The sequence below is a fragment of the Sander lucioperca genome, chromosome 16 (assembly GCF_008315115.2).
Source record: "Sander lucioperca isolate FBNREF2018 chromosome 16, SLUC_FBN_1.2, whole genome shotgun sequence".
NCBI lineage: Eukaryota > Metazoa > Chordata > Actinopteri > Perciformes > Percidae > Sander > Sander lucioperca.
In genome coordinates this window covers 30,239,758-30,305,646 of record NC_050188.1, presented here as the reverse complement: position 1 = coordinate 30,305,646, position 65,889 = coordinate 30,239,758, and the positions used below count along the sequence as shown (strand labels likewise).

General features: G+C 39.6%; 16 gene segments (V, D, J or C); 6 read left to right on the top strand and 10 right to left on the bottom strand.

The window, feature by feature from the left end:
- Window positions 1-1,325: 1,325 nt before the first annotated feature.
- Window positions 1,326-1,983, bottom strand: LOC116046430. The segment is given in 2 exon segments: window positions 1,326-1,652; window positions 1,869-1,983. Coding segments are annotated over 2 exon segments (360 nt in total).
- Window positions 1,984-5,864: 3,881 nt separating this feature from the next.
- On the top strand, window positions 5,865-7,218 carry LOC118492953. The segment is given in 2 exon segments: window positions 5,865-5,889; window positions 6,881-7,218. Coding segments are annotated over 2 exon segments (363 nt in total).
- On the top strand, window positions 5,975-14,757 carry LOC116046433. The segment is given in 3 exon segments: window positions 5,975-6,016; window positions 6,881-6,945; window positions 14,367-14,757. A coding segment is annotated over 1 exon segment (264 nt).
- Window positions 14,758-16,062: 1,305 nt separating this feature from the next.
- Window positions 16,063-16,693, bottom strand: LOC116046428. The segment is given in 2 exon segments: window positions 16,063-16,385; window positions 16,602-16,693. Coding segments are annotated over 2 exon segments (363 nt in total).
- A 4,918-nt stretch (window positions 16,694-21,611) lies between these two features.
- On the bottom strand, window positions 21,612-22,115 carry LOC116046421. The segment is given in 2 exon segments: window positions 21,612-21,951; window positions 22,059-22,115. Coding segments are annotated over 2 exon segments (375 nt in total).
- An 815-nt stretch (window positions 22,116-22,930) lies between these two features.
- Window positions 22,931-48,378, top strand: LOC116046460. The segment is given in 3 exon segments: window positions 22,931-22,986; window positions 31,113-31,494; window positions 48,232-48,378. A coding segment is annotated over 1 exon segment (255 nt).
- Window positions 25,310-25,952, bottom strand: LOC116046422. The segment is given in 2 exon segments: window positions 25,310-25,622; window positions 25,839-25,952. Coding segments are annotated over 2 exon segments (366 nt in total).
- On the bottom strand, window positions 28,570-29,097 carry LOC118493326. The segment is given in 2 exon segments: window positions 28,570-28,898; window positions 29,006-29,097. Coding segments are annotated over 2 exon segments (405 nt in total).
- LOC116039054 lies at window positions 32,955-33,278 on the top strand. The segment is given in 1 exon segment: window positions 32,955-33,278. A coding segment is annotated over 1 exon segment (255 nt).
- Window positions 37,887-38,730, bottom strand: LOC116039063. The segment is given in 3 exon segments: window positions 37,887-38,227; window positions 38,335-38,378; window positions 38,720-38,730. Coding segments are annotated over 3 exon segments (378 nt in total).
- LOC116043906 lies at window positions 39,176-40,721 on the top strand. The segment is given in 2 exon segments: window positions 39,176-39,249; window positions 40,384-40,721. A coding segment is annotated over 1 exon segment (264 nt).
- LOC118493332 lies at window positions 42,251-42,757 on the bottom strand. The segment is given in 2 exon segments: window positions 42,251-42,593; window positions 42,701-42,757. Coding segments are annotated over 2 exon segments (375 nt in total).
- LOC116041749 lies at window positions 45,298-45,847 on the bottom strand. The segment is given in 2 exon segments: window positions 45,298-45,683; window positions 45,791-45,847. Coding segments are annotated over 2 exon segments (423 nt in total).
- On the top strand, window positions 46,487-48,378 carry LOC116041745. The segment is given in 3 exon segments: window positions 46,487-46,531; window positions 47,006-47,081; window positions 47,840-48,378. Coding segments are annotated over 3 exon segments (456 nt in total).
- Window positions 48,379-49,715: 1,337 nt separating this feature from the next.
- LOC118493333 lies at window positions 49,716-50,218 on the bottom strand. The segment is given in 2 exon segments: window positions 49,716-50,054; window positions 50,162-50,218. Coding segments are annotated over 2 exon segments (375 nt in total).
- A 2,540-nt stretch (window positions 50,219-52,758) lies between these two features.
- On the bottom strand, window positions 52,759-53,308 carry LOC116035398. The segment is given in 2 exon segments: window positions 52,759-53,144; window positions 53,252-53,308. Coding segments are annotated over 2 exon segments (423 nt in total).
- Between the last annotated feature and the right edge of the window lie 12,581 nt (window positions 53,309-65,889).

Genomic DNA, 65,889 nt, shown 5'->3' with positions numbered 1-65,889 from the left:
TACATGCAGCTGTTTTCAGAACCACAATCATTCCCTCACCATTATCTGTCTGCTGTTTACTGTTGCTCCGTGCATATCTTTGTTGTCTTCCTGCTGCTGTTTAGCTCTGCATGTTGAATTAGTTCTTGTGTTTGTTGCTCGTTTTCTGTCGTCGTTTGACACGATGCTTGTGTGCTAGACTGTATGTCATTAATGTTATGCTTGCTGTGATTCTATGTAAGTAGTGGAGGTGTTGGAAATGTTTGGATGTTTACTGTCATCTTTTTAACTGACAATTTGACAATGATATTGACATTTCTCTTTTAGCCCTTACAGCCTCCCTTAAGAGGCTTTGCCTTTTGCAATGCTCCCACTGTAAATGTATATGTGTTTTAAATGACTTGCCTGGATAAATACAGGATGAAAAAAATAAATAATTAAAAAACTCAGACAGATCTGTGTCCACAATGAAACTAATAATGAAACCCGTTGTTTTGGTAACTGTAATGAGACTATTTTTACAAACTCTTGGTAATTTTGTGTGTGTGTGTGTGTGTGTGTGTGTGTGTGTGTGTGTGTGTGTGTGTGTGTGTCTTCAGTGAAGTGTATCAGTCTCTGCAGTAGCTTCCAGACCCATACAAGATAGAAGTAAATCCATCATTTATTCCAAATTCTGTAAAGCTTATGTGACTTCATAAACTACTTCATTGGAGTAATTATGAATTTGTTTTTGTAGGAAAGTTGATTAAATCAATATTTTTAGGAAATTAAGCTATACTATGTATGTCATAAATTAAGTGTTTACTATGTTGAATTGTTTTTAGATGTTTCTATAGAGTATAATGAATCTGGGTAAACTGCAGAGTGTGAGAAGAAATAATTGCACTTGAATTATAAAGTAAGCTATCATCAGCTGTGATCTCAAAATATCACATTACATATGCATTTCACTGTCAACACAAGTTCATTAAAACATTTTATGTCTTAAGGTGTGTTGGAAAATAAACTGACTTGAATATAACTTACATAAATTTCAAATTGTATTTGAATGTGAAAATTTACTTAAACACTAAAATGGAAATGAATATTTGATTTCACAGCTAAACAAACTGGTGTTAGCTTTATTAACGTTTCTACTTTTCAGATATAGTTTGATCTGATTTTAAATACACTGTTAACTACACTTTTTCAACAAGATTACTATTATATCTTACTATAGTATGAGCAGTATTTCCTGACATTATTCAGTTATATAGACTTCAGTATCAGTCAAACTTCTAAAGTGTCTCTGTTTATGTAGGTTTCTGCAGCTGTTCATTCAGATCAGTTCCTCTCCAGCTGAGGAGGTTTTTGTACTACGTTGTATCACTGTGTGAACGGGCGGCTGTAATCCTGCTGACAATAATAATCTCCTGCATCTTCAGTCTGAACTCCACTGATGGTCAGAGTGAAGTCAGTTCCAGACTGAGTCCCACTGAAATGATCTGAAACTCCAGACTGAAGGGTTTGAGCATTATAAATCAAGAGGTTGGGAGATTCTCCAGGTTTCTGAAGGTACCACTGTAAGTCATTGGTAACACTTGAACTGGCTTTACATCTGATAGAGACAGACTGTCCTGGCGCAACAGACTGAGATCCAGGAGACTGAGTCAGGATGATTTCTCCTGATGAACCTGGAAAACATGAACAAGAGCAGAAGGGTTATTGAGACAAATCCAGCTTGGAGAAAGATGATCAACATCCAAACAGAAGAGTCTCATTTCTTTAACATGGAGAAGAGATGGAAGAAGGTAAATGCTGCTTGTTCCAGTGTTTCTCCATCATAGCAGAACATCATTGAGGTGAACCTGGTTGCATCCTGAAGCAAAGTTTTCAGAAGAGTGTCTCACCCTGAACAAGGAGCCTCAGGGTGGCCAGCAGTAGAATCAGTGACATCATCATCGTGCTGCCGGCGTGTCAGTGTCTCTGAAAGTCCTGGACAGTCACTGATCAACACTGGCCTCTTAACGGCTGGGAGCAGAGAGGCAGGACACGTGCAAACACACAGAGTCAGTGAACTGTAGCTGTCCTCAACATGTCATGCTGTTTCCCCTTTTACTTTGACTAATTAAATGTTTCACTACATAATGGGCTACGGATGAATAGTAAAATCTTGTCATAAAAACTTAATTTAGTTTCCACCAAGCAAGTACAGAAAGTCGATTCTGTTTGTGGGTATTTTTACATCTATAGTTAGTTTTTTACTACAGGTGGTTAACGAGGTACCAGATATCTATTCAATGCACTCCTGAGTGTGGGATGACAGGATTCATAGCAGGAAATTGGTTGTGATAATGTTTATTCATTCTGCAGATAATCATTTAGTGGATGATTGAGACAATGGATTCTGTTGCACCGTACTTTATTTCTTTTAGCCAGGGAATCTACTTTAATTTAAATACTTAATTTAAGTTTGGTAAAAAGGTGAACTCCAAAGTCTATAATTGATACTTTTTAAAAATTGAAAAGGGGAGAACAGACAGACAGAAGAGTTGCTTTAATGACTGATCACATGATGGACATAAAGAAGAGAACATGTTTTGTCATGTATAATTGAGAAATCATCGGTGTACAGGCTGTTTGACGGTGGTGTCACTCTGAAAAGATGCTTGAAATGCATTTCCTATTTATTATTAAATTTCAATTCTTACAGTTTTCCTATGATTCTGTTGACCTTGTTGACTTTTGACTTATTCATTGTTAAACTTTGGCCCACTATGCCTCGAGCTAAGATGAGGATGATCATTTATACATTTCTTTCATCTATTTAGACTGTTGTTACTCCATTTCTACTTGTCTTTCACGTCCATGAACCACTAACAACAGGTCCAGATGGTTGTTCAGAGGCTTTTTACCAGGTCCTTGAAGAGATCGCATATCACATCTGTCTCGATTTTTTTCACAGGCTCCCGAGTAAATTAAGAATCAATTTCAAGATACCTGTTATCAGTTTTAGAGCCCTACATGGTCAGGCACCCTCCAATATCAAAGAGATTATACAGGTCTATATAAAGAGGAGGTCCTAAAAGTCTCGGTCAGGGTTTTTTTTTTTTTTCTCACTACAGACTTATAAGTGAAGTTGACTGTGGCTCTGAAGTCAGGAGTTTTGATCTTTGGGAGTCTCTCCAGTTTGATTTAAGTGGACACTGTGAAAACCTTTGATAGGGAACAAATGGTTTAGTGTGGCTTTTGTAGTTTAGTATTTTTTAATTGTGTATTGCGTTTATGTTTTATTGAAAAGCTTATTTGAAGTGTTTTATAAGAATCTTCCCTTACTTCCAAAATGAAAGCGCTACTTTTAGTGGCGATGAAGGAAATTCATGGTTAAAAAAGAAATGTGTGTGTGTGTGTGTGTGTGTGTGTGTGTGTCGTCAGTGAAGTGTATCAGTCTCTGCAGTAGCTTCCAGCTGCAGCAGTCAGTTCAGTTTCTGTTCAGTCTGACTGAGGGAGGTTTTTGTACGACGCTTTTTCACTGTGTGAACACATACTGACTGTTGATTTCATGATAACTCTGACAGTAGTAAACTGCTGCATCTTCAGTCTGGACTCCACTGATGGTCAGAGTGAAGTAAGACTTTGATCCACTGCCTGTAAAACGATCTGGAATCCCTGATTGTCGAGTGCTAGTAGCATAAATGAGCAGTTTAGGAGTTTCTCCATCTCTCTGTTGGTACCAGGCCAAACATTCGTAGCTGCTAATAAAAAAATCATAAACATAAACATTCCGACTGGTCCTACAGCTGATGGAGACGGAGCCTCCCAGAGCAGAGCTCACTGCTCTAGGCTGAGTCACTGTGACCTGGCCTCTGGACTCTGAGGATACAGAGACAAAAACATAAAGCAGCATCATGGTTTAGTCGGCTTCATTTCAGAGGGACGGATGTTGATAGAGGAGAGGAGTTTGATTCTCTGGACTTTACCTGTGAAGCAACAGCAGAGGAGAGTCCAGATGAGGACGGAGATCGAAGTCATGTTTTTGATGAGGAGGATTTCTGTGTCTTCTGTTGTCATGAAGGACAGCTGTCGGTCATCCAGTGTTCAACTCTCAGGACTATAAACTCTCCCAGAGCACTGGAGCATGGTGCTGCTGATGCAAAGTGGCTCTCTATGGAAATGCTCTGACTGACTCCAACAGGGACTTGGATTACTCTGATGATGCTGTTCATCAATGGATCAATCACTTTATCAGAGTATTGATTAGGAATGTTTTCACTGCTCATTTGAATGAGTCTTTGGTTTGAGTTTGATGCACAAAAAGTCTTCCAGAATATTTTGTGAATTCTCTCTCATTCACTACCACACAAATCAACATCACTGTGGGACAAATTTACACACAATTATTATGTATCATTCAACATGATCTACAATAAACCGTGTTGGGAGTAACGCGTTACAAAAGTAACGCAATTACAGTAATGTATTCCTTATTGCTGTAACGCAGTAATATAACGCATTACTAATTAAATTTCGGTAATATTATACTCGTTATAATCTCAGTAACGCGAGTTCCAACGCATTTTAACGCCACATTTAGTGGTGCATTGTTTTTTTTAAGAATTCACCAACACCGCGACACATTTCTTCACAGGAAAAAAAAAAAGCCGTATTATTTTCCTGTCGCTGTATTTGATGGTTGAGATGACTGCAGAGACAAATACATTTGCGAGATGGATATTATTTTCAGGAGTTATTACGCTGCGTTGAAGTGAGCTGTCCTGTTTCTGTTCCCGTGGTCAGAGCCAGAACCAGAGACAGTACGGACAGCATGTATGTCCCAACAGGTGACGGTACGTCAGCGGCTGACAGATATAAACATGCGGGAATTAATGTTGAGGCTTGCTACACGTAAATATCATTGCAATTTTATCAGCTGTGGAGAGTAACTCTGCATGTAGTGGAATGGCTTCGAATGACGACCAAAAACGCTTGTCTTTTACTGTGACCATTTACTGTTCAATATGTTGCAGTTTTACAAACAAGAAAGTGAACAACTTGAGCCTGACGGACATGTTGCTTCTCAGTAAGCTAGCAAGAGTAGGCTACACAACAGACAACTTCCGTGTAGCCTACTTCAAAATAAAAGCACTTCCTGTGACGTTCGCAGTAAAACTAAATTACTGTTAAATAAGGTTGTGTAGGTTACCTTTTCACAAATCAGCTGTAAATCAAGTACTGTAAATAATGTAAATAGTGAGTTTTAATCACACTATAATTGAACATTTCCTTTAGAGTGTTTTAACCTAAACAACATGAATTTCTTATTGAAGTGCTATAAACAAACATTTTACAACAATGCCATACTTTTGAGTATTTTCATTTTCTCCTACTTGCCTATTATATGTTTTACTTATCTATTTTGTATAGCTTTAGTTACTTTGCATATTTATATTAATTATACAAAATATGAATAATCTATGATGTATTAAAGTGGATAAAGACGAGACTTTATTGATCCGGTGGTGAAATTCACAAGCTAGCTGCCAAATCAAACTTCCCCTGGTATTTTGGTGAAAGTAACTCAAAAGTAATGCAAAAGTAGTGTAACGCATTACAATTCAGAGACAGTAATATTGTAATATAACTAATTACTCTCAAATGACAGTAACTAGTAATCTATAATGTATTACATTTTGGAAGTAACTTGCCCAACACTGACAATAAACATGTTTATGATAATTTTTTGGCAGAATTTATTGGAAAGATTTTCTTTAGAAAGAACTTGTTTCAGTTAGTTTCACTGAAGGAGAAAATAATAGTTTGTAGATATTTAACAATTCACAATGAAAATGTTAAACATTATTACAGATTGTGTATCTTTTAAACACTTTAACCAGTTATAACATATAATGTGTAAACTGGGAATGTGTTTTGGTGAGTTTGTTTGTGTCAAAGTCAGAGAGCCGTGTCTCTCTACAGTGAGAGGTTTTTGTACGGCGGCTCAATGACTTTGTATCACTGTGGAACACGTTCGGTGGAGGAACCAGACTGAATGTTAACTGTAAGTACATTTGACTCCTTTAATCACTCAATTGTTATGTTTGTTCCATTTGAACATCATAATTTGAAAGCCTACTATGTTTCGTCAGATTTTTTAATTCAATATAGTTGCATCAATTCTTGAAGGCTTCAGCGTCGTTAACCCGACAAAAACCACTCTGATGAATAATCTTGTTGCACTAAAACTTTCTAAAGTCTTATCAGTTCGTTATAGAAAACTACTCAGCATTAGTCTGTCTGAAGAGAATATTTGTGAAAGTTATAGTTTTTATAATCTGGCTCAAGAACTCTGCTGATAATCTTTGCTTCAGTGTTTGATGTGAATAAGTATTACTCCATCTTTCTCCCAGAATAATGATTTTTGAAGCTACTCAACATATTTTTGTGAGAATTTCATGAGTTTCAAAAACAAATTAGGTAGTTAATAATGCTCATTTGGATGTTTTCAGTAATGAAGCCTGACTGTTCAGTGATGATTCCTGCTTACATGAACAGAACAAAGAAATATCATTAATGAGGTTTTCGTTTAGGACAAGAAATGTGTAAGAAAGTTCAAACAGTAAAAGCCTCACAATCTCCATCTTATGTGTATTATTATGAACTATTAAACTCTGAAAGTTTAGTAAAAGAGAGGCAGTTTTAACTTTTTATCTTTAGTACTGAAACCTGTCTGTTGTCACGGTTCAGCAGTGATGCCTGTCTGTTGCCATGGTTACTGACCTCAGAGAGGGAAGTGAAACATTTTAAGAACAGTTTGATCCAATCTGAGGAAGACCAGCAGAACTAGTAGCCTCCTCTGCTGCAGCCAAAAGGCTAGAGTTTAGTTGACCTCATATCAACTTTATTAATCTCTCTCTCTCTGCAGTGGGTCGAGCCGTCCCCACCCTGACGGTGCTGCCCCCCTCCAGTGAGGAGCTGCTGAAGGGGAAGGCCACGCTCATGTGCCTGGCCAACAAGGGCTTCCCCTCAGACTGGAGTCTGGCCTGGAAGGTGGACGGCAGCCGCAGCAGCAGCAGCAGCAGCTGGGAGGAGAGCAGGAGCCCCGGGGTGCTGGAGAAGGACGGCAAATACAGCTGGAGCAGCACCCTGAGGCTCCCTGCAGACCAGTGGGAGAAGGTGGGCTCTGTGACCTGTGAGGCCACCCAGGGCTACCAGACTCCACTCTCAGAGACACTGAGGAGAGACCAGTGTTCCCAGTCCTGACCTGACTCACTGGGACTCTGCTACTGGTTTCACTCTGATACTGATCTCAGTCTGCTCTCTGCTACTCTTTCTTTCTCTCTACAGATTCATCACAATTTGAAAGTTCATTTTGTGTTGCTTGCAGTAATGCTGATATTCTCTGTATGTTAAAACAATAAAGACAAATGTATCAACTTAATGTTGTCCGAGCTTATTGATACTAGAATGACTGCCGTCATGTGTTCCTTTCTTAAATGAACATATACAGTATCAGTTAAATCCTGAGAGAGTTTTTCTCTGTAGCATTTCCATTAGATGATTCTTTCAGAAAGAACTGATGAGATGATGTAATGCAGGTCCCATCTGCTCGGTGCAGCCTGACAGTGTTTAGCTGTGGTGTCCTACAGCAGGTATGGAGCTGGTGGGAAAGGATGAAAGTCAAACTCTGGTCAGCACCACTGTTACTGCTCTCCTTGACAAAGTCAATGTGAGAGAAAGTCAACAGATTCTTTGGGTTTTTGCTGTTGCTCCGTGCATATCTTTGTTGTCTTGCTGCTGCTGTTTAGCTCTGCATGTTGAATTAGTTCTTGTGTTTGTTGCTCGTGTTCTGTCGTCGTTTGACACGATGCTTGTGTGCTAGACTGTATGTCATTGATGTTATACTTGCTGTGATTGTATGTAAGTAGTGGAGGTGTTGGAAATGTTTGGATGTTTGCTGTCATCTTTTTAACTGACAATTTGACAATGAAATTGACATTTCTCTTTTAGCCCTTACACCCTCCCTTAAGAGGCTTTGCTTTTTGGAAAGCTGCCATTGTAAATATACATATATATATATATATATATATATATATATATATATATATACATATAAATGACTTGCTTGGATAAATACGGAAGAAAAAAAAATAATTAAAAAACTCAATCAGGTCTGTGTCCACAATGAAACGATTAATGGAAGACGTTTTGGTAACTGTAATGGTACTATTTTTACAAACTATTGGTAATTTATTGTGTGTGTGTGTGTGTGTGTGTGTGTGTGTGTGTGTGTGTCCTCAGTGAAGTGTATCAGTCTCTGCAGTAGCTTCCAGCTGCAGCAGTCAGTTCGGTTTCTGTTCAGTCTGACTGAGGGAGGTTTTTGTACAACGCTTTTTCACTGTGTGAACACATTCTGATTGTTGATATGGTGATAACTCTGACAGTAGTAAACTGCTGCATCTTCAGTCTGGACTCCACTGATGGTCAGAGTGAAGTCAGAGTTTGATCCACTGCCTGTAAAACGATCTGGTATCCCTGATTGTCGAGTGCTAGTACTATAAATGAGCAGTTTAGGAGTTTCTCCATCTCTCTGTTGGTACCAGTATAAACATGGGGGGGAACAATTGTCAACATTCTGACTGGTCCTACAGCTGATGGAGACGGAGCCTCCCAGAGCAGAGCTCACTGCTCCAGGCTGAGTCACTGTGACCTGGCCTCTGGACTCTGAGGATACAGAGACAAAAACATAAAGCGGCGTCACGGTTTAGTCGTCTTCATTTCAGAGGGACGGATGTTGATAGAGGAGAGGAGTTTGATTCTCTGGACTTTACCTGTGAAGCAGCAGCAGAGGAGAGTCCAGATGAGGACGGAGATCAAAGTCATGTTTTTGATGAGGAGGATTTCTGTGTCTTCTGTTGTCATGAAGGACAGCTGTCAGTCATCCAGTGTTCAACTCTCAGGACTATAAACTCTCCCAGAGCACTGGAGCATGGTGCTGCTGATGCAAAGTGGCTCTATATGGAAATGCTCTGACTGACTCCAACAGGGACAGGGTGTTTCCTCTTCAGTGCTGAGAACACTGACTTCATAAATTATTCATGATATAATGCATAAAGAAATTGAGAAATTGGATTGTTTTTCTTTTGAATTACTAAAACCTATTAAACTACATAGTCTTCATCACACAGCCAATGTGCATTTGTGTTCTCATTTGAGATCCATACACACAATTACTGGTGTGAAATGTAGAAATTAAAATGCAAAACGACAGATTCTACCAACAAGGATCTGTGTACTTGTTTTATTGATGTAAAATCTTTTTTTCAGGGTTGACAGAGAATGAGAGAACACTTGTTTGAGTATGTCGACATTTCAGTAATCAGCCCTAATGCAGAACATCTGTTTCCCTCAAACAAGCCCTGACAAACATGAACAATGTGACACAGAAGAACAAGTCATTATGATTAATGACCTTTCTCACTCTTTGTCACAAAGACTTTAAAATGATTCTTGGTATAACATGTGATGTCATGTCTTATAGAAAACCTTTGACTTGTTTTGAATATTCAAATTTATATTTTTTTGTGTAGTGGCACTGTCCATAACTGCCACATCACAGTGGGTTTGATAGGGTCTATTTCTTTGATAGAAAGTAGTTCTGGTAAAAACTGTTGATAGTGAAGTCTGTGGAGTTTCTAAAATAACCAGGGGTCTCATTTATAAACGTAGCGTATGCACAAAACTGGGCTGAAAATGTGCGTACGCCACTTCCCACGCAAAGGTTGTGATTTATAAAAAACAAAATTGACGGCAGAATGTGCAGAATGTGACCCATGTGTTACTCGTAATATTTTCAAATTTTGATGCCTCACGCACATTTTTTCACTCCATATCATCCACGTTACCATGAAGATTAAATCCAGCAGTGCTATTTGTGCTTGTACTGAGTGCTAAGTGTTCCATAAACACCTCCAACTCAAATCTTAAATAAAAATGTTTTCTTAATGTGTAATCGGCACTGTCTCACCGTCACATTGTCCGCTACAGAGCACAGGAGGAGGAGATGGCCCGACTGCATGGAATACAGGATAGCATCAAATACCCTAGCATTAGATAACTGCAGAACACAGTGTTAATAACTAAATATCAGTCTATAAAACTGTGCATATATCATCAAATGACAAAGTCTGAAAATACAGCCGTAAAGCTCTCACGCAATTGTTACCCTTAATGTCCTCGTTATCGGTCAGAACTTTAATACTGTTCGTAACAAAACCTGCATGAAGAAAAGTGTGTTTGCCTATTAGACTTTCGTCTTTAAATTGTATCTCGGGGTGGGGGATACCACAAGTTGATGCTGTGATTTTGGCAAGGTGTTAACAATCGCAAATAGTTGTAAACATATAAATACTTTCATGCGTAATGCTGCATGATGGCACTGCTGGCACTGCAGGAGGACTACGGTGATGGAAGAATCAGGAGAGAAAGAGACTTTAGGGACCATGATGATGACTGGCTAATATGCTGATTTAGATTCCCTAAAGCTGAGCTCTTGGATCTATGTACTGAATTGGGTCCAGTAGAGAGGACAACGCGCCGGAACGGTGCCATCCCGGTCCAAATACAGGTCCTCGCCACTCTGGGGGCCACCGGCTGTTTCCAGAGGGAAAAGTCAGATAGCTAAGTGTTTTTTTTTATAAATATTACAATCTTCAACTTTATGAGTAAGGTTTGTTTGGATATAATATATAGTTCTGTTAAATGTTATCATATAGGTCTGGTATATCGAAGCTGTCCGCGGTAATGCCTGCCATTTTGTAAGGTATTATTAATATAGGTTGTCTATAAATCAGGTTTCCCTACACTGTGCGAGAACAGGCCAAAATTATACTTCAATTTACAGCAATTCACCAGCGTCTGAGTAGTGTTTTGCTTTTTCCCAGCCAGTCGTCATGATTCGGTGTCACAAAAGAACAACTGCCAGGGTCATTAACATACTGATCAGCATTCATGAGGAGCTTTGCATTGACTATTTATGGTTAAAAATGGGCATGTTCAGGGTGGGATAAGAGGCTGATTCACGTATGCACACTTGTAGGTAATCTGTGATTTATAAAAGGAACATTGCTTACAGATGTGCGTACACACGGTTTTATAAATCTGAATTTTTTTTGGCGTACGCCATGTTTGGCTTTCGGGCGTACGTACACTTTTAGTAAGGATCCTTACTATCATAAGTGTCGGTACATAAAAACAGAATTATCTGCACGGCTCCACACATATGAGCAGGTCAGAATATATGTTCTGGAGTTCTTGTAGTTTGGATGAAGTGTTTAAATGCGTGTGTCTTTTATTTCTCTTGGTAAGAGCATTTACTGAAGTAAAATATTTTCATGAACTCCAAACTGTGGATTGAACTTTTCTGTACATGTAAAAGAGGAGTGAGTGGAGCAAGAAAAGCTGCTGCTGATTTGATGACGTGTGACTCTGAGATGAGAAGTCTGAGATGACCAGATGATGCATTTCTTGATGGAAGAAACCAGGAGTTCAATTTACAATGAAATAAATCATGGAGGTACAAGATCTCCACTGTTACTATTGTCTACTCAATCTTTGGAAATACAACTGTAGTGATGTGAATTTAACTTCTGATTATCAACACAGAAAGAGAACTCTGTAGTCTTTACTATCAAACAAGTGTGTGTGTGTGTGTGTGTGTGTGTGTGTGTGTGTGTGTGTGTGTGTGTGTGTGTGTGTCCTCAGTGAAGTGTATCAGTCTCTGCAGTAGCTTCCAGCTGCAGCAGTCAGTTCAGTTTCTGTTCAGTCTGACTGAGGGAGGTTTTTGTACGACGCTTTTTCACTGTGTGAACACATGCTGACTGTTGATATAGTGATAACTCTGACAGTAGTAAACTGCTGCATCTTCAGTCTGGACTCCACTGATGGTCAGAGTGAAGTCAGAGTTTGATCCACTGCCTGTAAAACGATCTGGAATCCCTGATTCTCTCTCAGTAGCATCGTAAATGAGCAGTTTAAGAGTTTCTCCATCTCTCTGTTGGTACCAGGCTAACCTGTCAGAAAGAAAAACATCCTGACTGGTCCTACAGCTGATGGAGACGGAGCCTCCCAGAGCAGAGCTCACTGCTCCAGGCTGAGTCACTGTGACCTGGCCTCTGGACTCTGAGGATACAGAGACAAAAACATAAAGCAGCGTCACGGTTTAGTCGTCTTCATTTCAGAGGGACGGATGTTGATAGAGGAGAGGAGTTTGATTCTCTGGACTTTACCTGTGAAGCAGCAGCAGAGGAGAGTCCAGATGAGGACGGAGATCAAAGTCATGTTTTTGATGAGGAGGATTTCTGTGTCTTCTGTTGTCATGAAGGACAGCTGTCAGTCATCCAGTGTTCAACTCTCAGGACTATAAACTCTCCCAGAGCACTGGAGCATGGTGCTGCTGATGCAAAGTGGCTCTCTATGGAAATGCTCTGACTGACTCCAACAGGGACTTGGATTACTCTGATGATGCTGTTCATCAATGGATCAATCACTTTATCAGAGTATAGTAAATGTTAGATTTAGGGTCCCATGGACCTGCTGGAACATTTACAAGAAGTATTTTATTCTCTATGCCATACAGCCATTGAACACATAATTACTGCATCAGGGAACACTTGTTGTTTTATAAGATTTGCTTTCTTGTATTATTTATATAACTTATCTGCTGCTACCTGCCCATTTACACTATTGTATATTGTATTCTGTATATTATATGTTTTTAATGGTGTGCTGTGTTATGTGCATTGTATTTACCTTTGCTGTACATTGGGAGAAGCCAAACACAAATTTCCACTGAGGTGGACAATAAAGTCAATCTAATCTAATGTCTTCTGTCTTATTTAAATTAATTGCAAGAGAAGAAATTACGGACATTTAACATGTACCAAGAACATGCATTAAGGAAATCTGCAGCACTGTCTTATTGTCAGATTTCTTTTTATTTGACAACATTTTACAAACAGCCTCATTTTGGTGAGTTTGTTTGTGTCAAAGTCAGAGAGCCGTGTCTCTCTACAGTGAGAGGTTTTTGTACGGCGGCTCAATGACTTTGTATCACTGTGGTGGACTTTTGGTGGAGGAACCAGACTGAATGTTGGAAGTAAGTCAAACTTTTAAGAAACTATTATTTCAGGAGCTATTTTTCTTCCTTTACTTTCTGCACTCTTACCTTTCCATATTTGTGAAATATTAATCCATAAGTTTTACAGAAATATTTTACTCTAAGAGACAAAAGTTTGCTGTTGATATAGAAAAAAACAAACGTTCATTGTTCATTGTAAAGACAATGAAAAATTAAGTCAGAGGATAAATCATTATTTCCAACTTTAATGGTAAAGTAGCATCTTGAGGGCTTGTAGGTTTAGTTGAGTCTGACAAAGTCAGAGAGCCGTGTCTCTCTACAGTGAGAGGTTTTTGTACGGCGGCTCAATGACTTTGTATCACTGTGGTACACGTTCGGTGGAGGAACCAGACTGAATGTTGGAAGTAAGTTTCTGCACAAATACTAAAAACTATATTGTAAATTTTGTAAAGTAAAGTTTTAAATTCTGTTTACAGTCGATAAAATATATATGTATTCACGTTTTTATTTCTCCTCCTTTATCGTGGAGACTAACTCAGAGCAGCTTCACTAAACATTTCTTTACACATTTCTGTCAAACTGAATTTTAAATGACTTGAAGTGTGGAAAATATAAAACTGAAAAACTGTTCTACAAGATTCTTTTTTAATTTTCCACATCAATGATAACTGTTTAAAGCAAATGAAGATTCAGATATTCAAACAATTGAACAGAGCAAAGATAAAGATCGGTATTTGAAAATGTGCAACATCTCTTTACTGTGTCATGTATTGTTTCAAAGTTTGAAAACTATTTGAACAGTTTGGTAATGATGATCAAAATCACATGAAGAACATTTGATGTTGTCAGCTCATTTTCTGGATTTGTTTCTATTACACTAAATACTTTAAAGTCATGTATAGTTAGGTTGTTGATGATCTGTTTTGGAGGTTTAAACATTTGTCCAAAAGTTGACATTTTATTTCCAGTGTATAGTTTGATATATATCAGCTCATTGTGTAGATGATTCTCTCTGTGCTGATTTACATGAGAGGCTTCTTAAAGGGAAGTGAAACAATGTGTGAGTGAGTGACTGGTGGAGCAGAAAAACCATCTGACAGAAACTCCTTAAAGGAGAAAACCAACTCTCACACAGTAAAGGTGTCCAAGTGGCTGCTGGTTGATTGACAACTGTGTGGTCCCTGTCCTCTAATCTGATTGGTGTCTCCTAGGTGATGTCCGTCCCACCCTGACGGTGCTGCCCCCCTCCAGTGTGGAGCTGCTGAAGGGGAAGGCCACGCTCATGTGCCTGGCCAACAAGGGCTTCCCCTCAGACTGGAGTCTGGCCTGGAAGGTGGACGGCAGCAGCAGCAGCAGCAGCAGCAGCTGGGAGGAGAGCAGGAGCCCCGGGGTGCTGGAGAAGGACGGCAAATACAGCTGGAGCAGCACCCTGAGGCTCCCTGCAGACCAGTGGGAGAAGGTGGGCTCTGTGACCTGTGAGGCCACCCAGGGCTCCCAGACTCCACTCTCAGAGACACTGAGGAGAGACCAGTGTTCCCAGTCCTGACCTGACTCACTGGGACTCTGCTACTGGTTTCACTCTGATACTGATCTCAGTCTGCTCTCTGCTACTCTCTCTCTCTCTCTCTCTCGCTCTCTCTCTCTCTCTCTCTCTCTCTCTCTCTCTCTCTCTCTCTCTCTCTCTCTCTCTCTCTCTCTTTCTGGCATCAGACCAATTTAACAGTATTCAGCTTGAAATAACAATGTTTTATTTGCTGTAATAATTCTTATGCTGTTAATGCTGTAAGACAATAAAACATGATTCATATACAAAAGTCTGCATCTTTATTTAACAGTTTCCTTCTCCTATATGTTTAGATATGGAAGTTTATAAAAAATAAATCTTTATTTCAGACTCACAAGTAGGTCCATAACAAGAGATATTTAAAAAATATATATAAAAATATACATACAAACTACAACACATCTGTCATTTTAAGGATTTGTGTGTAAGCGGTCATGCCAGTGTTTTCTGAGTTTAGATGACATAACTCATATCTCAGTAAGATTTATGGTGATGGTTTCATTAATAAACTCCAGGATTACATCAGAACTCTTTGAGGCTGACCTGACAGTTTCTCTGTTTAACATTATTATCTGAATTCAGGTATGAACATGGTGTGAATGGGTGGATGAAAGGAGGACATTTTTATGAAATTATTTTAAAATGTAGTCTTTGTTATGCAATACAGTTGTTAGAATGCATGAATATCTTCACCTGAGATTTAAATGAAAATGGTTTTAGAGTTTGAAATGAATACCTCAATAATAATAAAAACAAAAAATGTATGAAAATAACAAAAGTCTACATGAAGGTGCATTGAATGTACATCAAATACTAAACCTTAAATCAAATGTATGAAACTTAATATAAACTGATGGAAACAGTCTTACTGTAATACATTATTTTTACTGTTTCACTGAAAGGAGTCTTAGCTTGTTGGACAACTCTTGATGTGTTTCAATAAAATATAACTTTAAACCCTTTAATTAGTTTAATTCTAATTATTATAGTTATGTTTTGATTCAGAATGATTTCATCCAATTTAACATTTAAGATAATTGTTGAAAAACTCAATTGTTGTAAAAAATAATCTGTCAAAAGACTGAAAAAAAAGATATGGCATTATCTGAATAACTATAAATTATTATGTCAATATTTCACCACTAGTATTACCCTGTCTCATTAACTGAGAATTAATCTAATTTACTCAACGCTCATTGGACCTGACTTTGAGGGCACTGTTTAAAAACCTGCCAGAACAAACATATCAATAAAATTACTTAATTTTTGAAATTCTATATGTGCATGATTGTGTTGCACTTTTCTTGTTCTTGTATTTGTTATACTGTATTAATACGCATGTCTAGTGTTGTAGTTTCTGTTCAGCTGTTGAGTCAGATCAGTTCCTCTCCAGCTGAGGAGGTTTTTGTACGACGTTGTATCACTGTGTGAACGGAGAACTGCTACTCTGCTGACAATAATAATCTCCTGCATCTTCAGTCTGAACTCCACTGATGGTCAGAGTGAAGTCAGTTCCAGATCCACTTCCACTGAAACGGTCGGAAACTCCAGACTGACGAGTTGTAGCATAGCTAATTAAGAGTTTAGGAGATTCTCCAGGTTTCTGAAGGTACCAGTGAATGCTGGTACTAATTCCTGAACTGGCTTTACATCTGATAGAGACAGACTGTCCTGGAGCAACAGACTGAGATCCAGGAGACTGAGTCAGGATGATTTCTCCTGATGAACCTGGAAAACATGAAAAAGAGCAGAAGGGTTATTGAGACAAATCCAGCTTGGAGAAAGATGATCAACATCCAAACAGAAGAGTCTCATTTCTTTAACATGGAGAAGAGATGGAAGAAGGTAAATGCTGCTTGTTCCAGTGTTTCTCCATCATAGCAGAACATCATTGAGGTGAACCTGGTTGCATCCTGAAGCAAAGTTTTCAGAAGAGTGTCTCACCCTGAACAAGGAGCCCCAGGGTGGCCAGCAATAGAAACAGTGACATCATCATCATGCTGCCGGCGTGTCAGTGTCTCTGAAAGTCCTGGACAGTCACTGATCAACACTGGCCTCTTAACGGCTGGGAGCAGAGAGGCAGGACACATATGCAAACACACAGAGTCAGTGAACTGTAGCTGTCCTCAACATGTCATGCTGTTTCCCCTTTTACTTTGACTAATTAAATGTTTCACTACATAATGGGCTACGGATGAATGGTCAAATCTTGTCATAAAAACTTCATTTAGTTTCCACCAAGCAAGTACAGAAAGTCAATTCTGTTTGTGGGTATTATTACATCTAGAGTTAGTTTTTTACTACAGGTGGTTAACGAGGTACCAGATATCTATTCAATACACTCCTGAGTGTGGGATGACAGGATTCATAGCAGGAAATTGGTTGTGATAATGTTTATTCATTCTGCAGATAATCATTTAGTGGATGATTGAGACAATGGATTCTGTTTTAGAGATTTCTTTTAGCCAGGGAATCTACTTTAATTTAAATACTTAATTTAAGTTTGGTAAAAAGGTGAACTCCAAAGTCTATAATTGATACTTTATAAAAATTGAAAAGGGGAGAACAGACAGACAGAAGAGTTGCTTTAATGACTGATCACATGATGGACATAAAGAAGAGAACATGTTTTGTCATGTAAAATTGAGAAATCATCGGCGTACAGGCTGTTTGATGGTGGTGTCACTCTGAAAAGATGCTTGAAATGCATTTCCTATTAATTATTACATTTCAGTTAATACAGTTTTCCTATGATTCTGTTGACCTTGTTGACTTTTGACTTATTCATTGTTAAACTTTGGCCCACTATGCCTCGAGCTAAGATGAGGATGATCATTTCTACATTTCTTTCATCTATTTAGACTGTTGTTACTCCATTTCTACTTGTCTTTCACGTCCATGAACCACTAACAACAGGTCCAGAGGGTTGTTCAGAGGCTTTTTACCAGGTCCTTGAAGAGATCGCATATCACATCTGTCTCGATTTTTTTCACAGGCTCCCGAGTAAATTAAGAATCAATTTCAAGATACCTGTTATCAGTTTTAGAGCCCTACATGGTCAGGCACCCTCCAATATCAATGAAATTATACAGGCCTATATAAAGAGGAGGTCCTAAAAGTCTCGATCAGGGTCTCACTACAGACTTATAAGTGAAGTTGACTGTGGCTCTGAAGTCAGGAGTTTTGATCTTTGGGAGTCTCTCCAGTTGGACTTAAATGGACACTGTGAAAACCTTTGATAGGGAACAAATGGTTTAGTGTGGCTTTTGTAGTTTAGTATTTTTTAATTGTGTATTGCTTTTATGTTTTATTGAAAAGCTTATTTGAAGTGTTTTACAAGAATATTCCCTTACTTCCAAAATGAAAGCTCTACTTTTAGTGGCGATGAAGGAAATTCATGGTTAAAAAAGAAGTGTGTGTGTGTGTGTGTGTGTGTGTGTGTGTGTCCTCAGTGAAGTGTATCAGTCTCTGCAGTAGCTTCCAGCTGCAGCAGTCAGTTCAGTTTCTGTTCAGTCTGACTGAGGGAGGTTTTTGTACGACGCTTTTTCACTGTGTGAACACATACTGGCTGTTGGGATAGTGAACACTCTGACAGTAGTAAACTGCTGCATCTTCAGTCTGGACTCCACTGATGGTCAGAGTGAAGTCAGAGTTTGATCCACTGCCTGTAAAACGATCTGGAATCCCTGATTGTCGTCTGCTAGCATAGTAAATGAGCAGTTTAGGAGTTTCTCCATCTCTCTGTTGGTACCAGGCTAAACCGAGTGGGCTCCCACCATAAACAGCCTGACTGGTCCTACAGCTGATGGAGACGGAGCCTCCCAGAGCAGAGCTCACTGCTCCAGGCTGAGTCACTGTGACTGGCCTCTGGACTCTGAGGATACAGAGACAAAAACATAAAGCAGCGTCACGGTTTAGTCGTCTTCATTTCAGAGGGACGGATGTTGATAGAGGAGAGGAGTTTGATTCTCTGGACTTTACCTGTGAAGCAGCAGCAGAGGAGAGTCCAGATGAGGACGGAGATCAAAGTCATGTTTTTGATGAGGAGGATTTCTGTGTCTTCTGTTGTCATGAAGGACAGCTGTCAGTCATCCAGTGTTCAACTCTCAGGACTATAAACTCTCCCAGAGCACTGGAGCATGGTGCTGCTGATGCAAAGTGGCTCTCTATGGAAATGCTCTGACTGACTCCAACAGAGACAGGGTGTTTGACGTACAACACTTATTGTGGAAACATGTTAAAGAAAGGTTAAGACCAGAAATGTTTGACATTGACTAACATACCAACACTTTTAAAGGTGTGCAGGTTTAAATGCATTTTGTTATTTTTCATTAAAATGTTATCAGTGCTTTGTAAAGAGAGTAAAGCCACTTTTCAGCTGGGATGACGAGTCATGGTAAAAAATAAAATTGTTTTGAGAAGGATGGAAATTCTTCTATTTTTAAATGTCAGCCATACATATATAAACAAAAAGGATTCGGTTTCTCCATCATGCATTTATACATGATAGAAAAATTGTGCAATTGTAATAATAGTTTTGTAAGTTTAGAAACATTAGTTTAGTGGATTCCAACAAGGGTGAAATATCAAGTCAGTCAGTAAAGGTTTAGAAAACAAGAAAAAAAAGATATAGATATGTAGATATATATACACACATATGAATGACAAATCAACAACAGACCCAGATTTCAAAAGGCAATTGACAGAGGGAGAGAAGCCCAGATCATCCTCCAGTCTGTTCCACTAAAACACATCTGTCCAGATGTGGTAATCTACAAGAGAATCAACCCACTGGTTTCTATTCAACATGTGTATCAGTGATGCTGGGATTGAAACAGACTTTGTTTTACTTGTTGATCAGAGATCTGTGCACGGTGCTCAGGAGGGATCTGATGAGCTGTCTGATCATTTACAATTGTTAAGGAGGGGATTATACACACACGTGGTAATTTCTACTTCTACATTAACTCAATAACGAATGAGGGAACGGATTATTTTAGGAGCATGGTCTAGTAATACAAATTAATGATTAATGATGAAATACAAGGTGATGATACATTTGAGGGAAACCAATAATAACATGTTACAAACTAAATAATTTGAGTAAAGTTTGTCCTGATATGTGATGATATGATGTGATATGTTCTACAGCTGAAGAGCATTAAGAAAATAAAACAGACGCTCTTCATCCCCATCATAAACATAACACTTTCATATTCAACAAACAGCAGCACTTTGCAGGCGTTTCACCTGCACTCACAGGGAAAAGGCACAAACAGCTGTCTGCTTGCATCGTTCACTGCTGCTTACTGTCATATAACTGCTGACCGATGTTTTAACGGTGAACAGTGGGGTGATTTTGACTGCTGTCATTTTAAGAACAAAATCGAGATTTATAGCTGATAATTATTAAATCAAATATGCCTAGATTGGTCTTTATCTCGATCCTCTGTAGTTGAGTTGAAGACACACCTGCACACATACCGTATGTGTATCAGCTGTATCCCAGTGTGAGTCACATTATAATGTTTGAATGAAACATTATAACATAACATTAACCTGGTTATTCATGATTCTTACAAAGTGGTGTGAGTAAATGAACTGTGGTGGAGCAAAATAAGTGGCAGCTTTAATAACAGTGAGAGTCAGGCCCCAATAGAGAGAGAGTTTGCCTGTAGTCTTCTCTCATTATCAGGTTTATTGCTGAGTGGGCAGTGCTTTTTTCCCCATTTTTTTGTACCCATCTAATGCACCCTTTCCAGGTCAGTGAAGAACTTTTAATTGTAGATTGGGCCTATGAAATTAGACATCCCACTGCTTAGTCTTGGTGACAAAACATCAGCCATATTTTTTTCAGATTGCAAATTAGTTGAAGAAAGTGGTTGTGTTAGTTACATACCTAACACTTAACACAATCCCCTCAATTGACCTAAACAGTCCGTTACACTGGGTAAGGTAATGTTTTTGAAAAATTCCAATTACCATAGAAAAATGGTGCAATTGTAATAATAGTTTTGTAAGATAGTAACATTAGTTTAGTGGATTCCAACAAGGGTGAAATATCAAGTCAGTCAGTAAAGGTTTAAAAAAACAAGAAAAAAAAAAGATATAGATATGTAGATATATATACACACATATGAATGACAAATCAACAACAGACCCAGATTTTAAAAGGTAAGAGACAGAGGGAGAGAAGCCCAGATCATCCTCCAGTCTGTTCCACTAAAACACATCTGTCCAGATGTGGTAATCTACAAGAGAATCAACCCACTGGTTTCTATTCAACATGTGTATCAGTGATGCTGGGATTGAAACAGACTTTGTTTTACTTGTTGATCAGAGATCTGTGCACGGTGCTCAGGAGGGATCTGATGAGCTGTCTGATCATTTACAAATGTTAAGGAGGGGATTTCTAGATTTCATATATTCAGGGAAGTCCCTCACTGTGATTATGCGCCTGCATTACAAAGTGTGCAATAGACTTTTCTGTACATTTAAGAGGGAAGTGATAGGAACCAGAAAACATGTTTTAATATCTGATACAATAATGGCCTATAAGAAAGAAAACTAACGGTATTATAATCAAATGTAATCTGCATACAAACAGATTTTGTGGTTGTGGACTCTGAACATATGCCTGAACATATGCTTGATACTGATGCTTGTATTAATCCATTTAGCTGTGGGATCAGTGAAAAATGTAAAAAGATAGAGGACATTCATGTCTTGTACATGATTGTATTAGGAAATGTATTTTAACAAATGGGGTGTGAGTGTGTGTGTGTGTGTGTGTGTGTGTGTGTGTGTGTGTGTGTGTGTGTGTGTGTGTGTGTGTGTGTGTGTGTGTGTGTGTGTGTGTGTGTGTGTGTGTCCTCAGTGAAGTGTATCAGTCTCTGCAGTAGATTCCAGCTGCAGCAGTCAGTTCAGTTTCTGTTCAGTCTGACTGAGGGAGGTTTTTGTACGACGCTTTTTCACTGTGTGAACAACCACTGGCTGTTGATGAGATGTGCACTCTGACAGTAGTAAACTGCTGCATCTTCAGTCTGGACTCCACTGATGGTCAGAGTGAAGTCAGAGTTTGATCCACTGCCTGTAAAACGATCTGGAATCCCTGATTCTCGAGAGCTAGTATATTTAATGAGCAATTTAGGAGTTTCTCCATCTCTCTGTTGGTACCAGGCTAAATAGTTAGAATTAGGAATATTCTGACTGGTCCTACAGCTGATGGAGACGGAGCCTCCCAGAGCAGAGCTCACTGCTCCAGGCTGAGTCACTGTGACCTGGCCTCTGGACTCTGAGGATACAGAGACAAAAACATAAAGCAGCGTCACGGTTTAGTCGTCTTCATTTCAGAGGGACGGATGTTGATAGAGGAGAGGAGTTTGATTCTCTGGACTTTACCTGTGAAGCAGCAGCAGAGGAGAGTCCAGATGAGGACGGAGATCAAAGTCATGTTTTTGATGAGGAGGATTTCTGTGTCTTCTGTTGTCATGAAGGACAGCTGTCAGTCATCCAGTGTTCAACTCTCAGGACTATAAACTCTCCCAGAGCACTGGAGCATGGTGCTGCTGATGCAAAGTGGCTCTCTATGGAAATGCTCTGACTGACTCCAACAGGGACTTGGATTACTCTGATGATGCTGTTCATCAATGGATCAATCACTTTATGAGAGTATTGATTAGGAATGTTTCAGTAACACTTTGACTTCTTGACAAATCTTTCAAAATGTTCGATTTAGGCTTCCCAGGACCAGCTGGAACATTTACAAGAAGTATTTTATTTTCTATGCCATACAGCCATTGAACACAGAATAACTGCATCGGGGAACTTGGGATTTGCTCTCTTGTAATATTTATAGGTCTTACTGTATCTGCTGCTACCTGCCCATTTGCACTATTGTATATTGTATTCTGCATATTCTGTATGTTTTTAATGGTGTGCTGTGTTATGTGCATTGTATGAACATGTGCTGTACTCTGAAGAAAAGCCAAAGACAAATTCCTACTGAGTTGGACAAGGAAATTAATCTAAACTAATCTAATCTAATTTCTTCTGCAATTGAACATAATTGATACAAACAAACAACATACACTTAATTTGAAATCAATATGAATAAATAACATGCATTCTGGAAATCTGCAGCACTGTGTTATTGCCAGTTTTCTTTTTATCTGACAAGATTTTACAAACAGCCTCATTTTGGTGAGTTTGTTTGTGTCAAAGTCAGAGAGCCGTGTCTCTCTACAGTGAGAGGTTTTTGTACGGCGGCTCAATGACTTTGTATCACTGTGGTTGACTTTTGGTGGAGGAACCAGACTGAATGTTGGAAGTAAGTTTCTGCACAAATACTAAAAACTATATTTTAAATATTGGAAAATAATGTTTTAAAATCGGTTTAAAGTCGATAACATATATATGTATTCACGTTCTTATTTCTCCTCCTTTATCGTGGAGACAAACTCAGAGCAGCTTCACTAAACATTTCTTTACACATTTCTGTCAAACTGAAATTTAAATGACTTGAAGTGTGGAAAAGATAAAACTGAAAAACTGTTCTACAAGATTCATTTTTAATTTTCCACATCAATGATAACTGTTTAAAGCAAATGAAGATTCAGATATTCAAACAATTGAACAGAGCAAAGATAAAGATCGGTATTTGAAAATGTGCAACATCTCTTTACTGTGTCATGTATTGTTTCAAAGTTTGAAAACTATTTGAACAGTTTGGTAATGATGATCAAAATCACATGAAGAACATTTGATGTTGTCAGCTCATTTTCTGGATTTGTTTCTATTCCACTAAATACTTTAAAGTCATGTATAGTTAGGTTGGTGATGATCTTGATTTGGAGGTTTAAACATTTGTCCAAAAGTTGACATTTTATTTCCAGTGTATAGTTTGATATATATCAGCTCATTGTGTAGATGATTCTCTCTGTGCTGATTTGCATGAGAGGCTTCTTAAAGGGAAGTGAAACAATGTGTGAGTGAGTGACTGGTGGAGCAGAAAAACCATCTGACAGAAACTCCTTAAAGGAGAAAACCAACTCTCACACAGTAAAGGTGTCCAAGTGGCTGCTGGTTGATTGACAGCTGTGTGGTCCCTGTCCTCTAATCTGATTGGTGTCTCCTAGGTGATGTCCGTCCCACCCTGACGGTGCTGCCCCCGTCCAGTGAGGAGCTGCTGAAGGGGAAGGCCACGCTCATGTGCCTGGCCAACAAGGGCTTCCCCTCAGACTGGAGTCTGGCCTGGAAGGTGGACGGCAGCAGCAGCAGCAGCAGCAGCAGCTGGGAGGAGAGCAGGAGCCCCGGGGTGCTGGAGAAGGACGGCAAATACAGCTGGAGCAGCACCCTGAGGCTCCCTGCAGACCAGTGGGAGAAGGTGGGCTCTGTGACCTGTGAGGCCACCCAGGGCTCCCAGACTCCACTCTCAGAGACACTGAGGAGAGACCAGTGTTCCCAGTCCTGACCTGACTCACTGGGACTCTGCTACTGGTTTCACTCTGATACTGATCTCAGTCTGCTCTCTGCTACTCTCTCTGTTTTTAATTTGATATTTTTCAATAGCGATATTTACCAGCTTGTTGCAATATTTCTATATTATTTCAGTGTTTAAAGACAATAAAGACGTGTTCATCAAATCAGTTGTTTCCATGTTTGTTATTATCAAAGTGTCTCTTTACATCTTTTCTTAAGCGTGTCAGTGACTTTTTGAATTCCTGAGGACAAACTGATCTAACAAACATGTGGTAAGCTCTCTAATGTAGAAAGATAGTTATGTAGGATATATATAAAACAAACAATGTCTGTATTAATAAACCTTTGGAACAAAACTCATGGTCAGAATATTTCAATGATACATCATCCAATCATCTCTTATTACTGATTATTATGATTTGATACTATAAATAAAATTGAATTGAATTGAAGAGTGTTTAAAGTAAGGACTGTTATATTGTAATTGCTTTAAGTGTATCTAAAAAATGTCAATATTATTAGAAAAAAATGATCACAATATCATCAGCATAGAGAGTAGTAAAATGACTGATCTTCAGTTCAAACTCTGGAAATATTTACATTGTGTTTCTGCTGAAGATCCACGAAGATAAATAAAGAGACGACAAAGGAAATAATTTAAACGTTTCTGATTTACATACTCAATGGATCATTTTTGATTTCAATCATAAAGTACATTTGTTCGCTAAAAAATACAAAACACAAAATGACTAAAATATGTCATAGACGTGATTAGTAACTTTACAACATGAATGAAATTACATGTTGTAATGTATTTCAACTATGAGTATGTTTGAGTTTCTATGAAATCTGGTTAAATATTAAATAATCAAATCATATTTACAGTTTTAGTGTTCATGTGTTATCATACTCTGTGGATTAAACCTATCAAAGAATTGAAATTATACTTTAACAGAAGTCAGCTTTGATGTGTAGCAGAATGTCAAACCCTGTTTTAATGAAAGACTTTAAAGTATAACTTGTAGTTAGATAAAGTATATTTAGTGTTAAAGTGTTCAAAGTCGATTATTATTAAATATATTTTTGGTCAGTCAAACTTGTGTTTTAGTTTCAGTGCAGCTGTTGAATCAGATCAGTTCCTCTCCAGCTGAGGAGGTTTTTGTACAACGTTGTATCACTGTGTGACTGGATAGCTTTGATATTGCTGACAGTAGTAAACTGCTGTATCTTCAGTCTGAACTCCACTGATGGACAGAGTGAAGTCAGTGTTTGATCCACTTCCACTAAAACGATCTGAAACTCCAGACTGAAGAGTTGAAGTTGAATAAATCAGGAGTTTAGGAGATTCTCCAGGTTTCTGAAGGTACCAGCTGAGTACGCTAGTACTAACAGCTGAACTGGCTTTACATCTGATAGAGACAGACTGTCCTGGAGCAACAGACTGAGATCCAGGAGACTGAGTCAGGATGATTTCTCCTGATGAACCTGGAAAACATGAAAAAGAGCAGAAGAGTTATTGAGACAAATCCAGCTTGGAGAAAGATGATCAACATCCAAACAGAAGAGTCTCATTTCTTTAACATGGAGAAGAGATGGAAGAAGGTAAATGCTGCTTGTTCCAGTGTTTCTCCATCATAGCAGAACATCATTGAGGTGAACCTGGTTGCATCCTGAAGCAAAGTTTTCAGAAGATAGTCTCACCCTGAACAAGGAGCCCCAGGGTGGCCAGCAGTAGAATCAGTGACATCATCATCATGCTGCCGGCGTGTCAGTGTCTCTGAAAGTCCTGGACAGTCACTGATCAACACTGGCCTCTTAACGGCTGGGAGCAGAGAGGCAGGACACATATGCAAACACACAGAGTCAGTGAACTGTAGCTGTCCTCAACATGTCATGCTGTTTCCCCCTCAGTGCTGAGAGCATGGACCTACATATTTACATATTCACATGGAGAGGATATTGAAAAGTCTGGTAGTAAACTGATCCAGTGACTTGTGGACAGTTTTGTTCTGTTTTTCCAGTTTGGTAATATGGTGTTTTTTGATAATGATTAGTGATATTAATATTAATGCAGGTTTGACATGTTGTGGGTGTTTGTAATGTGAAGATGTCACCAAGTAAAGCAGTGATGAGTCTTTATAGAAGGCTGAGTCCAGTGTTGTAGTTCTCAATATCAGTCTTGGTCTCAAGACCACTCTTTGAAGGTTTCGGTCTCGTCTCAGAATCTGCCGCATTTTTACTCGGTCTTGTCTCGTCTCAGATCTTTGGATCCAATTACATGATCTTCCTCAGCAGACAGAGTTCACCCAGTTCTCATGGAATATTTTAACTTCTAAGCCAACGTGGACAAAAAGTCTTACAAATACTGAGAGGAATGGGAATTTGAAAATCCACATTTTAATAACATCTGCTGAGGAAAAGTATGTGATATGATTAAAAGATCAACAACAGCTACTGGATGGACGGTGTGAAGAGATTGTTTTGCTGTTTCCAAAGTCAAGAATGAACCTGAGATTATAATGTGATATGAATGGATGGTGTCATCTTGAGTTAGCTGTGTGATTCAGCTGTCTGTGCTCTCTCTGCAGGTGATGGTTAGAGCAACTGGGAACAGCTGAGGATGTTCCCAGTAGCAGGAGGTTATTTAAGTCTGGATGCAGTGCAGCCCTCTCTCTGGCTGACTCTCCACTCTGCTGCAGCTTTGCTCCTCTCCCGTCTGCTTTAGTTCTCTACAACACCCCCACATGTGTATATTGTCCACTCACGCCCATTACACAATACTGACTTCACTGATATCCACATCCCATCATTGAATTACTAAAGTTAACCCTACAAGTCCCTGCTTAAAAGCAGTACACCACCATTAAAAACAATCCACGTTTGGGACAATGATGGCATTGATCCATTAAAAGGATGTTTTTACTGCACTAACTTGGACCTCTTCCATAGCTTGGACTTAGAAGAAGCAACAGACACTATTACTGATTATGTAACATTTTGTAGAGATAACGTGTTAACTCAGAAGTCTATAACTTTGTATCCAAACAATGAATCTTATATTTCCAAGCAAATTAAAGAGTGTGTAGTCCGTAGTTGGGGATACTGTGGCCATGAGGAATATCCCCCAAAAAAACTCAACAGCAAATTAGGAAAGGCAAGGAGGAAGGAGAAGGAGACATTTGAAACCCACTGCTCCACTATGAATATGAAAAAAATGTGGGATTCTATGAAATTTGGCCAGTGTCCTTTTCTATGCTGTTGTATGTTGGGGAGGCAGCACTAGGAAGAGGGATGCTGGACGACTGGAGAGGCTTGTGAGAAAAGCTGGCTCAGTGGTGGGCATGGAGCTGGAGTCACTGACATCAGTTGCAGATAAGAGGACCCTGAGCAGATTGCTCTCTATAACGGACAATGACTGCCACCTGCTGCACACCACTTTCTCCAAGCAGAAGAGCATGTTCAGTAGTAGGCTCCTGTCTCTGTCTTGCAAAACAGACAGGCTGCGTAGGTCCTTTGTCCCTAGGGCCATTAAGCTCTTCAGTGCTACACAGAAGGGGAGGAGTGTGATTGACTTAAGTGTTTAAGTCTGCTCTGCACACTGCCATTTGTACCATGCCTTCATCTGGGTGCCTTTATACATACACATAAACTACCCTGGACTACCCTAGACTAGACTGATTGGCACTGTTTGACTCCCTTACTGGCTATATTAGCCACCTGCCCATTTTGCTAGCTTGCCTGTATGGTCAATACACCACGCTGTCTTTTTGTCTGTATGGACAGTTTTCAACTTTAACTTAAACTTTTCTTCAAGTCTTTTACTAGTGTCTATGTATAGTTAAGTAATGATTATTCTATTTTTGATATATTGTGTAGCCTGTTGTACTTGAATAGATATAGAATTTGCAATGGCAAGGTACTTGCACTGACACTCTCTTGCACTATGATACGATTACACCTTTCTCTATTTTTTCCACACTGCTCCTTTAAATATGCTACAATCTAACTTCACTGTAAAGGCACACTATTTATCTTTCTTTGTATTTTTGTAGAATGTCTGTGTGCCTATGTGTATCTATGTTGTGTATAAGCTATTGGACACCTTAATTTCCTTCAGGATAAATTAAGTATATCTATCTAAATTGATGACAAACCTGGCCCCAGCTAAAACATGACTTAATGTTCTTAATGAGGGTGAAAAAGTGAAGTGGGGGATGAATGAAATAACAATTATTGTGTTGTTTGTTCTATAACATCTATGGATGTTTTTCACACATTGTGGAACAAAAATGTTCTTATCTTATAGTCTTACAGGGTGTGTGTGTGTGTGTGTGTGTGTGTGTGTGTCCTCAGTGAAGTGTATCAGTCTCTGCAGTAGCTTCCAGCTGCAGCAGTCAGTTCAGTTTCTGTTCAGTCTGACTGAGGGAGGTTTTTGTACGACGCTTTTTCACTGTGTGAACACAGGCCCACTGTGATAACTCTGACAGTAGTAAACTGCTGCATCTTCAGTCTGGACTCCACTGATGGTCAGAGTGAAGTCAGAGTTTGATCCACTGCCTGTAAAACGATCTGGAATCCCTGATTGTCGAGTGCTAGTATAGTAAATGAGCAGTTTAGGAGTTTCTCCATCTCTCTGTTGGTACCAGTGTAGATAGTTCCCACCAAGAACATCCTGACTGGTCCTACAGCTGATGGAGACGGAGCCTCCCAGAGCAGAGCTCACTGCTCCAGGCTGAGTCACTGTGACCTGGCCTCTGGACTCTGAGGATACAGAGACAAAAACATAAAGCAGCGTCACGGTTTAGTCGTCTTCATTTCAGAGGGACGGATGTTGATAGAGGAGAGGAGTTTGATTCTCTGGACTTTACCTGTGAAGCAGCAGCAGAGGAGAGTCCAGATGAGGACGGAGATCAAAGTCATGTTTTTGATGAGGAGGATTTCTGTGTCTTCTGTTGTCATGAAGGACAGCTGTCAGTCATCCAGTGTTCAACTCTCAGGACTATAAACTCTCCCAGAGCACTGGAGCATGGTGCTGCTGATGCAAAGTGGCTCTCTATGGAAATGCTCTGACTGACTCCAACAGGGACTTGGATTACTCTGATGATGCTGTTCATCAATGGATCAATCACTTTATCAGAGTATTGATTAGGAATGTGTCACTGCTCATTTGTATGATTCTTTGGTTTGAGTCCATAAAGTATTTTAGGGGTACCAAATATATTAATCACAAGTGTTACCATCCACCTACCCTCCATAGGTTTGCTTCTACAACAGACTAACGATACTCATACAACAATTAACACAAGATCACTCATTCACTGTTAACTTACATTTTGTTTATCGATGTACATGAATAATATCTCCTCTTTGAGGATAAAGGAGGGTTTAAAAATGTACGAATATGTTTGACAAAACTAGGGGGGCCAGAGGGGGGTCGAGGCTTAATATTAAGGGGACCCTGGCCACCCCCCTCCCAGAACCACTGATTCACTACAACACAAATCAATCAAATCACTGTGGGACAGATTTAACTAAATATTATTATTTTTATTATTCATTCATCATCTACAATAAACATGTTATTGATAATTATTTACATTTGGGCCGAATTTATTGTCAAATATTTCTTCAGAAATATTTCTATTATTTTCACTGAAAGAGAAATTTATATTGTTAGTGGATGTTTAACATTTCATTTCAAGTAAAGATTAAATACATTTTCATAGTTTGTGAATCAAGTTTTAAACATTTTGACCAGTTATGACATAAACTGGGTAAACTGTGAATGTGTTTTGGTGAGTTTGTTTGTGTCAAAGTCAGAGAGCCGTGTCTCTCTACAGTGAGAGGTTTTTGTACGGCGGCTCAATGACTTTGTATCACTGTGGTACACGTTCGGTGGAGGAACCAGACTGGAATTTGGAAGTAAGTCAACTGTTTTTTATTTCAAGAGCTATTTTTCTTTGTATTCTTTTATATTCAACCGTCTAGGAAAAATTGTTGCCTTTCAATATTTATGGATATAGGTTTCCACAAAAGTTTGCTCTAAGACTCAAAGTTCACTTTAGTAACAGAAATTCAAAAAGTAATTGTAAGTAAAACATTAAATGAAGATTAGTCATTATTTCCAGCTTTAATGGTAAAGTAGCATCTTGAGGGCTTGTAGGTTTAGTTCAGTCTGACAAAGTCAGAGAGCCGTGTCTCTCTACAGTGAGAGGTTTTTGTACGGCGGCTCAATGACTTTGTATCACTGTGGTACACGTTCGGTGGAGGAACCAGACTGGAATTTGGAAGTAAGTTCCTGCACAAAATAGTTAATACATTATTGTGAAGTCATGTTTTAAATTACATTTTAGGATGGGCAGATAAATATGTGTTTTATTGATGAAATATTCATGTTTTTATTCATCCTCCTTTATCATGGAGACTAACTCAGAGCAGCTTCACTAAACATTTCTTTCTATTTAAATAACTTCATGAACACAAAACTTATATTCTACTTCAAATGTTTGTTAAGGTTAGTCTTTAATGTTACACTATGAATATAATGTCATATATTGTTGCAAATTGTGTTTGAAATCTTTGAACAGTTTGCTAAATAATGTCTGAAATCCACATGAAGAAAATTTAATTGTTGTCAGATGATTATTTGTATTTGTTTGTTTCCACTAAATACTGTAAAGTAATGTATGGTTAAGGTTTTAGAATTGTGAAGTATTGACATTTTATTTCCAGTGTATAGTTTGATATATATCAGCTCATTGTGTAGATGATTCTCTCTGTGCTGATTTACATGAGAGGCTTCTTAAAGGGAAGTGAAACAATGTGTGAGTGAGTGACTGGTGGAGCAGAAAAACCATCTGACAGAAACTCCTTAAAGGAGAAAACCAACTCTCACACAGTAAAGGTGTCCAAGTGGCTGTTGGTTGATTGACAGCTGTGTGGTCCCTGTCCTCTAATCTGATTGGTGTCTCCTAGGTGATGTCCGTCCCACCCTGACGGTGCTGCCCCCCTCCAGAGAGGAGCTGCTGAAGGGGAAGGCCACGCTCATGTGCCTGGCCAACAAGGGCTTCCCCTCAGACTGGAGTCTGGCCTGGAAGGTGGACGGCAGCAGCAGCAGCAGCTGGGAGGAGAGCAGGAGCCCCGGGGTGCTGGAGAAGGACGGCAAATACAGCTGGAGCAGCACCCTGAGGCTCCCTGCAGACCAGTGGGAGAAGGTGGGCTCTGTGACCTGTGAGGCCACCCAGGGCTCCCAGACTCCACTCTCAGAGACACTGAGGAGAGACCAGTGTTCCCAGTCCTGACCTGACTCACTGGGACTCTGCTACTGGTTTCACTCTGATACTGATCTCAGTCTGCTCNGGACTTGGATTACTCTGATGATGCTGTTCATCAATGGATCAATCACTTTTACAGAGTTTAGTAAATGTTAGATTTAGGGTCCCATGGACCTGCTGGAACATTTACAAGAAGTATTTTATTCCCTATGCCATACAGCCATTGAACACAGAATGACTCCAACAGGGAACACTTGTTATTTTATAAGATTTGCTTTCCTGTATTATTTATAGAACTTATCTGCTGCTACCTGTCCATTTACACTATTGTATATTGTATTCTGTATATTATGTATGTTTTTAATGGTGTGCTGTGTTATGTGCATTGTATTTACCTTTACTGTACTTTGGGAGAAGCCAAAGACAAATTTCCACTGAGGTGGACAATAAAGTCAATCTACTCTAATGTCTTCTGTCTTATTTAGAAGAAGAGAAGACATTATATACATTTAACATATATTAAAACATGCATTCTGGAAATCTGCAGCACTGTGTTATTGTCAGTTTTCTTTTTATCTGACAAGATTTTACAAACAGCCTCATTTTGGTGAGTTTGTTTGTGTCAAAGTCAGAGAGCCGTGTCTCTCTACAGTGAGAGGTTTTTGTACGGCGGCTCAATGACTTTGTATCACTGTGGTGGACTTTTGGTGGAGGAACCAGACTGAATGTTGGAAGTAAGTTTCTGCACAAATACTAAAAACTATATAGTGAGTATTGTAAAGTAATGTTTTTTAAAATCTGTTTACAGTCGATAAAATATATATGTATTCACGTTTTTATTTCTCCTCCTTTATCGTGGAGACTAACTCAGAGCAGCTTCACTAAACATTTCTTTACACATTTCTGTCAAACTGAAATTTAAATGACTTGAAGTGTGGAAAAGATAAAACTGAAAAACTGTTCTACAAGATTCATTTTTAATTTTCCACATCAATGATAACTGTTTAAAGCAAATGAAGATTCAGATATTCAAACAACTGAACAGAGCAAAGATAAAGATCGGTATTTGAAAATGTGCAACATCTCTTTACTGTGTCATGTATTGTTTCAAAGTTTGAAAACTATTTGAACAGTTTGGTAATGATGATCAAAATCACATGAAGAACATTTGATGTTGTCAGCTCATTTCTGGATTTGTTTCTATTCCACTAAATACTTTAAAGTCATGTATAGTTAGGTTGTGATGATCTTGATTTGGAGGTTTAAAGATTTGTCCAAAAGTTGACATTTATTTCCAGTGTATAGTTTGATATATATCAGCTCATTGTGTAGATGATTCTCTCTGTGCTGATTTACATGAGAGGCTTCTAAAGGGAAGTGAAACAATGTGTGAGTGAGTGACTGGTGGAGCAGAAAAACCATCTGACAGAAACTCCTTAAAGGAGAAAACCAACTCTCACACAGTAAAGGTGTCCAAGTGGCTGCTGGTTGATTGACAGCTGTGTGGTCCCTGTCCTCTAAGCTGATGGTGTCTCCTAGGTGATGTCCGTCCACCCTGACGGTGCTGCCCCCCTCCAGTGAGGAGCTGCTGAAGGGGAAGGCCACGCTCATGTGCCTGGCCAACAAGGGCTTCCCCTCAGACTGGAGTCTGGCCTGGAAGGTGGACGGCAGCAGCAGCAGCAGCTGGGAGGAGAGCAGGAGCCCCGGGGTGCTGGAGAAGGACGGCAAATACAGCTGGAGCAGCACCCTGAGGCTCCCTGCAGACCAGTGGGAGAAGGTGGGCTCTGTGACCTGTGAGGCCACCCAGGGCTCCCAGACTCCACTCTCAGAGACACTGAGGAGAGACCAGTGTTCCCAGTCCTGACCTGACTCACTGGGACTCTGCTACTGGTTTCACTCTGATACTGATCTCAGTCTGCTCTCTGCTACTCTTTACCTTTCTATCTCGTTCTTTCCCTCACTGTCTAATTACATGTTTCATTGATAAAGTTTTGTTGCCTTTTAAATATTTTATTATTTCAACACAATAAATAACCTTTCATCAAATCAGTTGTATCCATGTCTGTTATTTTAAAAGAAACCAATGTTGATGTCTTCATAGTTCCAAAAGTGTAGAAAGATTTAACTCAGTTTTAAGATTTTAAAATGTCCTGGATATGTCTTGAGAAAGAAATTATAAGTTAATATAATGTCATTGTTAGTATACCTCATTTTTAAAACAAAAAAGTTATCAGATAATCATGAAAGTCACCCAGGAAAGATTGAAGTAATATCATAATTTATTCTAGATTCTTTAAACCTTTTGTGACAGCAGAAACTGCTTCATTAGAGTATTTGTACATTTCGTTTTGTCACAAAGCTGATTATGCAGATATTTTAGGAAGATCAGATATACTATGTATCTCATCCATGTTGAATTGTTTTTAGAAGTGTACAGAGAGTATAATGAATCTGTGTAAACCACAAATCCTGAGAAGAAATAATTGCACTTGAATGATAAAGTTGGATATCATCAGCATATTTTATCATCAAAATATTAATATCAGAAATGTGATCCCAAAATATCACATTACTTGAGCTGCATGTAAGAGAAAATGTTTTGCATATACTTCAAATATATTCAGTTATAAGATTTCTTAATATTTTTAGGTATTTCCAAGTTGGCTCCTCTAGACTGTTTCATACATATGTATATGTGGCCTAATTGACTCAAAAGAATAAATTATAATTGCTTTAACTGACCCCACACAATGTGACACAAGGTACACTTCATATTTTTGGCAACATTGAAACAAATGTCTGTTTTAATTACTTTGACCTTATGAACTTAAATGTTTAAACTTTTTGTCTTGTTTGTGTTGTTGTGTTTTATATATTTTAGAGAGATATGGACCTGTGTGTCTGAAATAAACTAAAATTGATTTAGGCATGAATCAGATAAGAAGATGAGATTATAATGTGATATGAATGGATGGTGTCATCTTGAGTTAGCTGTGTGATTCAGCTGTCTGTGCTCTCTCTGCAGGTGATGGTTAGAGCAACTGGGAACAGCTGAGGATGTTCCCAGTAGCAGGAGGTTATTTAAGTCTGGATGCAGTGCAGCCCTCTCTCTGGCTGACTCTCCACTCTGCTGCAGCCAGTGGCGGTTTTTGCACAGGCGATCCGGGCAGCCGCCCGGGGCGGCATTTTTTCATGTCACGTGGGGGGCAGCACGAGAATTAAAAAAAAAAAAATCCTCTGAGCTGCGAAGCGGTTTTGTGTTATCTATCATTTAACTGTGTGAGGAATTGGCAAATTGGCGTCCCCTGCAGCTGCAGGTGCCCTGCTTCCACCCCCTACTTTCACAATGAAATGGACTAGTCCGTAACAGTGCGGGCGCGAAAGATAAACAAACATGGTGACAGGAGAACTAGGAAGTACACAGAGACGGAGCAAGACGAGTCTAAACCTTTCTTTTATGTCAATGGTCTAAACGCGAAAATGAAACTAAGTTACCCAAGCGGCTCAAATAAAAGAAAAAAGCGAAAAGACATGTTTTCGGCAGTAGCAGGACCTTCATCAGCTCCCGTGGCTGATGATAGTGGTGGTGGTGTCGGTGTCGGCAGCAGTGTCCTGCAGAGTGAGGAGGAGAACTCCCCTTAAAACACTTTGGCCCTTGATGAAGCACTGGAGCATGGTGCTGCTGATGCAAAGTGGCTCTCTATGGAAATGCTCTGACTGACTCCAACAGGGACAGGGTGTTTCCTCTTCAGTGCTGAGAACACTGACTTTATAAATTATTCATGATATAATGCATAAAGAAATTGAGAAATTGGATTGGTTTACCCAAGTTGATTCTGTTGAATTACTAAAACCTATTAAACTGCATAGTCTTCATCACACAGCCAATGTGCATTTGTGCTCTCATTTGAGATCCATACACACAACTACTGTTGTGAAATGTAGAAATTAAAATGCAAAACGACAGATTCTACCAACAAGGATCTTTCCACTTGTTTTATTGATGTAAAATCTTTTTTTCAGGGTTGACAGAGAATGAGAGAACACTTGTTTGAGTATGTCGACATTTCAGTAATCAGCCCTAATGCAGAACATCTGTTTCCCTCAAACAAGCCCTGACAAACATGAACAATGTGTGACACAGAGGAACAAGTCATTACAACCAACTGCAATTAACCAGAAACAGTGACATATCCTGTAGCAACATGGTTTTAAAGGAAAGAGCATTACACTAATATCACATGTTTAATTTAAACACAAAACTAAAAGTTCCTCGAGACCAATAAACTTCAACGTTGTTTTACTTTTTTCTCCAGATTGTCTCTTTTATGCAGCTTAACATATTCAGCTCCTTCAAATATAAAGAAGAGAGAGGATGAGAATATTCATTAAAATTACTTCAAACAGGTTAATAAAAATCATGTTGCCATCTCATTTATAAACGTGGCGTACGCACAACAAGGGGCTGAAAATGTGCGTACGCCTCTTCCCACGCAAAGGTTGTGATTTATAAAAAACTTGACGGGAGAATGTGCGGTCCTCCACGTAAATTCTGACCCATGCGTACGCACAATTTGGAGACAAAATAGGAATTGGTGACGCAGAAGTCAGACTGCAGAAAGTAAATGGGAATAACTATAAAAGTAAAAAAAATTAAAGTATTGATGCCTCCCTTTTTCACTCCATATCATCCACGTTATCATAAAGAATAAATCCAGCAGTGTTATTTGTGCTTGTACTGAGTGATACTTGTTCCATAATCACCATGTAAAATACAACTCAAATCTTAAATACATTTTTTTCTTAATGTTTAATCGGTGCCGTCTCGCCGTCACATTGTCCGCTACGGAGCATTATCGGTCCAAACTTTAATACTGTTCGTGACAAAACCAGCATGAAGACAATATCTTGTAAACATATAAATACTGCGGTGACCCCCCCCGTGCATAATGCTGCATGATGGCACTGCTGACACTGCAGGAGGACTACGGTGATGGAAGAATCAGGAGAGAAAGAGACTTCAGGGACCATGATGATGACTGGCTAATATGCTGATTTAGATTTCCTAAAGCTGAGCTCTTGGATCTGTGTACTGAACTGGGTCCAGTAGAGAGGACAACGCGCCGGAACCGTGCCATTCCGGTCCAAATACAGGTCCTCTCCACTCTGGGGGCCACCGGCTGTTTCCAGAGGGAAAAGTCAGATAGCTAAGTGTTTTTTTTTAAGAAATATTATATATAATCTTAAACTTATCACTAAGGCTTGTTTGGATATGATATATAGTTCTGTTAAATCTTATTACGTCTGGTATATCGAAGCTGTCCCCGAGTGCCATAAAGCCTGCCATTCTGGACATATTATTAATACATGAAGTTATAGATCAGGTATCCCTACACTGTGCAAGAACAGGCCGAAATTATAATTCAATTTGCAGCAATTCCTGAACGTCTGAGAATTTTTTTGCTTTTTCTCTGCCAGTCATCACGATTCTGTCTGCCAGAGTCATTAACATACTGATCAGCATTCATGAGGAGCTTTGCATTGACTATTATGGTTAAAAATGGGCGTGTACAGGGCAGGATAAGAGGCTGATCCACGTATGCACACTTGTAGGTAATCTGTGATTTATAAAGGGAACATTGCTTACAGATGTGCGTATGCACGGTTTTATAAATCTGACTTTTTTTTTGCGTACGCCATTTTGGGCTTTTGGGCGTACGTACACTTATAGTAAGGATCCTACTCACAGTTTTATAAATGAGACCCCTGGACATTATTTCTACAAAGGAAGTTGCTTTAGTATATTTCAAATATGTTTGTTGAATTGATCACTATGAACATAAATCACGTCCACTATATTTGGGTGACAGCATAAGTGTCGGTACATAAAAACAGAATTATCTGCACGGCTCCACACATATGAGCAGGTCAGAATATATGTTCTGTAGTTCTTGTAGTTTGGATGAAGTGTTTAAATGCTTGTGTCTTTTATTTCTCTTGGTAAGAGCATTTACTGAAGTAAAATATTTTCATGAACTCCAAACTGTGGATTTAACTTTTCTGTACATGTAAAAGAGGAGTGAGTGGAGCAAGAAAAGCTGCTGCTGATTTGATGACGTGTGACTCTGAGATGAGAAGTCTGAGATGACCAGATGATGCATTTCTTGATGGAAGAAACCAGGAGTTCAATTTACAATGAAATAAATCATGGAGGTACAAGATCTCCACTGTTACTATTGTCTACTCAATCTTTGGAAATACAACTGTAGTGATGTGAATTTAACTTCTGATTATCAACACAGAAAGAGAACTCTGTAGTCTTTACTATCAAACAAGTGTGTGTGTGTGTGTGTGTGTGTGTGTGTGTGTGTGTGTGTGTGTGTGTGTGTGTGTCCTCAGTGAAGTGTATCAGTCTCTGCAGTAGCTTCCAGCTGCAGCAGTCAGTTCAGTTTCTGTTCAGTCTGACTGAGGGAGGTTTTTGTACGACGCTTTTTCACTGTGTCAACACAAACTGACTGTTGGGAATGTGAAGACTCAGACAGTAGTAAACTGCTGCATCTTCAGTCTGGACTCCACTGATGGTCAGAGTGAAGTCAGAGTTTGATCCACTTCCTGTAAAACGATCTGGAATCCCTGATTGTCGAGTGCTAGCATAGTAAATGAGTAGTTTAGGAGTTTCTCCATCTCTCTGTTGATACCAGTGTAGATAGCTCCCACCATAAACATTCTGACTGGTCCTACAGCTGATGGAGACGGAGCCTCCCAGAGCAGAGCTCACTGCTCCAGGCTGAGTCAGCGTGTACTGACCGCTGGACTCTGAGGATACAGAGACAAAAACATAAAGCAGCGTCACGGTTTAGTCGTCTTCATTTCAGAGGGACGGATGTTGATAGAGGAGAGGAGTTTGATTCTCTGGACTTTACCTGTGAAGCAGCAGCAGAGGAGAGTCCAGATGAGGACGGAGATCAAAGTCATGTTTTGATGAGGAGGATTTCTGTGTCTTCTGTTGTCATGAAGGACAGCTGTCAGTCATCCAGTGTTCAACTCTCAGGACTATAAACTCTCCCAGAGCACTGGAGCATGGTGCTGCTGATGCAAAGTGGCTCTCTATGGAAATGCTCTGACTGACTCCAACAGGGACTTGGATTACTCTGATGATGCTGTTCATCAATGGATCAATCACTTTATCTGATCATTGATTAGGATCTTTCAATAACACTTTGACTTCTTGACAAATCTTCCAAATGTTAGATTTAGGCTTCCCAGGACCAGCTGGAACATATAAAAGAAGTATTTTATTCCCTATACCATACAGCCATTGAACACAGAATGACTGCATCAGAGAACACTTGTTATTTATTAAGATTTGCTGTCTTGTATTTTTTATGAGACTTATTTGCTGCCACCTTCCCATTTGCACTATTTTATATTGTATTCTGCATATTCTGTATGTTTTTAATGGTGTGCTGTGTTATGTGCATTGTATGAACATTTGCTGTACTCTGGGAAAAGCCAAAGACAAATTTCCACTGAGGTGGACAACAACATTTTTCTAATTTCTTCTGTAATTGAAAATAGTTGATATAAACAGACAATATACACTTAATTTGAAATCAATATGAATAAAAACTTGTATTCTGGAAATCTGCAGCACTGTGTTATTGTCAGTTTTCTTTTTATCTGACAAGATTTTACAAACAGCCTCATTTTGGTGAGTTTGTTTGTGTCAAAGTCAGAGAGCCGTGTCTCTCTACAGTGAGAGGTTTTTGTACGGCGGCTCAATGACTTTGTATCACTGTGGTGGACTTTTGGTGGAGGAACCAGACTGAATGTTGGAAGTAAGTCAAACTTTTAAAAAACTTATTATTTCAGGAGCTATTTTTCTTCCTTTACTTTCTGCACTCTTACCTTTCCTTTTTTGTGAAATATTAATCCACAATTTTTAAAGAAATATATCACTCTAAGAGGCAAAAGATTGCTTTCGAAATAGAAAATCAAAAGTTCATCGCAAAGAAAATGAAATTGAGTCAGATGATAAATCATTATTTCCAGCTTTAATGGTAAAGTAGCATCTTGAGGGCTTGTAGGTTTAGTTCAGTCTGACAAAGTCAGAGAGCCGTGTCTCTCTACAGTGAGAGGTTTTTGTACGGCGGCTCAATGACTTTGTATCACTGTGGTACACGTTCGGTGGAGGAACCAGACTGAATGTTGGAAGTAAGTTTCTGCACAAATACTAAAAAAATACATTGTTAATATTGTAAAGTTATGTTTTGCAGTCGATGAAATATATTTTTATTTACTTTTAGTATTCATGTTTTTATTTCTCCTCCTTTATCGTGGAGACTAACTCAGAGCAGCTTCACTAAACATTTCTTTACACATTTCTGTCAAACTGAAATTTAAATGACTTGAAGTGTGGAAAAGATAAAACTGAAAAACTGTTCTACAAGATTCATTTTTAATTTTCCACATCAATGATAACTGTTTAAAGCAAATGAACATTCAGATATTCAAACAATTGAACAGAGCAAAGATAAAGATCGGTATTTGAAAATGTGCAACATCTCTTTACTGTGTCATGTATTGTTTCAAAGTTTGAAAACTATTTGAACAGTTTGGTAATGATGATCAAAATCACATGAAGAACATTTGATGTTGTCAGCTCATTTTCTGGATTTGTTTCTATTACACTAAATACTTTAAAGTCATGTATAGTTAGGTTATTCCAGTGTATAGTTTGATATATATCAGCTCATTGTGTAGATGATTCTCTCTGTGCTGATTTACATGAGAGGCTTCTTAAAGGGAAGTGAAACAATGTGTGAGTGAGTGACTGGTGGAGCAGAAAAACCATCTGACAGAAACTCCTTAAAGGAGAAAACCAACTCTCACACAGTAAAGGTGTCCAAGTGTCTGCTGGTTGATTGACAGCTGTGTGGTCCCTGTCCTCTAATCTGATTGGTGTCTCCTAGGTGATGTCCGTCCCACCCTGACGGTGCTGCCCCCCTCCAGTGAGGAGCTGCTGAAGGGGAAGGCCACGCTCATGTGCCTGGCCAACAAGGGCTTCCCCTCAGACTGGAGTCTGGCCTGGAAGGTGGACGGCAGCAGCAGCAGCAGCAGCAGCAGCTGGGAGGAGAGCAGGAGCCCCGGGGTGCTGGAGAAGGACGGCAAATACAGCTGGAGCAGCACCCTGAGGCTCCCTGCAGACCAGTGGGAGAAGGTGGGCTCTGTGACCTGTGAGGCCACCCAGGGCTCCCAGACTCCACTCTCAGAGACACTGAGGAGAGACCAGTGTTCCCAGTCCTGACCTGACTCACTGGGACTCTGCTACTGGTTTCACTCTGATACTGATCTCAGTCTGTAACTCTCTCTCTCTCTCTCTCGCTCTCTCTCTCTCTCTCTCTCTCTCTCATTCTTTTCCCCACTCTCTGTCTAATTACATGTTTCATTGATAGTTTTGTTGCTTGTTGTACTTTTGATGATGTCATCACAATAAATCCCTTTTCATCAAATCAGTAGTTTTCATGTCTGTTATTGTAAAGAAACAGCAGACAGGGCTCACCCAGTTCTCATGGAATATTTGACCTTTTAAGCCGACGTGGACGAGAAGTCTCACACAAATGCTCAGAGGAATAAGAATTAGAAAATCTACATTTCAAAAACATCTGCTGAGGAAGATCAACAACAGCTAATGGATGGACGTTGTGAAGAGATTATTTTGCTGTTTCCAAAGTGAAGAATTAACTTTTGGTCTCAGTGTATTTGTGGGTTTTTGAGCTGCATGTAAGATAAATATTTTTGCATATACTTCATACAGATGCAGGCATATGATTTCTGTATTACTATTTTATAATTACCAAGTTGGCTCCTCTTGATTCTTTCGTACAAATGTATACGTCGCTTAAATGATTCAAAAATAATTATAATGACTTTAACTGACACCACACAATGTGACACAAGGTACACTTCATATTTTTAGCAACATTGGAACAAATGTCTGTTTGAATCACTTTGATCTGATTGACTTCAATGTTTAAACTTTTTGTCTTCTTTGTGTTGTTGTGTTTTAGATATTTCATACTGATATGGACCTGTGAGTTTTTCCTCGCCACTGTCACACTAAATGCTTGCTCTTGGGGGAATTACTGGAATTTTGGATCGTTGTAAATTATAAAGTGTGGTTTAGACCTATCTGTGAAGTGTCTTGAGATAACTCTGTTATGAATTGATACTATAAATAAAATTGAAATGAAATTGAATTGAAATTGTGTCTGAATGTAAGTTAAAATTTAATTAGGCATGAATCAGATAACAACATGAGATTGTAATGTGATATGAATGGATGGTGTCAACTTGAGTTAGCTGTGTGATTCAGCTGTCTGTGCTCTCTCTGCAGGTGATGGTTAGAGCAACTGGGAACAGCTGAGGATGTTCCCAGTAGCAGGAGGTTATTTAAGTCTGGATGCAGTGCAGCCCTCTCTCTGGCTGACTCTCCACTCTGCTGCAGCTTTGCTCCTCTCCCGTCTGCTTTAGTTCTCTACTCTGCTCCTATCAACCTTTGCACACACATATTTTCCACTCATGCACATCACACTATACTGAATATACTAATATCCACAGCCCATACTATGATTACTTAAGTTACCCCTTTAGTTTAGGTTAATTTGTTTAAATAAATATCTTTTGTAAAAACTTGATCATGGTGTGTCTACCTTTTCTTGTAAAAAGTGTGTGTGTGTGTGTGTGTGTGTGTGTGTGTCCTCAGTGAAGTGTATCAGTCTCTGCAGTATCTTCCAGCTGCAGCAGTCAGTTCAGTTTCTGTTCAGTCTGACTGAGGGAGGTTTTTGTACGACGCTTTTTCACTGTGTGAACACATACTGACTGTTGATAACATGAAAACTCTGACAGTAGTAAACTGCTGCATCTTCAGTCTGGACTCCACTGATGGTCAGAGTGAAGTCAGAGTTTGATCCACTGCCTGTAAAACGATCTGGAATCCCTGATTGTCGAGTGCTAGTATAGTAAATGAGCAGTTTAGGAGTTTCTCCATCTCTCTGTTGGTACCACTCTAGATAGTTAATGTGTGTAACAGCCTGACTGGTCCTACAGCTGATGGAGACGGAGCCTCCCAGAGCAGAGCTCACTGCTCCAGGCTGAGTCACTGTGACCTGGCCTCTGGACTCTGAGGATACAGAGACAAAAACATAAAGCAGCGTCACGGTTTAGTCGTCTTCATTTCAGAGGGATGGATGTTGATAGAGGAGAGGAGTTTGATTCTCTGGACTTTACCTGTGAAGCAGCAGCAGAGGAGAGTCCAGATGAGGACGGAGATCAAAGTCATGTTTTTGATGAGGAGGATTTCTGTGTCTTCTGTTGTCATGAAGGACAGCTGTCAGTCATCCAGTGTTCAACTCTCAGGACTATAAACTCTCCCAGAGCACTGGAGCATGGTGCTGCTGATGCAAAGTGGCTCTCTATGGAAATGCTCTGACTGACTCCAACAGGGACAGGGGGGTTTCCTCTTCAGTGCTGAGAACACTGACTTATAAATCATTCATGATGTAATGCATAAAGAAATTGAGAAATTGGATTGGTTTACATTGGCAATTTGGTTTATGTTGATTCTGTTGAATTACTAAAACCTATTAAACCAATAAACTTCAACATTGTTTTACTTTTTTCTCCAGATTGTCTCTTTTCTGCAGCTTAACATATTCAGCTCCTTCAAATCTAAAGAAGAGAGAGGATGAGAATATTCATTAAAATGACTTCAAACAGGTTAATAAAAATCATGTTGCCGTCTTCAACTTTGTTTATTAATTCTGTTTCAGATGATTAATGACCTTTCTCACTCTTTGTCACAAAGACTTTAAAATGATTCTTGGTATAACATGTGATGTCATGTCTTATAGAAAACCTTTGACTTGTATAAACATTTATATTTTTGTGTAGTGGCACTGTCCATAACTGCCACATCACAGTGGGTTTGATAGGGTCTATTTCTTTGATAGAAAGTAGTTCCGGTAAAAACTGTTGATAGTGAAGTCTGTGGAGTTTCTAAAATAACCAGGGGTCTCATTTATAAACGTGGCGTACGCACAACAAGGGGCTGAAAATGTGCGTACGCCACTTCCAACGCAAAAGTTGTGATTTATAAAAAACAAACTTGACGGGAGAATGTGCGGTCCTCCACGTAAACTCTGACCCATGCGTACGCACATATTGGAGACAAAATAGGAATTGGTGACGCAGATGGTGAGGTGGTGAACTGAAGTCAGACTGCAGAAAGTAAATGGGAATAACTATAAAAGTAAAAAAATTAAAGTATTGGTGCCTCACGCACATTTTTTCACTCCATATCATCCACGTTATCATAAAGAATAAATCCAGCAGTGTTATTTGTGTTTGTACTGAGTGATACTTGTTCCATAATCACCATGTAAAATCCAACTCAAATCTTTAATAAAAATTTGTTCTTAATGTTTAATCGGCGGCGTCTCGCCGTCACATTGTCCTCTACGGAGCATTATCGGTCCAAACTTTAATATTGTTCATGACAAAACCTGCATGAAGAAAAGTGTGTTTGCCTATTAGACTTTCTTTCATCTTCAAATTGTATCTCAGGGTGGGGTACCACTAGTTAATGCTGTGATTTTGGCAAGGTTTTGACAATGACAATATGTTGTAAATATAAAAATACTGCGGTGACCCCCCCGTGCATAATGCTGCATGATGGCACTGCTGGCACTGCAGGAGGACTACACTAATGGAAGAATCAGGAGAGAAAGAGACTTCAGGGACCATGATGATGACTGGCTAATATGCTGATTTAGATTCCCTAAAGCTGAGCTCTTGGCTCTATGTACTGAATTGGGTCCAGTAGAGAGGGCAACGTGCCGGAACCGTGCCATCCCGGTCCAAATACAGGTCCTCTCCACTCTGGGGGCCACCGGCTGTTTCATACTGATCAGCATTCATGAGGAGCTTTGCATTGACTATTTATGGTTAAAAATGGGCGTGTACAGGGCAGGATAAGAGGTTGATCCACGTACGCACACTTGTAGGTAATCTGTGATTTATAAAGGGAACATTGCTTACAGATGTGCATACGCACGGTTTTATAAATCTGACTTTTTTATGGAATACGCCATTTTGGGCTTTTGGGCGTCTGTACACTTATAGTAAGGATCCTACTCACAGTTTTATCAATGAGACCCCTGGACATTATTTCTACAAAGGAAGTTGCTTTAGTATCTTTTTTAAATATGTTTGTTGAATTGATCACTATGAACATAAATCACGTCCACTATATTTGGGTGACAGCATAAGTGTCGGGACATAAAAACAGAATTATCTGCACGGCTCCACACATATGAGCAGGTCAGAATATATGTTCTGGAGTTCTTGTAGTTTGGATGAAGTGTTTAAATGCTTGTGTCTTTTATTCTCTTGGTAAGAGCATTTACTGAAGTAAAATATTTTCATGAACTCCAAACTGTGGATTTAACTTTTCTGTACATGTAAAAGAGGAGTGAGTGGAGCAAGAAAAGCTGCTGCTGATTTGATGACGTGTGACTCTGAGATGAGAAGTCTGAGATGACCAGATGATGCATTTCTTGATGGAAGAAACCAGGAGTTCAATTTACAATGAAATAAATCATGGAGGTACAAAATCTCCACTGTTACTATTGTCTACTCAATCTTTGGAAATACAACTGTAGTGATGTGAATTTAACTTCTGATTATCAACACAGAAAGAGAACTCTGTAGTCTTTACTATCAAACAAGTGTGTGTGTGTGTGTGTGTGTGTGTGTGTGTGTGTGTGTGTGTGTGTGTGTGTGTGTGTGTCCTCAGTGAAGTGTATCAGTCTCTGCAGTAGCTTCCAGCTGCAGCAGTCAGTTCAGTTTCTGTTCAGTCTGACTGAGGGAGGTTTTTGTACGACGCTTTTTCGCTGTGTGAACACATACTGACTGTTGGGATAGTGAAAACTCTGACAGTAGTAAACTGCTGCATCTTCAGTCTGGACTCCACTGATGGTCAGAGTGAAGTCAGAGTTTGATCCACTGCCTGTAAAACGATCTGGAATCTCTGACTGTCGAGTGGTAGTATCATAAATGAGCAGTTTAGGAGTTTCTCCATCTCTCTGTTGGTACCAGGCTAAACAGCTAGAACAATAAATATCCTGACTGGTCCTACAGCTGATGGAGACGGAGCCTCCCAGAGCAGAGCTCACTGCTCCAGGCTGAGTCACTGTGACCTGGCCTCTGGACTCTGAGGATACAGAGACAAAAACATAAAGCAGCGTCACGGTTTAGTCGTCTTCATTTCAGAGGGACGGATGTTGATAGAGGAGAGGAGTTTGATTCTCTGGACTTTACCTGTGAAGCAGCAGCAGAGGAGAGTCCAGATGAGGACGGAGATCAAAGTCATGTTTTTGATGAGGAGGATTTCTGTGTCTTCTGTTGTCATGAAGGACAGCTGTCAGTCATCCAGTGTTCAACTCTCAGGACTATAAACTCTCCCAGAGCACTGGAGCATGGTGCTGCTGATGCAAAGTGGCTCTCTATGGAAATGCTCTGACTGACTCCAACAGGGACTTGGATTACTCTGATGATGCTGTTCATCAATGGATCAATCACTTTATCTGATCATTGATTAGGATCTTTCAATAACACTTTGACTTCTTGACAAATCTTCCAAATGTTAGATTTAGGCTTCCCAGGACCAGCTGGAACATATAAAAGAAGTATTTTATTCCCTATACCATACAGCCATTGAACACAGAATGACTGCATCAGAGAACACTTGTTATTTATTAAGATTTGCTGTCTTGTATTTTTTATGAGACTTATTTGCTGCCACCTTCCCATTTGCACTATTTTATATTGTATTCTGCATATTCTGTATGTTTTTAATGGTGTGCTGTGTTATGTGCATTGTATGAACATTTGCTGTACTCTGGGAAAAGCCAAAGACAAATTTCCACTGAGGTGGACAACAACATTTTTCTAATTTCTTCTGTAATTGAAAATAGTTGATATAAACAGACAATATACACTTAATTTGAAATCAATATGAATAAAAACTTGTATTCTGGAAATCTGCAGCACTGTGTTATTGTCAGTTTTCTTTTATCTGACAAGATTTTACAAACAGCCTCATTTTGGTGAGTTTGTTTGTGTCAAAGTCAGAGAGCCGTGTCTCTCTACAGTGAGAGGTTTTTGTACGGCGGCTCAATGACTTTGTATCACTGTGGTGGACTTTTGGTGGAGGAACCAGACTGAATGTTGGAAGTAAGTCAAACTTTTAAAAAACTTATTATTTCAGGAGCTATTTTTCTTCCTTTACTTTCTGCACTCTTACCTTTCCTTTTTTGTGAAATATTAATCCACAATTTTTAAAGAAATATATCACTCTAAGAGGCAAAAGATTGCTTTCGAAATAGAAAATCAAAAGTTCATCGCAAAGAAAATGAAATTGAGTCAGATGATAAATCATTATTTCCAGCTTTAATGGTAAAGTAGCATCTTGAGGGCTTGTAGGTTTAGTTCAGTCTGACAAAGTCAGAGAGCCGTGTCTCTCTACAGTGAGAGGTTTTTGTACGGCGGCTCAATGACTTTGTATCACTGTGGTACACGTTCGGTGGAGGAACCAGACTGAATGTTGGAAGTAAGTTTCTGCACAAATACTAAAAAAATACATTGTTAATATTGTAAAGTTATGTTTTGCAGTCGATGAAATATATTTTTATTTACTTTTAGTATTCATGTTTTTATTTCTCCTCCTTTATCGTGGAGACTAACTCAGAGCAGCTTCACTAAACATTTCTTTACACATTTCTGTCAAACTGAAATTTAAATGACTTGAAGTGTGGAAAAGATAAAACTGAAAAACTGTTCTACAAGATTCATTTTTAATTTTCCACATCAATGATAACTGTTTAAAGCAAATGAACATTCAGATATTCAAACAATTGAACAGAGCAAAGATAAAGATCGGTATTTGAAAATGTGCAACATCTCTTTACTGTGTCATGTATTGTTTCAAAGTTTGAAAACTATTTGAACAGTTTGGTAATGATGATCAAAATCACATGAAGAACATTTGATGTTGTCAGCTCATTTTCTGGATTTGTTTCTATTACACTAAATACTTTAAAGTCATGTATAGTTAGGTTATTCCAGTGTATAGTTTGATATATATCAGCTCATTGTGTAGATGATTCTCTCTGTGCTGATTTACATGAGAGGCTTCTTAAAGGGAAGTGAAACAATGTGTGAGTGAGTGACTGGTGGAGCAGAAAAACCATCTGACAGAAACTCCTTAAAGGAGAAAACCAACTCTCACACAGTAAAGGTGTCCAAGTGTCTGCTGGTTGATTGACAGCTGTGTGGTCCCTGTCCTCTAATCTGATTGGTGTCTCCTAGGTGATGTCCGTCCCACCCTGACGGTGCTGCCCCCCTCCAGTGAGGAGCTGCTGAAGGGGAAGGCCACGCTCATGTGCCTGGCCAACAAGGGCTTCCCCTCAGACTGGAGTCTGGCCTGGAAGGTGGACGGCAGCAGCAGCAGCAGCAGCAGCAGCTGGGAGGAGAGCAGGAGCCCCGGGGTGCTGGAGAAGGACGGCAAATACAGCTGGAGCAGCACCCTGAGGCTCCCTGCAGACCAGTGGGAGAAGGTGGGCTCTGTGACCTGTGAGGCCACCCAGGGCTCCCAGACTCCACTCTCAGAGACACTGAGGAGAGACCAGTGTTCCCAGTCCTGACCTGACTCACTGGGACTCTGCTACTGGTTTCACTCTGATACTGATCTCAGTCTGTAACTCTCTCTCTCTCTCTCTCTCTCTCTCTCTCTCTCTCTCTCTCTCTCTCTCATTCTTTTCCCCACTCTCTGTCTAATTACATGTTTCATTGATAGTTTTGTTGCTTGTTGTACTTTTGATGATGTCATCACAATAAATCCCTTTTCATCAAATCAGTAGTTTTCATGTCTGTTATTGTAAAGAAACAGCAGACAGGGCTCACCCAGTTCTCATGGAATATTTGACCTTTTAAGCCGACGTGGACGAGAAGTCTCACACAAATGCTCAGAGGAATAAGAATTAGAAAATCTACATTTCAAAAACATCTGCTGAGGAAGATCAACAACAGCTAATGGATGGACGTTGTGAAGAGATTATTTTGCTGTTTCCAAAGTGAAGAATTAACTTTTGGTCTCAGTGTATTTGTTGGGTTTTTGAGCTGCATGTAAGATAAAATATTTTTGCATATACTTCATACAGATGCAGGCATATGATTTCTGTATTACTATTTTATAATTACCAAGTTGGCTCCTCTTGATTCTTTCGTACAAATGTATACGTCGCTTAAATGATTCAAAAAATAATTATAATGACTTTAACTGACACCACACAATGTGACACAAGGTACACTTCATATTTTTAGCAACATTGGAACAAATGTCTGTTTGAATCACTTTGATCTGATTGACTTCAATGTTTAAACTTTTTGTCTTCTTTGTGTTGTTGTGTTTTAGATATTTCATACTGATATGGACCTGTGAGTTTTTCCTCGCCACTGTCACACTAAATGCTTGCTCTTGGGGGAATTACTGGAATTTTTGGATCGTTGTAAATTATAAAGTGTGGTTTAGACCTATCTGTGAAGTGTCTTGAGATAACTCTTGTTATGAATTGATACTATAAATAAAATTGAAATGAAATTGAATTGAAATTGTGTCTGAATGTAAGTTAAAATTTAATTAGGCATGAATCAGATAACAACATGAGATTGTAATGTGATATGAATGGATGGTGTCAACTTGAGTTAGCTGTGTGATTCAGCTGTCTGTGCTCTCTCTGCAGGTGATGGTTAGAGCAACTGGGAACAGCTGAGGATGTTCCCAGTAGCAGGAGGTTATTTAAGTCTGGATGCAGTGCAGCCCTCTCTCTGGCTGACTCTCCACTCTGCTGCAGCTTTGCTCCTCTCCCGTCTGCTTTAGTTCTCTACTCTGCTCCTATCAACCTTTGCACACACATATTTTCCACTCATGCACATCACACTATACTGAATATACTAATATCCACAGCCCATACTATGATTACTTAAGTTACCCCTTTAGTTTAGGTTAATTTGTTTAAATAAATATCTTTTGTAAAAACTTGATCATGGTGTGTCTACCTTTTCTTGTAAAAAGTGTGTGTGTGTGTGTGTGTGTGTGTGTCCTCAGTGAAGTGTATCAGTCTCTGCAGTATCTTCCAGCTGCAGCAGTCAGTTCAGTTTCTGTTCAGTCTGACTGAGGGAGGTTTTTGTACGACGCTTTTTCACTGTGTGAACACATACTGACTGTTGATAACATGAAAACTCTGACAGTAGTAAACTGCTGCATCTTCAGTCTGGACTCCACTGATGGTCAGAGTGAAGTCAGAGTTTGATCCACTGCCTGTAAAACGATCTGGAATCCCTGATTGTCGAGTGCTAGTATAGTAAATGAGCAGTTTAGGAGTTTCTCCATCTCTCTGTTGGTACCACTCTAGATAGTTAATGTGTGTAACAGCCTGACTGGTCCTACAGCTGATGGAGACGGAGCCTCCCAGAGCAGAGCTCACTGCTCCAGGCTGAGTCACTGTGACCTGGCCTCTGGACTCTGAGGATACAGAGACAAAAACATAAAGCAGCGTCACGGTTTAGTCGTCTTCATTTCAGAGGGATGGATGTTGATAGAGGAGAGGAGTTTGATTCTCTGGACTTTACCTGTGAAGCAGCAGCAGAGGAGAGTCCAGATGAGGACGGAGATCAAAGTCATGTTTTTGATGAGGAGGATTTCTGTGTCTTCTGTTGTCATGAAGGACAGCTGTCAGTCATCCAGTGTTCAACTCTCAGGACTATAAACTCTCCCAGAGCACTGGAGCATGGTGCTGCTGATGCAAAGTGGCTCTCTATGGAAATGCTCTGACTGACTCCAACAGGGACAGGGGGTTTCCTCTTCAGTGCTGAGAACACTGACTTTATAAATCATTCATGATGTAATGCATAAAGAAATTGAGAAATTGGATTGGTTTACATTGGCAATTTGGTTTATGTTGATTCTGTTGAATTACTAAAACCTATTAAACCAATAAACTTCAACATTGTTTTACTTTTTTCTCCAGATTGTCTCTTTTCTGCAGCTTAACATATTCAGCTCCTTCAAATCTAAAGAAGAGAGAGGATGAGAATATTCATTAAAATGACTTCAAACAGGTTAATAAAAATCATGTTGCCGTCTTCAACTTTGTTTATTAATTCTGTTTCAGATGATTAATGACCTTTCTCACTCTTTGTCACAAAGACTTTAAAATGATTCTTGGTATAACATGTGATGTCATGTCTTATAGAAAACCTTTGACTTGTATAAACATTTATATTTTTTGTGTAGTGGCACTGTCCATAACTGCCACATCACAGTGGGTTTGATAGGGTCTATTTCTTTGATAGAAAGTAGTTCCGGTAAAAACTGTTGATAGTGAAGTCTGTGGAGTTTCTAAAATAACCAGGGGTCTCATTTATAAACGTGGCGTACGCACAACAAGGGGCTGAAAATGTGCGTACGCCACTTCCAACGCAAAAGTTGTGATTTATAAAAAACAAACTTGACGGGAGAATGTGCGGTCCTCCACGTAAACTCTGACCCATGCGTACGCACATATTGGAGACAAAATAGGAATTGGTGACGCAGATGGTGAGGTGGTGAACTGAAGTCAGACTGCAGAAAGTAAATGGGAATAACTATAAAAGTAAAAAAATTAAAGTATTGGTGCCTCACGCACATTTTTTCACTCCATATCATCCATGTTATCATAAAGAATAAATCCAGCAGTGTTATTTGTGTTTGTACTGAGTGATACTTGTTCCATAATCACCATGTAAAATCCAACTCAAATCTTTAATAAAAATTTGTTCTTAATGTTTAATCGGCGGCGTCTCGCCGTCACATTGTCCTCTACGGAGCATTATCGGTCCAAACTTTAATATTGTTCATGACAAAACCTGCATGAAGAAAAGTGTGTTTGCCTATTAGACTTTCTTTCATCTTCAAATTGTATCTCAGGGTGGGGTACCACTAGTTAATGCTGTGATTTTGGCAAGGTTTTGACAATGACAATATGTTGTAAATATAAAAATACTGCGGTGACCCCCCCGTGCATAATGCTGCATGATGGCACTGCTGGCACTGCAGGAGGACTACACTAATGGAAGAATCAGGAGAGAAAGAGACTTCAGGGACCATGATGATGACTGGCTAATATGCTGATTTAGATTCCCTAAAGCTGAGCTCTTGGCTCTATGTACTGAATTGGGTCCAGTAGAGAGGGCAACGTGCCGGAACCGTGCCATCCCGGTCCAAATACAGGTCCTCTCCACTCTGGGGGCCACCGGCTGTTTCATACTGATCAGCATTCATGAGGAGCTTTGCATTGACTATTTATGGTTAAAAATGGGCGTGTACAGGGCAGGATAAGAGGTTGATCCACGTACGCACACTTGTAGGTAATCTGTGATTTATAAAGGGAACATTGCTTACAGATGTGCATACGCACGGTTTTATAAATCTGACTTTTTTATGGAATACGCCATTTTGGGCTTTTGGGCGTCTGTACACTTATAGTAAGGATCCTACTCACAGTTTTATCAATGAGACCCCTGGACATTATTTCTACAAAGGAAGTTGCTTTAGTATCTTTTTTAAATATGTTTGTTGAATTGATCACTATGAACATAAATCACGTCCACTATATTTGGGTGACAGCATAAGTGTCGGGACATAAAAACAGAATTATCTGCACGGCTCCACACATATGAGCAGGTCAGAATATATGTTCTGGAGTTCTTGTAGTTTGGATGAAGTGTTTAAATGCTTGTGTCTTTTATTTCTCTTGGTAAGAGCATTTACTGAAGTAAAATATTTTCATGAACTCCAAACTGTGGATTTAACTTTTCTGTACATGTAAAAGAGGAGTGAGTGGAGCAAGAAAAGCTGCTGCTGATTTGATGACGTGTGACTCTGAGATGAGAAGTCTGAGATGACCAGATGATGCATTTCTTGATGGAAGAAACCAGGAGTTCAATTTACAATGAAATAAATCATGGAGGTACAAAATCTCCACTGTTACTATTGTCTACTCAATCTTTGGAAATACAACTGTAGTGATGTGAATTTAACTTCTGATTATCAACACAGAAAGAGAACTCTGTAGTCTTTACTATCAAACAAGTGTGTGTGTGTGTGTGTGTGTGTGTGTGTGTGTGTGTGTGTGTGTGTGTGTGTGTGTGTCCTCAGTGAAGTGTATCAGTCTCTGCAGTAGCTTCCAGCTGCAGCAGTCAGTTCAGTTTCTGTTCAGTCTGACTGAGGGAGGTTTTTGTACGACGCTTTTTCGCTGTGTGAACACATACTGACTGTTGGGATAGTGAAAACTCTGACAGTAGTAAACTGCTGCATCTTCAGTCTGGACTCCACTGATGGTCAGAGTGAAGTCAGAGTTTGATCCACTGCCTGTAAAACGATCTGGAATCTCTGACTGTCGAGTGGTAGTATCATAAATGAGCAGTTTAGGAGTTTCTCCATCTCTCTGTTGGTACCAGGCTAAACAGCTAGAACAATAAATATCCTGACTGGTCCTACAGCTGATGGAGACGGAGCCTCCCAGAGCAGAGCTCACTGCTCCAGGCTGAGTCACTGTGACCTGGCCTCTGGACTCTGAGGATACAGAGACAAAAACATAAAGCAGCGTCACGGTTTAGTCGTCTTCATTTCAGAGGGACGGATGTTGATAGAGGAGAGGAGTTTGATTCTCTGGACTTTACCTGTGAAGCAGCAGCAGAGGAGAGTCCAGATGAGGACGGAGATCAAAGTCATGTTTTTGATGAGGAGGATTTCTGTGTCTTCTGTTGTCATGAAGGACAGCAGTAGTAATTACCGGGCGGCTTTGTTGTTGAAGTTGAAATAAATGAAATCGATATACCCCGGTTTGTTGCCCCCCCTGAGCGAAAGGTAAGTATGTGAGAGGTGTTAGACCAATGGTTAGGGTTAAAAAGTCATGGGCCCCATATTACTGTATGACGGACATAGAGGAGGGGTATGTAGGGGCTATGTCTAGGCATGTCTGGTCACTTTTTTTACCTACTGTTTGCAGCGCGCTAGCTAGCTTGTCAGTTCGGCTTGCCACCTTCGATCATCTCAAACAGCTCAACGTTGCATTTTTATTTTCAACTCCTTTGAGGAAAAAGCAAGAGGAAAAAACGTCCTACAGTCATGTCTACACGCCTATTTGGACACCAAACTGGATCATCTGGTGAAGAAGGTACGCTTGATACACGCTCTACCAGTACATTTGAATTGAGACCCAGTACATTTGAACTGAGACCCAGTACATTTGAACTGAATCGGGCATCCCAAAAGGGATCATCTAATACTGGAGAAGGTGTTGATATTATAGATACCCCTTTTGCTTTGCGTAGGGCACCTCAGAAAAAGAGAACCCGGCCAGAGATCTTTACGCCCAGCATGATAGAGTCGTGTACAGCTGATATGGAATGTGAGGGTGTCAATGGATATTTCTACTCCATTCAATACAGTGAGGGGTATGTGACATTATCTGTGTACACTAGCGTTGTTGCGGAGTTACCTAGCAACGCTAAAACAGAGTGTACAATCTCGGTGAAAGACTGGAAGCTTTTTAGGGATGTTGTCTGTAAGGATCTGGACAACCCTGGATTTCCTGAGATGGTGTACGTGTCCCAGTGGGATAGCAGCAGCGCAAGCAAAATCTACCGTGTGGAAGCAGACCGTTTCACAAGATCTGCTGAGGATTTTATCTTCCTAAGTGTATGCGAGGAAAAAGAGAAAGTTGTTGCAGCCAGAGGTCGTGAAGAATGGTTGTTAAAGCCATATCCTGTTTCTAATGCTGAATGCAACAAGTGGTTTAAAAACGGCTTCTTTATACAATGGTGTGACTGGGAGATTCTGAAGAAGCGGTTTGATCCGGTTGATTATATCATCAGAAGAGCCCAAATAAGGAGGTCTCATGAGACCATAAGAAAAAAGTTGATCTTTGATGACGGCGGACAACCCTCTCTGCCCCTCCCCCGACCACTTTATAGACCTAAAATCGTCAGACACAAAGACTAGTAAAACGGTGGGTCTATTTGTATGTGCTATTTAATTTCAAAATAGTGAAAAAGCTTTTTATTCTGTTAGTGTGTTTTACTGGGACTGTAATGTGTGGATTTTTTCCTTCTCTAGAATGTATGGAGTGGAGCTGTGTATCACCAGGGACGCCTCCGAGCCAACACAGTATATTTGCACCGCTGACTGTCACCGGATCTCCGCAATCACTCTTGTCATCCTCATCATCATCATCATATATAACCCCTGAGCGCTTCCTGGCGCCACCACAGATGTCCCCCCCATTGCCCCCTGCTCTATTGATCTGCTCACAGCCACCTCCCCCACACCCCTTTGGACAGGTGTTTTTCCCCAAATCGTCTGATGTCTTACAACTGCCAGATGGACATGTTTGCTCAGACATTGTGGGGGGTGATCAATCGGATGGAATGGTGTCAACATTGTTTATAGACAGTGTTAAAACAGTGTCTCTACATCTGCTCAATGTAGTACTTTACAAATATTGGGAGGAGGTGTGTCCAGGTTGTCAGATCAACCATCCTAGTCAGAAACAACACGAGTGTTTGGGTAGTATACCCGAGGGCTTCTACGTAAGACATTTTCAACAAATTATGAAAAGACTGTTAACGGATAAATTTATCCCTGTCGTACAGAGCTTTCTGGCTATGAAACAGCTCTGGGGTGATGGTGCAAGAATCCGTGGTGTAGCAGAAACTGTCTTGTATGAGTTGAAATCTGTGGAAGATGTCACAGTCAGAATACGAGAAATGTATGATACTATGATTGGCGAGGACGTCGTCAAAGTTGCTGAAATTCGCGAGATTGGAGACTACTGGAGAGATTTATATGAGAGAAAAAAGTAACGTAGTGTGGATATGGGGAATTGTTTACGTGTAATGTATAACCATAGCAGCGAACAATATATGATAGTTCGTTTATCCTGTATTGTAAATCAAGCCATAGCCAACAATGTGAATGATGTTAAAAAGTACCAGAGTATGTGTAGGGCCAATAGCCTCGATGTGTGCAGGCTGGAGAAAGTGATGGATCTTGTTAGAAGACAGTATAGCAGACCTCCTTGGGATGAGTTGATACAAATGTTGTTATCAATACTAATAACTCGTGAGAGTGTTGCAGACACCTTTTGTACAGTCATAACTAACATCACGCACAATTTCAAGATGCTGAAAGTATATCATATACTGGTCATGTACACTATGCTTATAGATGTGGTGGGTCTGTATGTCAAAGAAAAGCAATGTAACGATGTCTTACATGATTTGCAAAAACTACATGTATTCATAATCAGTAAAACGGATGTATCCATTTTAGCCAAAACTCTATCTGCAATAGAGGGGGTTTCGCAGCCCATATAATTGTCATGTGTGTTGTATAATAAAAAAGGATTGTTAAACGGTGTAGACATGTCGCTTAAATTCATCCGGTCAAAAGATGACTTTGCCCTAATGACCCCAGGAAATGTTCAATTCACTGTGAAAATAATGTCCGCCAGTCTGTTTGTAAAGAAAATATCAGTGGCGCCGACTGTGAGATTAGCCCATAGTAGAGCATTACAGCACACCAATGCAAAATATTCTATTGACAGGGTAGCCATAAAAACATTCTCTATACCTGCTGGAACGAGAGTGTGTAATCAGGAGAATCTATTCATAGGTCAGGTACTTAAATTCGTAGTCTTAGGCTTTGTTGATAACGAAGCATACACTGGATCATACGCACGTAACCCATTTAATTTCGGACACTATGATACAGAATTTATAGGCCTATACGCTGATGGACAACCTCACCCTGCACGCCCTTTTCAACCTCATTTTCAAAGAGGTCAGTATGTGCGAGAATATTATCAGATGGTTGAATCAACAGGACGCCATTTAAGGGACCGATCATTAGCCATAACACGATCAGATTTCGGGGGTGGTTACACGCTGTTTTGTTTCAATCTTGAGCCCGACGGCGGTGGGGCAGGAAATGTATCACTGATTAAGACAGGCAATGTGAGATTGGAAGCTCGTTTCCGTAACCCACTCCCACGGACGGTGACCCTGATCTGTTATTCTGTTTTTGATTCTGTAATCGAAATATCTAACCGGAGACAAGTCCTATTGGATCATTACTAGCATGAATACAATAGAGATTACCAGTGTGCTTAGAAAAAGAATGAAAAGGGGCATAAATTTCTTAGGAGTCATGCCATGTGATCAACTTCCAAAAACAATCATTCATAAACTACCCGCCATGTTAGTGGTAAACACTGACACAAGTGATAAACCGGGTCAACATTGGCTTGCGGTATACCTTACCGAAAACAAACAAGGATTGTTCTTTGATAGCTTTGGACACAGCCCGGCTGTTTTTCCACCGGAAATCAGTAATTTCCTCTTAAAAAAAATTGTGTGGAGATATACCATTCAGGGGTACAAGTGCAAAATAACTATTCTACAACCTGTGGCCAGCACTGTATGTTCTTTTTATGTAATATTCAGAAAAAAATGTCTTATACAAAGGTGTTGAACATGTACGGTTCTAATCTTATCTGTAACGATGCAATGGTGAGTCATTTTGTCGATAAAATACACCCCAATGTGTGCCACAATCAGAAGTTTAAATGTGTACAATGCGCCTGTGTAACATATAGGTAGAAGTGTTTGTGTAATAGTGCTTGTTTAGTCAATAAAAAATATGTAAAAAAATAATTGTCTTACCCTATTTCTGTAATAGTTTTTTATTTATTTAAACCTTTTCAAAAAGAGGGCTATACATTGAAAACAATTAGACACAACAGGGTTAAAACACATGAATAGTTTTGAAAAACTAATAGAGAAATACAAACACTATTGTCACAGTTTTACATTCAATAATGGCTTTATAGGTTTTCACAGTATGGATAAACACTTTCTTGTGTCACTGCCATGTTTCAATGGGAATATAATGTAAAAATGTATTAAAAATTAAAAAACAAACAAGAAATATGCGAAATAGAAAATAGATTAAAAAAAGAAAAGAAATAAAATCAGAGTGTACCACATTCAATATTGTCACAGTTACACATGCAATAATGTCTTTTTTAGGCTTTTCACAGTAAACCATTGAGTGTGTCACAACCACAGTCAATAGGAAAATAATGCAATACTTAGCATTAACAAATAAAAACAATCAATATGTAAAATAGAAAATAGAAAACACAATCATTAAATGCCTAGGGCAACTTTTTGATGATAAAAACTAGCCTACATTTTAGGTGTACACAGTAAGTAGAAACATTCTCCTGTGTTACAGTCACAATCAATAGGAAAATATTGTATAATTTAGCATTAAAAATAAAAAACAACCGATATGTGAAATAGAAAATACAATCATTAGAGGTCTTTGGGCAACTTTGCCTATAAAAAATCAAAAACTAGCCCACCGTGTACTGACCATGGGTGAAGCTAAACGGCCTAATCTAGGGGTGAGCGGTGAGCTTGTGCCTGTCAATGAAGGCTGTCTAAGGGGTGTGACAGTACGTACAGACCTAGGCGTGAACATGAGTGGTGAGTGTGTATCAGTCACTGTGTGAGGTCTATTAGGAGTCACAGCGGCCCCTGCTTTAAATCCAGCAATAGCACGACGCACAGAGGTGTTTGGAATTACGGATAGAGGTATGTTTAAGTGTGCTAATGTCTTTAAAAAAACAGTCCACCCATTAGGCCTCAAACGGTCTGAAACATTATTGTGGGTTGTTACGCTTTTCAGTAGATCGTACAGATGACTTCCTGTCACAGTCTTATCTTCAACAACGATTTCCCCACTATTTGTCCACGAGATCTTATCATTATTACGGGCTAGAGAGGTGATTATGTATTCGGCGTTGCGTTTATTCCTAGGAGGCATATGAGCCAATACTTCTGATCTCATCACATCGTCTTCTGCGATAGCGTCATGTGACTCAACATTTGAGGCTTCATCCTTTGATGCATCGCTGGGTAGGGATAGTGTAATTACATTTTTCTCACGTTCGCCCTGTTTTACCATGGTTAGATACTTTTGCAAAACGATTGAATATTTTTTGGCTTTTTCATATACGTTAATGTCAGGCTGACTCAATATAACACTCATGGCCCAGTCCAACTCATTTTGGACAGACTGCCGCAAAGAGGCGTTTTGTGTGTCTGAGGATTGATGCTGCTGTAATGCTGCTAATTGTTGCTGTGGCACCAGAAACATTTTCTGCGTGTGTTCCATGTTAGTTCCTATTGATGAGACTAGCGATGAAGGGGATTGCAGCCCCCAATAGAGGTAACAGAAAACCACCGGTTTGAGTAATTGTTTTTTTTTTTTTTTTTTTAAATGTTTGACTTTTTTATCCGCAATTAGTCTGATAACCTTCCTCTTCTTTTTCAGCAACCTGTACTGAGTGGTAGACAGCGGTATATTGCCTCTTAATACGTTCAGCGCTATTTCGCAAAGTGCATTAATAAAATCGGGGCTAGCATTCTTCACTATAACGCCCCTAGCTCGGGGTGCCGCCTTATGAAGAAGGTCAAGCAGTGTGAAATTACGTTGCATACGGATTGACATTATTAAACCCTTTGCTTTCTTGGGACATATACAACCTGTTGTGTCGATATCTCAGCTGTTCGGAGTCGTAAATTATCTGGAGTTTTGGATTTATAATCTATCAGCAGATAGCCAAATGGCGAACTTGTGGCATCGTTAAACGCTTCTAGAAAAAATGTATTATTTCCTGGGAACATCTGACGGCCTATTAAACTCATCTGAATTCGATCTCGAGGATTTTTAAATAATATCATGTAGTTTGTGTTCAAACTGATTGTACGACTGGCCTTGCCTTGAATAAACAGATTCTGCACCAGGTATATACAGCTAAGGTTTCTGTGGTGAACATACTTTGTAAAAACATTCTGTACGTAACCGCTGGCCTGGTTCATAAGGTCATCAATTACTAGCAGATTATTCTTAGTAGGGGGGAGCAGGGTGTCATCACAAAGTGACTCAGGGATACCTTCCACAAAATTTATATTCACTGTTTTAAGCAACTGGTCATACAGGGGTTGCCAGCACGAATAAATGTATACGATGTTATCGATCTTTTGTGATATTACTGTTGATGAATTTTCAATAATATCTTTGACAAAATATGTTTTTCCGCAGTTTGAGGGTCCACTAATAACGGCACTGAATGGATGTTGGAGCCGGCCGTCAAATCCTACAATCAGCTGGTTATTATTAGTAGCCATAAGGCAGGGTGGTGTAGTCACGGAGTACGCGTTGTTTACTGTAAACGACTTGTAACTTTTTGGTCACTGTAGCGTTTTTGAGATGAAACTGCTTTTTGTCCCGTGTTATAGTGTCTGCAGTTGTGGACAGATGGGCGGTGGCCTGCTGATTGGTCACAAATAATTGTACCAACCCTATTAATGACTGGTGTGTGACAATTTGGGCATCAATATTTTATCGTAGCATACACTTCCTAGCTTTAGCCGCGCCCCACCCCTCCTGACATACTATGAGCTATTGTTACCAGTAATTCTAATGAATCCTCAGACAAAGAAGTATCATTACTCTGCATAGCCTGTGAGATTTGCTCCAGAAATGTATCTACATTATATCCATCGCTGGAGTTCAACACTGTCTGGATAGCCACAGATGGCCCCCTTAGCTCGACGCTTAAAACACTGTCCTGTGACGCTGTGTCTAATGCTCTCTCAATTAACCCTGTCAGTGTCAGAGTGCTGGCACACTGCCAATATCCGTCAAATCAATATTTCGAAAATCAATGGCTTGATGAAATTCTGCTGCGTTAAAAACAGGTATCTCTCTGGACAATATTTCCGATGCCGCCCTAGACACCCGACCCTCCCCCCACTGTATTGGTTCCGCTGGATTTATAAGGGGTCCCGTGTATGTACTTGTGGACGGTTGGGACATCTTGTCTGCTCCATACACGGTGTGATTATAGGAAACTCCTGTTCTCTGGTTGATGGGTGTGTCTGAAAGAAAACACATGCAGTCACATTCACCTTCATTCCCACGACACTGGTGGGGCTCCTCATTAGGTGAAATCAATGTGTGGTCTGTCTCTGATGTTTCTTTGCTTTCTCCTTCAAGGGTGTCCTATGGGATAATAAAACACATTTGGTTAAATAATCACACACACACACACACACACACACACACACACACGCCTTCAAACATTTGCCCACCCCTGCATACAGACTAACATAAGTGCAAGGCTACACCCCATCTTCAAACATTTGATGGGGGGGGTTATTGTGAAGAATGCTACAGACCCATAAAACACACTATCAGGTACTCACCTCTTCTGCTCCACTTTGAAATTGGCCTTGTATTGGGGCAATTATGACTGGGGGTCCCGTTGACACAGCCGTGTCCTGGAAAACTGCCACGCCTCCACGTTGTAAAACCCCCCCTCCTTGTCGATGCTCATCACCGGCCCTCTCGGGGAAGCCTAACACCTCCAGTGATTGCGTGAATGACTCCTCGGCCACTGGATGCACTCTCTGCAAATCTGCAACGGCATTCAGTGTCTGAAAGCATAAAGGGAAACAGTTTTTAATATATAGATAGATATGTTTAGCTCATTAGTATAGTATATGCAGATAGACACAAAGCTTGGTACCTCTAGAGCATAATTAAGGTCCTCGGTTGCTACCTCATCACAAGCAACAGTCGAACATGAGGGTTTGAGAGGGAGGTTTGCCTGAGATTTCTGAGACACACACACACACACACACACACACACACACACACACGCACACGCACACGCACACGCACACACACACGCACACGCACACACACGCCCACACACACCCACACACACACACACACACACACACACACTTTGTGAGAAAATAACATCTTTTAAATATTACATACACAGTTTAATTGCTCTTTTTTCAACTCACCACGATAAGGGACTTCCTTATTCGGTGATGCCGCTTTGGTATGGGTATGCTACTGTCCTCAAATAGCTGGTGTGGTTCACAGGTCTGTTGGGGCCCTGGGATTTCAATGCGGGGGTCTATTGAAACCAGCTCACCGCACCTTCGCTTTTGTAGAGGTAAAGGCAGCCTAAACAAAAAGATAACATATAGACATTAGTTAGCTAAAACACCTGTATAAAAATAAATAATAAAAAGCCCATATACATTTTTTTGTAGATAATTACCCAATTTCAGCTTTCTTTGGGTTTTCAGCTCGATTTCTTTTTCTTATTAAGCCACCAGATTTGTTTAGGAGATGACTTATATTTTGTAATACAGGTCTCCCTACATACAAACAGAACAATAGGAATACATGAAAGACCAAGCATTGACATAACATCACATGATTAAACAAAAATATCTTGTCAACATTTATATATATATTTTACCTTGTTGAAAATCATCGTCATCGTCCCAAGCAGGTTTGCTCCTGATCTTTGGGGAAGGCCCTAGTGGTGCAAACTAGCTAGATAAACATATATTCCACAAAACGTTTTAATTCATGAATGATGTGAATGAAATATCTTAGAATAGGCTTACACAAACAGCTAAAACACATGCAAGCCTGAGCATTCAAAATAGGCTACATAATCGCTGAATACAAATTTCGCTCTTTTTTCTGCATGTTCACAATTCAGCAAGCAAGATGGCGGCGTTCGTCTTTTAACACAGTCACGGTCATTCGTAACGTTAACGTAACGTAGGCTGAGGACGGTTACCGGTGAAAAAATTTTGCCGCGCATTTTAACACTTCTAAATTAAAATATCCAAAACTAATTTATCATTGGCAATGTCCGTACGATACTAACGGTCGGTGGATTAGCTAACGTTAGTAACGTTTTATTCATAAACCGCTCCTTAAACCGAGCTAGCTACCAAGCCAATGTAGCATACAATGACTCAGATATATCTTAATAAAAAAGAAAACCGATAGACAACGTAACTTTGAATGTGTAAACAGACATAGAAGACAACGATACAGCCTTGAAATGTCTCCATTAACGACTCCTTTGAAATAACGTTAATTAAGTTAAATGTCACACTTCATAAGCTAGCTAGCTAGCAGCTGGCTAGCTTATGTGAGTCATTGTATGCTACATTGGCTTGCTAGCTAGCTAGGTTAGTGCCATGACAAATGTTAGCACGCTAAAACGTAGCTAACGTTAATTTAGCTCGGTTTAAGGAGCGGTTTATGAATAAAACGTTACTAACGATAGGTAATCCACCGACCGTTGGTAACATTCGGACATTGCCAATGGTAAATTAGTTAAAGTATTTTAATTTAGAAGTCTAAAAATGGGCGGCATTTTTTTTTTTACAGCTAGCAGCTAACTAGCTAAGTTACGTTAGCTAATGTAACATTAGAGTTTATTCTAGAAGCACTGTTTAACAAAACACATTTTCAGCAACAAACTACCGGTAAAATGAGAATGCTTTCCTCGCCTCCCTGCCCCAGGAACCAGATGTGGTTTTTAAGAAAATGAGTTGCTGCTGTTCCGGCTCATCGAGAGCGAGAGACGACGATGTGGGGTGTTGAAGAGGTGCGCTTGTTTTTCCCTATGTGAAGATCCAGCGGGCGGGGTGCCAGATAGAGCGATCTCTTCAATGGTTTTCTGTCTTCGCCCGCCGTAGTTCTTTGCTGGTATTTATTTGTAACGCAAATCGTGATAGGATTTATATTTAATAACGTTACTTGAATAAAACGAAGCTAAAACATAAAGTTATTATTCTAATATCGTTAGACTGTTTTTAAACTAAGCTAAACCTATACACATGATCTGATCTAATCTACGAAACAAACGTTTTTTTATACGTCTTTTATGTCACGTTTTTTATTCTTCCCATACCATGTCATGACTCGTGTGTGTGTGTGTGTGTGTGTGTGTGCGTGCGTGTGTGTGTGTGTGCGTGCGTGCGTGCGTGCGTGTTAAAACAATGTCATCCAAAATAAGGCGGATCAGCAGTGTTGAAAAACTGAAGCCTGGATTTCATTCAACGTCATCAACCCAATGCAATGGGTTATAATATGTTTAACCATTTTGTAACCCAATTATGGGTAAATTTATACATTTCAGGCTTAACCCAGCATATGAGTAACCAAAATAACCCAGCATTTTTAAGTGTGTAGGGTTTTCCCTCAATGTCCTATATATGCCTTCCTGCTTCATTTCTTCTTGTATTGAGGAACAATGTGGGTTGATTACTGTCATTTTTATTTTGCTTGACCAACAGGTTGCTGGTTTGATCCCTGGAGTGACAGGATAAATGTGGGCAGTCAAGTGAAAGAGCAGCACGCCCTTCTTTTTCATTACCACTGCTGAAGTGCCCTTGAGAAACGCACTTAGCCCACACATGCCTTAGTGGAGATGTTCAATAGCCAACAGATATGACTGTGTGATTGTGGTGGGCAGCTTTTAGAATAAAAATAAATGAAATCAGTTTACACAATTTTGTTTTTGTTTTTTACATTTCCCTTCTTATAAAATAAGTCATACCAGTTCTATCCACTTCAGAAATGCTAGCTAATAGCCTTGCATGAAATTATGAGATAAATGAGAAATTTTCCAACATTTTAAAGGGACAGCATATTTACCAAGTGTATGTGTATGTACAGTTGTGCAGTTAAATGTACAGTACAGGAAGTGATGTCAGAACTCTTCAGATTTATTCAGAATAAGGATTATTGTTGAGTCACAACAGTGCCATTACAGGGAGAGAGACATTTTCATAATATTATTTATAATATTTAGTTGGTATTTTATTTTGTTATGTTATCCACGTCATAAATGTGATATAGGTGTAAACATCATTGCATTTAAAATGGGAGCGGAATATATTTTTTAAACTCAAAATGCTGAGAAAAAAAAAAATGTATTACAGTAAAAGTCAATAATTTAAAAATGTGTCTATCCAGTGGCATACAAATATTCTGCTGTTGTAGTCAATCTTCAGCATTTTATGCATTTTGTGGTCTGAGATACTTTTGCGCACACCACTGTAATTGAGTTGTCACCAAATATTGCTGAGACATGACCTATCAGGGATAACATAATGCAATGCAGTGCGGTGTCATGGGGGAGTGACATTCAAAATAATCAAATATCAAATAAATAGTCTAGATTTATTTGCCTCATAACATCACTATATACTTCCACATAACTCTTGCCCAGTGTATCATATTAACCGGCAATTTCCACTGGATGCGGAACGTCGACGGAGTCATTAGGTTTCCATTAAAGTCAATGTGTGTATTTCCACTGACTGCAGAACGTCTGCGTCCCTACTCCGTCCCAGTTCCGTCAGTCCGCAGCCCTCCGGAGCAGATACGCAGAGCTTCTATTTTTGACGGACGACGGAGAGCTCCGCAGCAATTCAGCACAATTCAGATTGTGCGGGACAGAAAGTCGAGCACAGAAACAAAATAAAACATCCGGATACTTTTCAAAATAAAATACACCGTGCTCACGGCAGGTCATATTTTCCTGCACTACACCTTGAAAACACAGCACAGAGTTGTTTCCCCTCTACTCCTCTGGATGGAAACAAACTGTTGTTGGTTTTGTGGTTCTGTTTATAGAAACTGCATCCTGTTATATCGCACGAACATACGTGAATTCGCGAGATCTCGTGGTCGGCTGGCCGCAGCCGTTACGCAACAAATCCGGACCTGGTGGGTATTGACGGACGGCGGAGCACGCAGCCGTTCCGCAGCGGAGCCGGTCCGCAGACGTTCCGCATCCTGTGGAAATTGCCGGTAAGGCTATCTGCTCTACAAGACAGGCCAGCATACTTCATCCATAAAATGTGGTCTGGCTCACACAGCCCTTGTTGTAACCCTGGCTCTTTACATTGGGAGCACACACAGGCTATCTGAGGAAGGTTGCCCCGGTCTACTGTAACGTTATTCGATAGAAATATTGTCGTAACGTTAGTGTTTAACAAATACAATAACCTAATTTAAATTAAATTAGGCTAGGCTAGTAGTAACGTTAACGTAGGTCGAGGACGGAGATTTGACCGAGACACTGACATTTAGCTAGCTAATTAACGTTTGCAGTAACGTTAAGGTAACCGGCGTAACAATATTCCGTAGTGGATACACAACAAATAAAATTGAATGTATTATTTAAAATGACTCAGCTGAGACTATTTTAATGAATGATTAGCGGTAACTTTAACGTTAACGTTACCTGTCAACGGGACTTTTAGTTAACTTATAGCTAGCTAGCTTTAGTTGATACCATTAGCTAGCTAGCTTTCCCAAACGATCAAAAAAATCAACTGGGCAGTAC